The sequence below is a fragment of the Halichoeres trimaculatus genome, unplaced genomic scaffold, assembly GCF_033239565.1.
Source record: "Halichoeres trimaculatus isolate MK-OKI-2021-1 unplaced genomic scaffold, fHalTri1.1 fHalTri1_scaffold_7, whole genome shotgun sequence".
NCBI classification, from domain to species: domain Eukaryota; kingdom Metazoa; phylum Chordata; class Actinopteri; order Labriformes; family Labridae; genus Halichoeres; species Halichoeres trimaculatus.
The window spans coordinates 15,902,795-15,972,670 of record NW_027437185.1 but is presented as its reverse complement, the minus strand read 5'-3'; the positions used below and the strand labels follow the sequence as shown (position 1 = coordinate 15,972,670).

Sequence of the window (69,876 nt, the reverse complement as noted above, 5' to 3'; positions counted from 1 at the left end):
CTTGGTACCTGAAGTGTGAAAGGTTATAAAATAAATAGAGCTTTTTCTCAGAAGTTAGAGTTCTGAGGTTGAAAACCAGTGAGATAGATTTACCTGAGTATCAAGATGCATATTGCAACCAGTGTATAGGCGAATAGAGTTCCAATGGACATCATTTCAACCAAGGCCTCCAGGTCAAACAACACAGCCATGATCGCTGAAGAGGACAGAGAGGGAAATGTCTTCATGTCCATTAACCAATCAACATTAAAAACAGAAAATGCAGGTTATTTATCTACCTGCCACAACTCCTGATGAAACTGTGGCAATTGCAGGGCTGCCCTTGGAGGTGACTTTGGTCAGGGGTTTAAAAAGCAGGCCATCTCTTGCCATGGCAAACAGCACACGGGGCATCGGGAACATCGAGCCCAGAAGACTGAAAGAGCAAACACAAACAAGATTGGTCAAAGCAGTTCTGGAGAAAATACATGTTTTTACCTGAGAGAAGGATTATTATCATGGCTAATCTGAGAAAAACCATATTTTTGTGTTCTAATATCTTATCTTAATTTTTTCAAACAGCAACCAAAACCATTTCTTACACCAGGCTTTAAACAGGTATATTACATGCCAACAAAATGTCAATCTTAACATTGTTTTGTTTTCCTTGGCTCCTGGGGTCAGTCTCAAGTGGACACTTGAAGAGCTGAAGTTTTTGCACTTCCACATTGGCCTGTTTTTTTCAGCTCATGAAGTTGCCACTTGACTAACACGTAGCTAAAACTGAATGCTAACACCATGCTAATTGCTCAGAAAGATTAGCTCAACAGGATTTAGACTGCTGTGATAATGTTTACTTTAACTATGTAGTTTAACGTTTGCAAGTCACAACCAGGAAAGTAAACAAAGGCTGGTGTAGCTGTCAAATGTTTATGGTAGTTCTTGTAATAAAGAAAAGTGTTTGATGACTGAAATTTTGACCTTTTGGAGTTATTTGTCAGCACTTATAGACACATTTCAGTCTGATTCACAAATTTCAAACTCGTGATGGTTGTTCCATACCTGGTGGTTAAAGCACACAGTGATCCCACAGCCACAACGTATCTGGCAGGACCCCAGCCGACGTAATCGAAGGCAACAGGCAGGGGGCTTTTTTCATCAAGCAAGTAATAAGGCATCATCAGCGTGAGACCAGCAGACACCGCAAAGTAAGCCAGGAAACAGATGAGTAGAGAGACCACGATGCCAATGGGAATAGACTTCTGAGGATTCTTCACCTCCTCACCTGTGTAAAGTAAAAAGATAAAGAAATACTGCTGTTAAGCTCCTTTATTTATTTAATTTTATTTATCTATGCATTTTAGAAAACTTGCACTGATTTCCCCATAAAAAACATCAGTAAGATGAATAAATAATCATAGACTATGCCTCATCTAGTCCTTTACCAGTGTTTTATTTGAACATGTTCAAGGAAGAGGCACTCAAAAGCCACTTAGCCATAAAGTAATTGGTCACTCCTCATCATGTTTCATGTTTTGTGACATATGTATTTCAGTGAGTATTTATTCGATGTTTGGTCTTGCCCATCTCCAGCTGCAAACAAATTCCCCTGTGGGGACAATAAAGCTACTTTTGACCCTTGACCTTTCATTTTCAAGGGGAGGCACCCATTCATACACTTGATCATCCAGCTTTATCTCTTTGCGTAGTGTGTTCAATATTAAGAATATACCCTCTCCTCAGCCTGTATGTTGACGTTTGGATGTATCAGGACATTTCTGGGCGGAAAATGAGCATGGTTACATCAGATAGTCACAGAATGCCCAGTGCGCAAGTGACTTTGCATGTTGATTAGCAAGTGGAAGAAGCTATTCCGAGCGACTATGATAGTGGACTGTAGCAAAAACACTCAAGTGGAACGAAACACCAAACAGATAAAACTTTTTACTTAACAAGAGTGAAGCTTGGCTTGACTTTCACTCGCTTTCTAGCACTTGGGTAACAGCACAGGATGAAGAGCGACACAAGCTGGCTTTCTACTGAGCAGGTATTTGTCAATTAACACAGTTATTAGCTTGTGCTAACATGCCAAGTCAGTTGCACAGCTCTTGAGTCTCTCATGTTGAAACACAATGCTACAGGTGGTTGCTTGGCTAGTGAATATGTTCAAGTAGTCATGGTCAGAGGCAGTGGGTGTGTGCTGCTGCTGGCACTGCGCCAAAGAGGAGGAGCCCAGTTTGAATTTGTGTTTACTAACAAGTAACAAAAATTTCTGCAGACCCTACCTTTAGTACTTTAAATATAGTGTTTCTTCTCTAAATTAAAACTTCTGAAGTCATTTTTCTGATGAGTTTTTCACCGGCAACCTTGTGACTGAAATAAACAATCTTTTTTGTGAAAAGGAAAATATATTATTCTTGTACCTAGGGCTGTCAGAATTAAAGTGGTGATCACAATAAAGATCCCACATTAAAACTTTCAGTTTTCCCAGTAATCATATGCTACTTTTTGCCATTTGGCAAACTGAACTAGAAAGAATTTATCTCTTGGCAGTCTTAATTGCATTCATTGTGACCAAGTTCACATACCTAAAATCTTTTGCTAAAAACTGTTAAGTTTGGTAATGTTTATGTATATTTTATCTCACAGTGAGCATTAAATGTAACACTGGTTTATGCAGGATCATTAACACACAATAGTCTGGTTCTAACAACATTTCAAAGGAGTCCTCTGACCTGTTGTAGCGATGCAGTCAAATCCAACAAAGGCATAGAAACATGTTGCAGCCCCAGCCAATGTGCCATTGAACCCAAAAGGAAAAAATCCACCATCACCATAAACACTGGTCACATTGACAGTGGAAGTCAAGTTACTGTAGAGGGGGGAGAGCAGAACTTTTTTACATTAAAGCATCACTTTGTGAACATATTCTGCTTGTATTTAATCTCCTGCTCATTGGGTCATTCTGCTTTTTGTCATTACTTGAGTTCTGCAGTGGCATTGATCAGCTCCTCCTGAGTGATCTGCCAGTTGCCAATGTCACCCATGACGAACCCAGAGATGGTCACAAATAACAGCACCAAGATGTTGATTGCTGTAAAGATCTTGTTGATCATAGTTGACTCCTCCACTCCAAAAGCCAGAATACCTTCACAGAAACAGTGTAAATGTTACACGTTTTTGTATGCATTTCTGTCAACACCATAAAAACACTTGTTTTGTAGTTTTACCTGACAATAGTAGGATCAGAAAAGCTGCAAAGAAGTCTGGGTAAGGTGCCAAGCCGGGGAGGTCCATGGCTACATTTTCAGCAAAAAATTTGGACATGACACCCCCAATGAGATCATCAAAAGTGCCACTCCAAGCAATTGCAACGCTAGATGTCCCTGAGGAGATAATCAGAGATAGATGCAACAACCTTATCACCCTTAGTCACCACTTAACAGCAGCCATAAACAGAAAATACAGGGGCATTACAATCTCTCCTGAGACTATCATACTTTATGATGCTGACAGTTTTAATCTCAACCCTGGTTTATGGAATTTTATGGGCTTTTAACCAAGAAAAAAAGAAAAAAGTAAGAATTTAACAAAGAATTAAGAGAAAAAAAACCTCCAAGCTCAATATTTCACTGTTAAACGAGTCATCAAGGAGCTTCCTCTGAAGCAGCTAAAGGTCACTAAAGACCCACGTAGATGGTTGATCATTTATGGGTTTTATTGTTTTGAGAAAAACATGTTACATAAGAGGAAAGCACAGTGAAAGTAAAGTACTGTACTTTTTTGGCCCACAAGAGCGAATTTCATTCATTTTCCTAATCAATGAAATCAATGAGCCTATTTTTTTTTTTTTTTTAAATAGTGTCTATCTCACTTACCAATAATGTAGGAGAGCAGCAGATTCCAGCCGGTGATGAAAGCCAGCAGCTCTCCAACAGTCACATAGCTGTACAGGTAAGCTGAGCCTGTTTTAGGAACCCTGGCCCCAAACTCTGCATAGCATAACCCGGCAAATATGGACGCCAAAGCAGCTATGAAGAATGAAATCATGATGCTGGGTCCAGCCGTGTCTCTAGCCACCTCTCCAGACAGGACATAAACGCCGGCCCCCAGGGTGCTCCCCACACCGAGGGCCACCAGGTCCAGAGTGGTCAGGCATCGGTTGAAAGTGGACTGCTCCCCCTCAGGCTCCAAGGGCTTCCTCCGAGAAATGCTCACCAGAAGGAATTTTGCCAAACCCATGCTGCTGGAGAGATTATGAACAAAGGAACAGGTGGGAGTCCAGGTTGATGTTAAGAAGGAGTGAGGGGTGAGGAGAGCAGAGGAGGGGAGGGGGAAGAGAGGGCGGGACCATGAACCTGTCAGTGAATAATTGTCAGATCAGCTTCAGCAGAATATTTCCTCATCCAAGAACAATGAATAGATAACTGTTCAGTGAAACAGTGCCCCGATAATGACAGAGGTAAGTAGTTTTTTGTTTGTATTTTTTAGAAATTTGCCCATTAAGCCAACAGATTACCAAAAGACTTGGACAAACTTAGCTATTAAAAGTTAAAAAGTCTTCAGTATAACTCAAATTAGTTAAAAGATAAGATCAGGCTAAAATCACTCACCTTTGCAGTGTGGTTTCCTCTCTCACAGGTGTACTGAGGAGAGATAAATAAGACCAGTCATTGGCTTACATCAGATTAATCTTTTACGCACGCGCTTTTTTATCATCCACCTGATATGAGAGTGCTGAAGTCGAAAGTTTCCATTGCCACCCACAGCACAAAAACAACCATCATTCTGCACTTTACTCCACCTCCAGTGACACACACACCCCCCACCCACCACAACCACTTCCTTAATCATGTCTGATGAGTGCACAAGGTTATGTCATTTTTTGTCGCTATGGAAGTATAACAATAAGTATATATAAATAGATTTTTATCTGTTTTAATAAAGTGTTTTCTTTTGTTATCAGAGCAGTTTTCTTACCTTATCAGACCAGCATCGTGTCAGATAATCCCTTGTTACTGACTCGTTCAGGGCTGTTTGATCAGGCAGTACTGAAATAAAAGCTGATAAAAGTTCAAATTAAAGGTTTGATTGAAGAGTCCGAGCATTTTGAAAGGATATTTAAAGCAGCAAAAGTTTGGAAAGGATGTTATTTATAAAGAAATGATTTATTCACAACCTAAGATCTCAGTATCCTACATGTCATTACATCATTAAAAAAAATGACAACAGAACACAGAATTTGACACACATGACTTTCCTTTGGTGAAATTTTATACACAAAACATGTGAATATGACTTAAGGTGCCTTATCCATGTAGTGTAAGAAAGGGTACCACCAGGGATTTTGGACCCTATAACAAAAAACATTTTACTGGACTCCTAAAAGCTGACACCTCACTCTGATCACTGGGTCAAGCACTAAAAAACATCCTGTATAAATCATTTTTCTTGTCTCTGAAGGTCATATTTGCTTTTGTATTTTATGTGGAAGCATCAACCTTACTTTCAGTTTGTTAAATAACTTGCAAACGTGAAAAATGAAGAATTATTACATTATAGGAACTTTGAAACCTTGAGTTCCTTAAAGTTCAAAAACTTTGACTTCATTTCCACCGTCTGACATTGGAAACAGGTTTGTTATAAAAGTTAGCAGAGTAGTTGAGTTTTAGAGATTGCCTCCAAACTATAATGTGATATCTCATGGGGTTTCAAGTTTTTCTTTAAAATCAGCGCGTTACTTCATGGCTGCAGCTAGAGGTATTTTCATGCTCCCATGCTTGAATCTGTCCTTCCTACCTGGCGGTGTGGGCCTACAGGAGCTGTGGCTCTGTGAGTTAATGAAACACAAGCGAACAAAGAAGCCTTCATGGCTCCTGAATGTGGCAGGCTGCAGACCTCACTCTTTTTAAGGAGTAGATTTCTCATTCACATTTTCAATCAGCGGATTTCAGTGCTCTTAATCCCTCCTGGCATGTACAGCAGCAGGTAGCAGCAGGCAGGAGGCGAGTATGGTCGCTCAGAGTACCTTTGACCAAACTTGAAGCTCAATCTCTCTATCTTTAGATGAAACTGATTAAGATAGTGTTTACAGTGCTAAAATGGGATTATAGCTACCTAAACAACAGCTACTGCAAACACGTTCCATGATCAGTAGTTTGTCTGGTTAAGAGCGAGACTCATGATCACGTCCAGATGTTATTTGTAGCTTTTTGCTGTGTATTTCAACCCACTTTACAGATGCAGTGTTGTCTGGCAGTAACATACAGATGTCTGTAAAAGTAAATGTCAATAATTTACACAAGACACAATGGTCCTTTTTTAGTAGATCCCCAATTTTCTTTACCTTGCCTTCAGTCCCTCGAGGAGTGACAGGTGTCAGTGGGCAGAAAACAACAGGATGATGCAAAAATATCCGCGCTGTTGACTCTGATGAAGGAAACATGACTTGTGCTGTGATATATACAAGCCTGGCCTGTGTGACCCTCCCACTCATTGGAATTACTCACAAAGTAGCCTTTCTCACTCCACACCAGTTTGGATCATAATGTGCTCATTATTGTAACGAAGGCAAAGGGTGAGAACCGAGAGCTGCAAATCCCATTCAGAATGTCAAAAATGCTTTTGTGCCTGCTTAAGTTTGTTGTGTTGTTTTCACAATTTTCATTCCATAATTTAGATTCGTGAAATTGTAAAATGGATTTTGAGGAATGTTGCCTAGTTTTGGGGCTTGAACTGATCTGGTTAAAAGCCAAGGAAACTCAAGTTTAAAATGAGTCATAAATACACAAAGTTTCCAAAATCTTTGCGGTGGTAAAAATAAATCTTACAGGTTATGATAAAAGAGTATATAATGAAATAGGAAAAATAACAACATTGGGAATTAATGAATGTTAATAAAAAATTTGATTCAAACATGAATCATAAAGTCAAGAGATATTCCAGTCAACACACTAAGTCTGATGTTACTGAGTTCATAGGAGCAGGTCAAGTCCTTGTGATCAGTTTGCAATACACTCTGCAAACAGAAGGGGGCAGTATACAGCATTTAGGTCGCTTTCTGCTCCATCTCTGTTCACCTTATATGGCCCCTCTAAGGAGCAAAACTTTATCAAGCAAAGATGTAAAAAATAAGAGAGAAAAGTCGAACGACCTTTTTCTATTGATAGTGTTTGTAACTTGTGCTCTCAAGGGGCTGATCTTAATGGGTCTATGGTTAAACTGGAATCCTGCTACCTCAGGGGAACACCAACCCAAATTCACAACTGAAGCCAAAGACACCATAGTCAGTTTCATTCAGAAAGTGAGTCATAACTTTGCTATGTTTGGCTGCTCACTGCCTGTAAACTCTCAGCTCTCCTATCATCTCTACCCCCCTGAAATATATTTGATAGTATCACAGCAGTAACACAAAAGTCTCTGCAAAGACATCATTAAAATTAAACTATGTGGGAGGTAATGTCGTAGTTTCACATGAAACAAGTTTGTATCGATGTTGTTGGCTCTACTATCTAGAGTTTATGGGAAGGTATGAGCTCTTGTTTTAGCCTTTGAATCAAATTCTTCTCTTTGTAGTCCACAATGCTGATATGACCCCCCCCTCCCCTGAACTATGTTGCTTTCTCTTTCCCCTCTCCCCCTCTTACTGGAAGAGACGTTTGACAGGACAGAAATAGAGCAGCACATCAGTGTCAGCACCCCCCTCTACAGACCACATGAAAGTTTCTGAAAATTCCGACAAACTCGACCCTCTAAGTTATGTTAGCTGGTTTCTTACAAACTTCAAAAATCAATCAATAAAAGCGTCATATAGATATCTCATTCTGAGTACCGACAGGTTTAGTCCAGGACTTCTTGTTCCCTGCTCGCGTGCTTTACTGTAAGACATTGCTCCGCTATATTCAGGGTCTCCCCACACACGCGCTTGTGGAGAAGTTGGGCGCGAGAGCACCGCAGTCATTGCGTCACAGAGGACACGTAACGGGACGGCCTGAGTCTGACCGGAGAAGACACGCAGACCGGCACACGGAGCGAGTGAGAGGGGAAAGTGAAGCGGAGACAGCGGGACCGGACCATCTTGAAGGAACACGGCAGACTGCCTGCAGAGAGGAGGTAAACCGTCATCTTTCATTTGGAGACGAGAAGTTTGATGATGCGTCATCAATAAATGAGCCGGTGAACTGCATCGGTGAGCTGCACAGTCCTGGAAAACAGTTGTTATTGAGTCATATAGATTAGAAACTGTGTAGTCTGCAGTTTATCAGTCTTTGTCTGCTCAAGAACAAAGAGTAAAGTTAATCCAATGATGGATATATATAAAACCCTAAGAGTTAAGACGGTGTGGTGGGGTACAGAGAAGGGTGTGGCTCAGTAAACTGTTCTCAGAGGCCTGGTCCCCCTACACCAGACCTTGATTCTGACATTAAGTTAAACTGTGCAGGCTATTTTGGGAGAGCTCTACTCCTGTCTTAAACAAACAGTACAGCTTGTGAAAACCTGGCTGTTTTTTTTTTTTTTTTTTTTTTTTTTTTTTTAAACTTCTTTGGATGAGCTGAGCTAATAAAAGTCAACATTTACTTTCAGTTTTATTTTATATGCAGAAAAATGTGTTGCATTGCCCTGCAACTATAAATAAAGGCAGTCAGGTGAGGTTAAATGCAGTTTTAACTTGGCCTCTGTGTGTTTTACTTCATGGCTGCAGTACAACTCAGTGAATGGAAAATGTGATGTAGTAATTTTCCTGCAAATTGGGTTAATGCTTAATCCACTCAGCTGCATGACATTAAGGTGAAAGTAAGTCCAAAAGAAAGGTGTCTGTGTTCTTCTTCCTGTGCTGTTTACAGTGTCCCTGCGGGTGATGAGCTGTCAGACTGTAAGCTGAACAGCCTGTCTGATTGGATTTACTCAGGAAAATCAGAGATCATCATTTTCAGTCTCTCTGTAACACAAGGACAGACTGTGCTGTTCTCCATCCCTTCATCAGCATTTTTATCTCTTTTCCCTTCAGCCCTGAAACTATTGATTTCTGCAGTGTTGACACAGAAGACCAAATATAGAAATGGTAAGTGCACACTTTTCATCTTGCATTATGTAAGTGCGGTGAGTTGTGGATTGTATCATACCGCTGGGTGTCTTTGTAACATGGAGGGTTTTGTCTGCCACTGAATGAGGTGTGGACACGGTAAGGTCATTTTTCTGCCACCTGCCGTCATGCGAGTATCCCACATCATAAAGGCACAAGTGTAGGGTGTCATTGCTACCTGTGGTGCCTTCACATCTGAGAGACACACTCAACAGCATTTGTCCAAAACAAAGGCTTTGTAAGGCTTGTGGCAGACGTCCAACGTTAATGTCCTGTTTGCTCGTCAGTGCCTGCTTCTCTTACCTGAGATGAGACACAAACTTGAACAGATGAATCATGTACCGCGTCATAAGGAAGAAATATCACTTATACCAGTAAATAGATATTAAAACTTCCATGCAAACATTAGAAATGTGAATTACTTCAGCTGTAGGCCTGTTGCTAGAGGCCTGTATTTGTGGCCTTGTTGCTATGTGTGTGAAGCTCTCCAGCTGTCGTGAAGAGAGATGTGTCTCTGTGAGGAGAGGACGATCTGAGCATGTGCAGTGGCCCCTCTGCAGGGTGGAGAAAGCATTTGGCTGACTGTCTCAATGCAGCAGCTGCACTTTGAGCTTCAGTATGAAAGCATTGTTGCTTGTTTTACTTAATGTCGAAGCTCGTGCCTTGAAACTTTGTTCTGTGCCAAGTCGAGTGAGTTGGTATTCTCTGTGGTATGACAGACCCCTGTAAAGGGTGCTACTTTGTGTGCAACCTGACCCCCTGCTGCTCATACAAACCCACAGTCCCACCAAATGCTGATCACACAGGAACACACACACAGGAACACACACACAGCAGGATTTTGTCTGCTCTGCTGGGCGGTGAGACAGGTGCAGGCAGTCAGCTGCTGTAATCGCAGACTTGCTTCTCCTTCTCTCCCTGTGTTCCCGTCACCGCCACTTTTACACAGTCTGCTGCCCACACGCTGAAAAGGACTGCAGGTCAAGCCAGTCCACTGTTAGAAAGACCAGAGTGTCATGTGAGTCCAGGCCTCGGGACTCCTTGTTGGAAAGGTTTACATTAAATCTCCTTATCAACTTACAAGCTGATTCTTTTGAGGGATGTTGAAGCTTTGTTCTGATTTTGAAGGAGAAAACATTAGATACAGTCAGTCTGTCAGGGTGACAGCAGCACTGTGCCATTGTTTAGCAGAAATAACTCATTATCACCAGTCTGTTAGCTCTGTATCTACAAAGTCAACGAAGATGCGCTAAATTTTGGAAGACAGTCAGTCAAACAGGTTTGGAAATGCTGCTATCTAAGAGCAAAAAGCAAGAAGGAAAGAGCTGTGTTGTGCCAGAAATTGCCATATTTTTCTTTACATTGTGTGTTATTGATTCCCCTGGCTGTGAAGGCAATTTTTTGGGTATTTTGTGTCTTTGTTTTATTATTGTTGCAAGTTTCATTCCTCCTTAAGTTGTAGCTGTCTGCATCCAGCTGTCCAACATGAAAAACGCTGACAGAGGGACACATTTCCCCCTAAAATCTCAAATGTTATTAGTTATCATATTTTAAATACACCTGATTCTTGATAACTCAACATCCTAGCTGTACTTTTATTCAGTACCTTTAGTGAAGTTTTTCACAATATTTGTTTCTTCAGGTGTTTAGAGGCACAATAACAGATGCTCCGGACTTTGATCCTGCAGCTGACGCTGAGACCCTTTACAATGCTATGAAAGGCATTGGTAAGTGCTTCACTGACTGAACCTGTTGACACAACAATCACAGTTAAACACATCAGCTTGGACATCAAAGCAGTCTGAGATCAGTTTCTGTAACTCAGATAAAGGTGGTTGAAAATGTTTTCTGTTTCTCAGGCAGTGACAAAGAAGCCATTTTGGATCTGGTCACCTCAAGAAGTAATGCACAAAGACAGGAAGTCATTTCTGCATACAAGTGCAGCTTTGGAAAGGTACATCTTTGATTTTTGTTTGCTGAAATCTGTGAAACAGTTGCTTTAACATCATCATTTTTGTTAATTCACCAGGACCTGATTGAGGATCTAAAGTACGAGCTGACAGGCAAGTTTGAGCGTCTCATTGTCAGTCTGATGAGGACACCAGCCTACCATGATGCCAAAGAAATCCACGATGCAGTCAAAGTAAGCCATTAACCCTCAAAGTATGAGTCTTTACATATCTCTGACCACACTTAGTGAAGAAGCTGTTTGACACTTACTGTAATGCTCTGTTTTAAGGGAGTTGGAACTAATGAAAGGTGCCTTATTGAAGTCATGGCATCCAGAAACAACAAACAGATTCATGACCTGGTTGCAGCTTACAAGGATGGTAAGACTTATTAAAAAGATCACATTTCATTTATTATTCTGACCTCTCTCAACGTCTACTCTTCTGTTTCCTCAGCTTATGGTAGCGACATTGAAGAAGATGTGATTGCCGACACTTCAGGTCACTTTAAGAAGATGTTAATTGTTTTACTTCAGGTAATTTCCATGAGGAACGGAAAATACTGACAATAATGAAATAGTGAACCACACAGTGCCTGGTTAGTCAACCACTCTTTGACCCACTGACTGAGATTGTGCTATTTGATTTTGATGGTTTCAGGGGACCAGAGATGAGTCGGGGGTCGTGGATGCAGACCTGGTGGAGCAGGATGCACAAGTGAGAAATTAAATATTTTATCTCCAGTGAAAAAGTGCTGCATGACAGTGGGCTCATTTACCTTTTATGGTGTTGACTGGAGTTGTCTCTGCTTTGTTTGTGCAGTTAAACTATTTAAGTTATATTAGGGTGACACTGGAATGGCTTTATTTCTGTACGGTGCTGTAATTATCATGACATTCTCCATAAAATATCTGAAACTATCATCTATCAATAAGACTGTCTCTGCCCGTGCTAACAGCTCTAGAGCTGTACTCTCATCAGGTATGGTGGTGCTACAAGCTCGATGTAGGACAACGTGTTCACAGTCTCTATTTCTGAGTCGTTACCTCTTGTTTTCCTAACTCTGTGTAGGACCTCTTTGCAGCAGGAGAAGAGCAGTGGGGGACGGATGAGGCCAAATTCATCATGATCCTGGGAAACCGCAGTGTGACCCACCTTCGCATGGGTGAGAACAGCTCTCAGGGAAATTAACACAGTAGAGAGGCATCCACACATCCCTCATGTGACAGCGAGTCTCACAGGAGCTCATCAAACATTAAAGATGGAGCAAGAGTTCAACTGAGAGGCAATGAGCTGTTACTAGATTGTATACACAAACTAGGGATAGATTGATTATCGGCCCAGCCGATTATCGGGGCCGATATTTGGCATTTTGAGGCATATCGGCATCTGCCTTTTTTTTAATCCGACGGTTGATAAGAAACAAATTTTAAACTGCATTATTGCAGCTCTGATGCAGCCGCTCCGCTTTCTGCAGTCACTAATCAGTCCCCAGTACTGTCCCACTCACAGTATCATCTGATTGGTTACAAGCAGAGCCATGGGTTGGGAAACAGCCAATCAGCAGTGCAGTTACTACAGTTATTGCAGTTACATTGAAACTTTGGAAAACTTTATTTACTGTAGAAAACTTAAGCTATTTATTTTTCTAAGTTTTCATTTAACTTCATAAAACATGCTGCTAAGCCTGGAAGCTGTTTAATAAACTCATGCTTACAGGTATTTGAATGCAGTTAAGTGTTGGAGTTTGTATTGTTCAAAATTTTGACACCAATATTTTCACTTTGACTGCAAATTAATATCAACTTCAAATATCAGTTATCGGACTCCTTTACTACAAATAATCGGTATCGGCCTGGAAAAATCCATATCGCTCTATCTCTAACACAAACACTTTCTTATAACCTGTTAAACACAGTCAGAGACATGCAGACCTGCAATAGAGATGATGTCATTATGGAAAGACATGAATATTATGTAAGATTATCTTTTTATGCTTTGTCTGAGGTGAGATCTGCCTCAGATCAAAATACAGCCCAGTGCAAATTTATATAACAAAATAAAGCTGGCAACCAATTTTTTTTTTATCATTGTAGCACCCCAGTTAAGGTTTTCATGCTTGGGCACACTGGTGCTTTGAGCAAACATAGGCATGCTAACATGCTTCCAACAGTAATACTTAAGAGCATTAGTATTGCAGGTGATATTTAGGTAGTTTTCAGTCTTAGTTCAGTTTGGTTCAAGGCCAGTATTTTATTTGCATTTAAGCTCTTATCAGAAAGCAGAGTTCAGCTTTTTGGGAGTTTTAACATGTGCATTTGTGTGTGTTTGAGTCTTACCCTAAGTGAACTCATAGCCAAAGCTGTCAGAATTAATAATCCTCTTGGGATTATCTGTTTCTGTTACAGCTTTTACAGAGTGAGTATCTCACTACAAAGACATCATTGATTTAATGTTTTTGTCTTTTAATGTTTTAATGTTTTTGTCTTTTTGTGTAGTTTTCGATGCCTACGAGAAGATCGCAGAGTGCTCCATTGAAGACAGCATAAAGAGCGAGCTGTCTGGAGACTTTGAGAGGCTCATGCTGGCTGTTGGTAAGAAACACACTAACACAGAGTTTATTTATGACACATAATCACAGTGTGAATAATAACACACGGCTTTCTTCTGGGTTTTTCTCAAAGTCCAGTGCATTAGGAGTGTTCCCATGTTCTTCGCCAAACGCCTTTACAAGTCAATGAAGGTAAACACACTCTGAGTCAGACTTTGTAACTTATACACATGTTGCAGTGTAACTTTTGATACGATGCTTGAATTGATTAACATTGACTAACCTTCATGCTTGTCCCCTCTGTCACTTCAGGGTCTGGGTACAGCTGACAACACTCTGATCAGGATCATGATTTCTCGCTCTGAAATAGACATGTTGGACATTCGAGAGTGCTTCCGTTTAGCATATGAAAAGTCACTGTACAATATGATTAAGGTTGGTAAAACTCCAGTAATAATAACATATTCCCTGGAAATCATTTAAGCTGGATTAATTCTGTTTGTATTCAAACATTTCAGGATGACACATCAGGAGATTACAAGAGGACTCTGCTGAGTCTGTGTGGAGGAGATGATGAGTAAGTTACAGTATGGCTGCAATCAACATCAACAACCAGAAGAGGGCAGTAAAGCCTAGAGTTACTGTTTTCTGAAAGCCGTTTTGTGTGAGGCCTATCATGAGAAATTGATGCAGCAGAGAGAAAACATATAATATCCTGACACAATCTAGAGATTATCTGATGGTAAAAAGCTGCTTCTACTTAATTATAGATCTATAATCCTGGAAATGTTCTGTTTCATGCTTTTGGCTTTGCTGAGTGTGCTGTCTTCTGTCAAACTGATCATTACAGCTTAGCTGGCGAGTTCTTTCCTGAAGCTGCTCAGATAGCCTACAAGATGTGGGAATTAAGTGCCATGACCAAAGTCCAGGTTTGGGTCCCATCTGCTCCTGTGTTAGATGTGTCATTGCATGTTAGGCCTAGCAGTGGCATGCATCCTCAATACCTGCTGACCCTGCAATGACCAGCTTCTTGCAGTAACTAGAAAAAGTGATTACAGGGCTGCTTTGTCTGCACAGGAAAGGCTTTGTGTTACTGTGGATAGGATCAGAATGCTATTCATAAAAAAAAACAAATCGTTTTCTGTTGAAGTTTGCTCCACAAACTTCTGTTTGCCTCACTTTGTCTCAGGAGTGAATGTCAGAAATATCTCAGCATTTTGGACAACAAAAGCTTTTTTCACTAACACTCTCTAAAGCCGAATTGTTTTCAGCCTACGCACCTTTTCATTGTTAGTGATGTCCTGACCTTTAACCTTGAAAGGCCACTCTCCCCCTCATATGTCATAAGATGAATATCAAATATCTCAGTTTGATAGAGTTTTGACATTCGCTGCACAATCCAGAGTGAACTCTTTTCGCATATTTTACAGACCCCTGCATGTTCAGTGTTTAATGATGTTTACGCCTGTATTTAATTTTAACACGGGTCAAATGGAGCAGAAATGTCTTTGCTGTATGTTTTTAATATTATGTCTCACATTTATAATTGTGTCTTCCCACCTATGTAGCTAAGACCAACAGTCCGTCCTGCCTCCAACTTCGATGCTGCTGCTGATGCACAGGCCCTGAGGAAAGCCATGAAGGGATTCGGTATGTGACCCTTAAAAGCATGCAATCTTTTGCCTCAATAAAGACTGAAAAATAAAAGTGTTATCATCTTTTACTGCCTACAGGAACAGATGAAGATGCGATCATTGACATTGTTGCGCAGAGAAGCAATGCTCAGAGGCAAGAGATCAGACAGGCCTTTAAATCTCTCCTGGGAAGGGTGAGAGAAATTGATTACTAACACAAACAATCACAGTATCACCCTGGATTTTTTTAAACATCTCATTTGCTATTTACCTTTTTGAGCTCATGATTTTGTGGTTTTAAATGTGTCCCCAGGATCTGATGAAAGACCTCAAGTCTGAACTGTCCAAGAACTTGGAGAGGCTGATCATTGGGCTCATGTTGAGCCCCGCAGAATTTGATGCCAAAATGATGAGGAAGGCAATGGAGGTACAAAACTTAACCATATAATCCCTTCTCTAATCCTGCCACATTTAGTGTGAACAGATACATTTACTGTACATGTGTGGGGAAGCCCATAGATCAAATGTACTTTGTTCAGTCCATTTCTTTACCTTCTTTTTCTTCCTACCTCTTTTTCTCTACCTGGGAAAATGTGGTTTATACAATTCAACAAGATTCAAAACAGTTATAAAATGTTTTTGTGTAATGTATAGTACATTATAAGACACAATACAACATACTACAGTATTGTACGACATAACATCATGTGATATGATGCAGTGTATTCTGTACAAAGTGCTATGATTTTATCCCAAACAGTGCAAATTTGAAACCCTTTCCTGTCTGTTATGGTCAATACTGTTGTAGTTTGGACGTTTAAAACGCTTCAGATCCTGTTTGAACTTCCTTGTTTAGAAACCAGACTCGTGCTTTTCATACCTTAAATGGACAAGACCACTGAGTGGCATCAAAATGTCAGGATATCTTGTATTTAACCGTCAGGCATCCCTTTTTGGTGAGGCCTTATGTGATTAGTAAAATATAAGCAATGCATTAATGAAAAGACAAAAAGGTGTCTGAAAATTAAAAAGAAAAAATCAACAAAAAACAAAAAACAAACAAACACAAAAATATGTGCTTTAAACCCTCCCTTTCCTCAGGGTGCTGGGACAGATGAACATGCCCTGATTGAGATCCTTGTCACCAGGAGCAATGAGGAAATACAAGCCATGAACGCTGCTTATCAGGATGGTGAGTTGATACAAAAAAAGCCCCTAACATCTCTTTCCCTTGCTCTGAAAAGTTTCAACATAAACTGTGTTTTACCCACACTTCACAGCCTACAAGAAGTCTCTGGAGGAAGCCATTCAGTCAGACACATCGGGCCACTTCTGTCGCATTCTTGTTTCTCTGGTGCAGGTAGAGTTCATCTCCATGAGAACTTGGTCTGTGTTTAATTTACACGCCCACTCACTGCAGTCTGTCTGCTGACTGTATTGGAGATTATAAAAACATCCACGCTGTCACATAGTTTCTAGTCTCACACAACTTATTAAAGAAACAAACACTTTTCTGATTTTTCAAAGTTTATGTTAATGTAAGGCTTTGCTGACTCTGTGCAGGGTGCAAGAGAAGAGGGCCCTGCTGACATGGAGAGAGCCTCGACAGATGCTCAGGTGATTTAACCTGTGAAATTCACAGTTAATTTTTCTTACTGTGTTAAAATGAAAGAGTGAGGTCAAATTATTGTTTTTTTCCAATGTTTACCATGATCAGGAACTTGCTGATGCATGCAATGCAGAGTCTGATGACATGGAAATGAAGTTCATGAGTATTTTGTGCGTCAGAAGTTTCCCCCATCTTAGGAAAGGTAAACCTCAACTCAGCAAGACCAAACTGATCATCTAGTTTTTAAATACTTATGTGTATATGTGTGTGTGACTCTAAAAAAGATATGTCTCCAGGTGTTAAATAATGTATTTACTGTTCATTCAACAGTTTTTCAGGAGTTTGTCAAATGCTCCAACAAAGACATTGAACAGATAATCAAAAAGGAGATGTCAGGAGACGTCAAGAATGCCTTTTATGCAATAGGTAATACGTATTGACAGTGAATCTTTAATAATCTATTTTTAGTGTCTTTGTGATGTTAACAGGATGTCTACGACCCAACCTAAGCTCTTTCTTTTCCTCTTTTTAATTTTCAGTTCGTAGTGTGAAGAACCAGCCCTCCTACTTTGCAGACCGTTTGTACAAAGCCATGAAGGTTAGTGCACTGAGGATGGCAGAGCATCACAAAGGCCTTTCGATGCCACATGAAGCAAATGATAGGGTTGCTTTTTTTTTGGTGCATGTGGTATCAAAGTATCTGTTGATCTCCTGTGTAGGGTCTTGGCACAGACGACAGAGCCCTGATCCGCATCATGGTGTCCCGTAGTGAGATTGACCTTTTCAACATTCGCAAAGAGTTCAAGGAAACACACGATGCCTCTCTCCATGAATTCATCCAGGTAGAAACTATGCTCGTAAGTCGCAGTCTTCGTCCACTAACACTCCTGTTTGGTTTGCCGTGTCCTTGTCTGATCAGTGTGTCTGTGTGGAGCTTTTTCTCTCATGCTCTTAATCTGTTGAGCACATCCTTTTTTCTGCTGCTGCACAGGGGTGGGGAGGGGAGGGGGGGGGGGGGGGGGGGGTAATCTATAGCTCTCTGCGGTGAACTTTGGGTTTGTGGCTTTAACACAGCTGTTTAGGAATTTCCCTCGTATGCTTAGCTTCCTCTGTATCTTCTGCGTGATTGGCTAACAGCCGCAGAGACAGGAAGCACCAAAGAGCAATTCTATAATAACTCACAGATGAAATCACCATGACACCAATACAAATAAGATAATAAGGTCACCTGGATTGGCTCTGCAAACACTATTGTCAGATTATGCAACACTAAGGATTTCCATTTATTGTTTCTTTCAGAAGTGGTCAAAACTTAGAACTGCGTATATTATTCATTTCTAAGGTTGTGTTGTTCTGACCAGCAAGGAAACACTTTGAATCCTGTATAAATAAGGTACATTAAACATATTCTGGAGAAAGCATAGTTGTGTTTAAATTTTTTTAAAGTAAATGTTTGATTTTTTTTTTACAAACAAGGTCGTTCATTTTTTGCCGAGGCATAGATGAGACAGTTTTCTTGTGCAGAAAACCAACCAGCAACACTGGCTCCAGAGATGCTACTAGTTTGAAACTGTTGACACTAAACAAACCTGCACCTTTTTCACTTTGTTCACATTAAACTAAACCAATCCAAGGTGTTTTTTTTTTTTTTTTTTTGCTTAAATTTATTAAAACCGACCAGAAAATGAGCCTTCTTATTTAACACTCACCAGGGACTAAAAAAAACAAGCCAGCGTAGATCTCAAATTGAGGAAGTGATCCTTCAAAAGATATTGTCACAGAGCATTGTGCTGCTGATTATACAGATGAAAATCTTTATGTAGAAGCGTCAACTGATTGAGTTACACAGAAGGGTAATTCCACTTTTTGTTCACTTGTTGATTTTTGTTGATTTTGTGACATTTTTAGGGTCCCAAAGACCCACATCCTCTCAGAAAAGGGACAGACTATTTTTTATTTGTTGATTGTGCTAAAAGAGGGAGAAATAAGCCCTGCTGCCTTGGCTTGCCTTGGTGATGAGCAGCTTTCAGCACAGGATAAAAACAGAATTTCCCACTAATTTCTTCTTCTTCTTCTTCTTCTTCTGTGTTTTCCATCATCCACCAGGGTGACACCTCAGGAGACTACCGCAAGACTCTGCTCATACTCTGTGGAGGGGAGGACTAGACTTTTTCACATCTGCAGCTGTTTGCTGACTTCAGCTCACAAAAAAACAAACCTGAGACTAGTCCAATCCCAGAGTGAAACTGTGGTGGTTAATGTCAGTAGCTAACATCAGTGTCCTTAAACTGCTGCCACTCCTAAGCCAAACCCTCTGACCTTTGACCTCCCAAGGTCACACAGCTACATTTCTGATTTATGTCCGATAGTCCTGCATGTCAGGATGGTGTTTTCTTTTTTTTTTTTACAGAGTAAAATATGTAAGAAGCATTGTTCACATTTACGTGGAATGGTGTTCCACATGTGCTGCATATTGTAAAATTAGCAAGTCAGCTAGTGCCTTCAGACCTTCAGGCTGTCCATGGATGACTGTGATTTCAGGGTGTCATATACAGTATACCTGAATAAAACTATGAAAAACACACACTGCTTTTCCTCTTGATTCTGGAGTCGTCAAACATTTCAAAACATGGTGACATTTGATTTCAATTCATGTAGAGGAATTAACCTGGTGAGCAATTTTTTTTTTTACAGTATGAAGACTGGGTGGTGCGCTGGAGTGTATGTGGCAGCTCAGTTCACAGTTCAGTGATTTACAGTGTTGATACTGACAATAGCGGAATGGGAACTAGAACATATAACATCAGGAAATTCCCTCTGCTATTCAGTACCTCTCGTTTTCAACAAACTTTGAAAATGCCGTAAGTTATTGTCAGTAATAGCAACCACAAATTTGAATAAAGACAGGTATTGGTGTGATGGTAATTGTGATATAATGGGTTAAAATGAAACGAAGTTAGAATTTGAATAATAGACAGTCACAAGATACTGCTAGTGTAAGCCTGCAGGCTTTTTTTTCCCTTCCAAATGGTTTAAAAACAACTTTTTTTGTTTGCACCCAACTGTTTTGACCCTTTTTACCCCATGCCTTTTGTCTCACTCAGACCTGTTGGTGCAGAAAAGAAAATACAAGACAGCTGCCTCTGCTCTTGTCAGAGTCTCGGTCCATTTCGTATGTGTGAGCGCAGCTGTTGTCAGGCCATCTTTGAGTTAAAAGAGGAAAGACAAAAAAAAAAAAGAAAAGATGTATGTGGCGAGGAAATCCCCTGCAGTATGCCAAAATCCAAGGCAACAAATAGAGGCTGCAGCAGCAGCAGCAGTCAGCCTGTCAGTCACACTCGTGGCACACCCAACATGAAATCATTTTATTTTATGATAATAACCAGAGATTAAGAGATGATTTGTTATCATGCAGCTGATATGAAAGCACACACTGTTCTTGAATTTCCCTTTGTGAGAACAGGGGGAAGTTTTCACTGTGGTGTTTTGACCGGGACATCTTGTACAGAATAAATTAAACAGATGTTAACTTTACTTCAGATATTAAACAGCTGTGACCTCTTTGGATGGAGTTATGGGTGTTGGTCCAGTTTTTGACTTGTTTTTAAACTACAGTCTTGATGATATTATTGCCGTCAACATGCAGTTCTGTACTACATGCTACTTTTCTGCTTGGTTTTGTAAGTTAGTTTGTATTTTTGGTCAGCTGCACTCATGACTTTAAGGCTGCACTGATGGTGCAGTACAGTTTTTTCAGGCCTCCTCTCTTTTATCACTCTTCCTAGTTATAATAATAGGTGCAGCGTAGCAAGGGCACTGCCATCAAATGTGCAAATAAATGAATTTACTATTATTATGATTATTGATTTATTATTGTTTTCACATGTTGGATTCCTCAGTGAAAAGCAGGCCACACAGTTGGACACACACTGAGTTCTGTTAGGGCAGAGCGTGTACAGTATCAGACCAGGCCTTTTTGCTAGGTTGTGGGAATTTCCCCAAGTCTCAGTGAAATTGCTTCCCCCCCGTTCACTCGTTTCCTTAAAAAGTGCTCCTCCGACAAGCAGAAATGAGTGGGTGAGTCGCTGTTTATGTGTTTTAATGTTTTAAGGTGTAGAAACAGATGTTTATGATTTCTAATGATATTCATTTCACATTTTGAATAATTTCTCTGTTTTCACTGGAGTGATTTTCCCAATCTGTTTGGTGCGTAACATGGCAGGTAAAGAGACTGGTTGTCTGAGTAACTGTGGGACAATTTCTGTAGTTTTTACTTTTTGATTTAAAAGATTTTTCCAAAGTAAATAGTGATTTGTTGTTGTTTTTGTTGTTGTTTTTGGGTCAAGCATGATTGACTTCACTAATGCTTTTTTTTCATTATGTGCCAAATGATCATTGGATCAGTGGACTTATTGCTAAAAATAAGTCCATAAATCAATTAGATGAAAAAAACCCCACAACACTTGAAAGAATGACTTTTTCAGTTCATCATGCTGGTTATTTTGAATGTAGACAAAGCTTTAAGGTTTTTAAGTTAGATAAACCATGACGACTATCTTTTTACATTTTAACACTGAATCTTATGTTTACAGCACAACTCTTCTCTAAAATATAAATATAGAGACCTTGCTGGGATGTTTACCCTGGTTTAAGGCCTTGGGAGAGTAGTCAGAGCCATGAGTTGGCTGAAAAAAGGATGTTTTGTATCAAGCGGCACAGATTTAATGACTATCAGCTGCTGATTCTGCTGTGACATGGGATTAGGTCTGGACTTTCCTAATGCCACAACAGGCTAGATACTTGTATGTGTTTGTCTGATGATTATTACCCTTCCCCACATGTCAGCTGCTAATTGCTTTTTTTCTTTTTCTTTTTCCTTTTTTGGTGTAAAGAGAAAAATTGTTTAGATATTTTGAAAGACTAGCTGTGGGAGGAAGAAACAAAGCATTCAATTTGGTACCAGGAGGACTGAATGATGGGGACATTGTCTATATCCTCAGGCTTTTGTTTTCATGCTGTCGGCTCAGAGTCACCAGCCTGTTTCTTATTTCCGCACATCACAGCAGCCTGAGATGGAAACATTGTGCACCTCTAACCAAGGACAAGGTGTTTGGTGGTAGGACTGAGGAAAAACAGCTTCTCTGTGTGAACTATATTTACTTTTTCCTGTAGCCAGCTTATAACTCTCTAAGGAAAGCACTTACACATTTTAACCAGGGTTTCCAGGCAATGATGCATGACTGGTCCCTATGAGGTCAAAAGTGAGGATTACTGTAAGTTTTTATGTGGCTTTAAGTGAAGCCACATTAGAAGACTTTTTAATGAACTCTGAAGTGGTTAATGTTCTATTTTTTGTTACATTTTGAGCATTTGCAAATTTATTAGATATGATAAATGAATGAAGACAAAAAATGGGGGAAGTGGACAAAGGAGGAAGACATGGTCAATGCAGGTAGTTGAACTAGAGACGGGTGCGCCGAGGACTATAAGGCCGCGTGCCCTTTTTGAAATAGCTCTTTGTTACCAAAGTACACACACTGACAGTTTCTGAGGACACTCATCATTTATGTCCATCCCTTGTGTACATGTTTTCACATGGTATCAATTAATCTCATAAAAGTCCAAATCCAATTAGTCCATCATAGAGTAAATCAAAGAGATAACTGTTTGTTTAATGATCAAATTCTTATTTTAACCGACTCTTTTATGTCTTTACACTGCTGCCTCTGTTAGAGCATTTGTGTTACACCACATGATAATGAATGTTATAAGAAAAGCAACATTAATGTGTGATTCTTATTAGTTAAGATTCATTATAAATCACATCATCGAATGAAATAATGTGTGAAAGGGGTGTTTCCTGTTGAAACAAAAAATGGAACATTCTGATAAGGGCTCTGAGGCAACTGCTCTGAAATCCAAGGTCGGAAAAAACACTTAAAAGATACCTGTTTGTCATGTCCCACAAGATGTCACTATTGCTCTTCATTACCCTATCAATGGACCTGCTGTTAAGTTTTAACATGTACAATTTACCATATACTTTACTAACTGTGGAAAAGAAATACTCATTGGGTCATAAACTATGACTAACATTACACTCTGTTGTTTGGTTACATTACCAACCTCAGATTTACATTTAAAAAATGTAAAAAAAAATAACAAAAAAGTAGGCCTATTTAGTTATTCTACGTGTCAATTTTTTTTTTGTCTGAGCAGATATTACAAGTATTACTGGCTCAAGCTCCTTGACAAATATTAAGTGTATTGCAATGTGTGTATGGTGCCACTGGAAGATGTAAATTTGAAGTAAAGAAATTCTTTTGGGGTTTTATCCACTTAAAAAATGTAAAAAAAAACAAAAACAAAAAAAAAACAAAACATTTTTTTAAATCAATATTTGATATATTTAGCTGTATCAAACACAGACAGGATGAATATACATATACCTTAGCTTAACATTGCTTTAAAATATACTTACTGACATCCAGTCATGTCAAGATTAAAATAACACTTGGCGTAACTTGAACTCAGCCCTACAGAGGAAATATGTGATGCAATGACAGAAACCCCCCAGCAGCTCCCGTCTAAAGTCATGAATGAAGGAAAATGTCATTCAGATTTTTTTGGGGGGGGATTGTTCCTGGTCTGCGGGTGTGCGTTTTGAGAGAAAAATTAATATAGGTGCCATAATGAAGCCATGTACAGAAAAAAAACAGGCTGGTTTTTTGATAATCATTTCATTTTCCTTATGCCAATGTGTGTCGGAGGCTGGTTTTGATTCTATGTTGTTATTAAAATTTAAAATTCCGTCACGTGACCAGGCTTGAGACTTTCAGTAATGTTTCTACCATAAAATAGAAATATTCAAAGCATTTTGCTCCAGTGTTTACATTACGGGCACTGACTCCTGTTGGTGCCCCGCTGACAGAGAGCTGCGCGCTGATTGGTCCGCTCAGCCGTCAATCAGCGCTGTTTACATCAAACGTTGTGAGCTGGAATTTCCCAGGTTACAGCACAGAGCAGCAGACCACTTCCGCAATAGTGTCTGGGCAGAGAGACGAGAGGCCACTGCGAGCTGAAAGGTATCCAGACAAAAGACACCTCTTTGTTCTTTGGTTTGTCGTTGAACTCCGTTTTCCGACGGACTTGCTGCATCGGTTAGAGTATGTGTAGTGGCTGAAAAAGGGGAGCTAGCGGCTTGCTATCCCGCACTGTCACCCAGTGTTAGCTCGCCGAGTGCTAACGAGGATGTTGCTAGCAATTTGCATGACAACAGCGAAAACTAATATTAGCCTTCTTCAGCCAATCAAGGTAGATATCATTAGCTAGATTGTGTTGTATTTGATTCTCGTCTGTCGAGGGGATGTCTGTTAGCAAGGGTCGCGCTAAGTGTCTCTTATTCCTCTCTGCTTTGTCTTCTTTTCTTCGGATGTGGACGTTGTAGTTGTCTTATCTAGCCATGACAAATGTTAGCACATTTCTGCCATATGTTTCCCGAAGGCTGGTTGCCAAATGTTGTCGTCTTGTCTTGTTAGAACTGTAAGTGTATCTTATAATTTTGAAAACAGTTAAACGCTGATGTGAATTATAAGCTCAGAGAAAGCTCCGAGGGTTCTTCTTGTTCTGGTAACTCTGTTCAGACAGCAGCGTGTGTGAGTGGGTGTTCAACATTTCATTTTAAAGAAAGAAGTCATAGAAACACCATTTGATTTACTTTTTAGTGGTAGTAATATTGTTCCAGAAGAAGTGGTTTGAGGGGATTTCTGGGTTATGCTTCGGTTATTTTCTGTCCTCTTGTTCAGTCAATGATGCTGTTCAACTTTTCACTTCCTCTGTGTCAACAACTAGATGTTTCCATTGGACATTAACGCTTATTCTCCGCCTTATACTCTCAATTATCCTCAGTGATTTATTTCCCACATTTGACTTTATAAAGCTTTAAAGAGTTTTCTCTTGTTGCCCCCCTTAGTAACATGCTCGAAGCCACAGTGCCTTTTCTTTTTGTTTACAGCCTTGTCATAGACACTTTTTGTTTTCTATAAAGGTCAGCTACACTGTTGATTTGTGTCTGGTACTTTTCTATTGTGTAGAAGAATAACAGGTTTTGTTTTGTCTCCAAAGTTTAGAGGACCATGTCTAGGAAGTGAACCACGGCGATGGAAGGGAAAGGCCCGTACCGCATCTATGATCCAGGTGGGGGAGAAGTCAAGGCAAGAGAGGAGGCTGGAGGGGGCAGCAGCTACCGACAGCTCCTGGAGGAGAACAGTATACTGAGGGAGCGGATGAAGGGACTTAAGAGCTTAGGTAGGTTCCTAAAGTCAGCACGGCTACCTCATGCTGTGTATGGAAGGTTAATGCCAGCTTCTCTTTCGCATTTCACATCTGTTGTGTGTCACCCGTGGATTGTGTTTGACATATGAAGTGTCCAGATTCCTTGAATACACACAAGGATGTTTACTTGAATGTAAAATACAGTTGAAAACTCTTTAGTTTTCATTTTGTAGCAGTGATAAACGCACTTCTAATGATGCCATGTGATACTTCACTGAATTTAAAGTGAAAATAAACTTTGGGTGAGCTGTTGTACAACAGTGCATGTGTAATGCAGAAAAACCTGTCGATCTTCATTAGTCATCTGTTGAATAGCATGCACGCTAGAGATTTTTGCTTGCTTTTAGCAACCAGAGATATTTTTAAACTGCCAATCAAGTTAAGTGTCGCTGAGTGTTGACAGGACTTCTTTAACTTGCAGGCGATTTGCTGGAAGAGTCTCAGTCTGAGGCGTCAAGGCTTCGGCAGCGAGTGGAGGAACTCGTAAGAGACAACGAGGCCCTCAAGTCCTCCAGCTTTGCTGCCAGCCTATGTACAGGAGGGCACATTCAGTCTGAGACACAAAGTAGGGCTTGCAAACTTGATGGTTGTCATGAATTTACCTCTGAGGTCATATCCATAGATAATGCTGGAAGTTGTTGAAACCACTGATATTGACCTTCTTGTCTTGTTGATGTATTTCAGGTAAACCTTGTTTACACCCCACTTTAGAGCAGAAGGAGGAGCAATCTAGCTGCATGGGGAAGACCCTTCAGCCTGAGAAGCCCAATGTAAGTAAATTTTGTTGCGCAAAAGCTTTTGGTACCAGCAGTAACAACTTTAAATTGATTGTAAAGTTGAAGCAGATAAATGTGAACATGATGCTGGGATAGAATACAACATGCAGCTTCATAAAGAGGAAGATATGCTGTAATGTGACTTAATTTCTGTCTTTTCAGGACGCCTTAACAGAATTTGAGGTTGTAAATATGGAGGGGAAGACTTCAGAGGCCTTGATCGTATGTACCAAACTGTTTCTGATACAGTTTATAACAAGTTGTTTTCCAGGAACTGGCACTTTTGCATGTTCAAGTGATTATTTTGAGCAGTTTTTTAAGGTCAATTTAAGCTTTCCTCTTTACAGCTCTGACCTCAATATTAGGAACATGTCCTTGACATGGTGACTCACCAACAAACATAATTCTGGTAGCTTCAGGCTGAGTCAGCCAGGGGAAAGTCCAGGATTATTACTGACTAGAATTACACAGCTGATTCACTCAATCACTACATCCTAGAGGATGTGATGATAGGACACAATTCCAAAATAGTTTAAGCACAAATGTTTAAACCCAACTTGTTGAAAAGCCTCTCAGGTCTTAAATGCCTGTTTTGGCTTTTTTTTTTATCCCTTTGAAGAACTTTTTGGGTCCAGGCTTGATGTGTTGGAGTCAGCCGGGACCTTTTTTAAATTAAAACAGGAAAAACAGGTTTGACTCCAGAGATAAATCAGCTGATGCTTTTCATAGAAAGTCGCACAATGACTCTTAGGTATGAAGATGTTCAGTCTCGTGCTTGTTGAAATACATAAGCAATCGCTCACTCACTCACTGAGTCATCTTGAGAGGAAGCACTGACTGACGGTTCACCTGTGTGGGTTTCTTCAGGCCGGGTCAGTGGCAGGAGTAATCCCCCTCCTGCCTCAGGAGAACAACGAGCTGGCGAGCCAGCTGAAGAGACTGGAGAGCTCCTTCAGCATATTTGCGGAGGAGTCCAACCCCAACCAGCTCCTGGCTCACCTCGGTCGCATGGCTGTGGAGTTTCACCATCTCTCCTCTAAAGTCCAAAAGAATGAACAGAGGACCTCACTGCTTCAGGTACGTGACATGTCCACATGTTTAAATAAAATAACTACAAGATGACTTCATGATCGTACAGATTTACTTTGACTGTTGTCACTAAAAATAATAGTCACAGGCCGTTTGACATCAAATGCAGAGTGGCTTCATGACCTGCCAAATCTTTATAGTTCATTGTATTATATTGATATCTGTTTGAAAAAAAATAATTGGCTTGTGAAAGACATGAGCTGTCAGGTTGTTTTGACCATCACAATGACAGGGTGAAATTAATGATGTTTATTTATTTAATTGAAATCATAATTATTTGCCCTGAGTCTTAGAAAGTTGCTACATCATTGTCACCATTGTCATTGGTCTCATAAGCATGGGGCTGATGACATGAATTGCTCTTACTGTTATTAATAGCTGTACTGCATGATTAATTACCCTAAAAATGACTGTGGACACACAAACAATGATGTGTCAGCACACTTCACACAGAAAAAAAGCAGTCGTCTCTGAAAAGATAAGGATTGTAATGTGAAATTGAATATCAGGTGACTTAAGGTGTATTTTTGAGCCACAATATCCCATCAAAGTTTTCACTCAGTATCTTACACACTGTACAGCTGTCTTGAAGAGGCTTGATTTCAAAAGGAAGTTTCAGTATAAGTGGACAAACACATGTTTTTATCATAATGTTGATCGTGTAACGTCCAGAATGATTCACAGCATCGTGATACGTGTGTTTTTTGTGCTTTAAAGACTCTGTGCGAGCAGCTCAGACAGGAGAACAATGAGCTTCGAAAGAAAATGGAAGAGGATCATGATATCAGGAATCGAGACTTGGAGCAGCTGAGGTAATGTTTTCCTTCTCTTTTAGTTGACTTGGCTTTGTGTTACTTCTGCTGGAGGAGAAACGTAACGGTTAGTGTATTAAAAAAAAACAGATCTGTTGTAAAATTCCCTCCAGGCATCCAAACATTATAGACTCTCACATCTTATCCCTCTGATTCTTTTTTAAAAACAAAAAAAATCTTGTTCATTGAGGGGGTTGAATATAGTGCTTGTCAACCTCTGATCAAAGTTCAAACCTTTGAGATGAGATATTCTTATCTGGAATGTTGACAGTTCACCATGCTTTCACTTTTGGTTGGGGATTATTCCACCACTTTCTGTTGGCGTCACTGCTCTCAGTGGGTTTTGTAGGTTCTTCCCAAAGGACATCCTGAAGCTTCAACAAACCCTGGAAAGAGACCTCGCTGACCAACACTCAAACTTTCATTTCTCACTGATTCAGACAGGAGAATCAGAAACTCAAGGAGCTTGTCACAGGAGGAGCAGCGGCAGCGCCATCAGCTGCAGCGCCATCTGATACTGAAGCTCCAGAGGCCAAAGAGGAGCCTGTGAAGGAGGAATCAGCCGCCGTGAGACCGAAGATGGAGGCCAGCACGCCACAGAAGGTAGTTAAACTGAAATACAGAGTGGATAGATGTAAAGATCTATACACACGGTACAACTTTGCTTGGTTTGAATGAATCTGCCCCAAATATGTACGAAGTAAAAATGTACATTTTTATTACAGTGTTATCAGAAAAGTTTCACATAAATTCTGTGATGTGGTGAAAGAACTACAGAAAAAATGTGTGGATTTGGGAATATTTTTGTGCCTTGCAGAGTGGAAAATCTTCGGAGAAAACCCCAACCAAACCTTGTGATGTTGAGGTGTATGAAAAGAAGATCAAGCTTTTGGAGAAGCAGAGAAAGGATGTGAGTCTTTTTCTGCTCTTACTGCTCATCCTCTTTTTTTAACAAGGGAAAGTCTCTGTGTATTTTGTTTCCTATACATTTGATGTCATTTGTTTCACTTTCGGGCACTGCTTACAGGTCCTGGAGGTGAACAAGCAGTGGGACATTCAGTGGAACTCCATGAAGTCACAGTTCGAACAGAAGGTACAGTAATGACTTGACAGCTGTGATGATGGGTGTGGGAAGACGTCGCCCTCTACCGATGTTGGGCGTTTGAATGAGAACAACAACTTAAATTCTTTCCATTTCTTATGAAAAGTTTTGAACTTTTCTAATTGCAAAGATCACTTTAAAGTGTTTAGCATGTCTTTTTTCGCTACCTTGGTCAAACAAAATACATAAAATAGACAGGGATGCAATAACAGAAGGGAATTTTTGTTCTTTATAACCTCTAAAGAAACATTTAGTTTTTTTTACACTATTGATTCTCTTAATCTGTTGTCAAAAGTTTTGAATTTATTCTTTTTCCTTTTCCTTTTCATTTCTTCTTCTTTATTCCAAATCGCACAATCCTTTCCTTAGTCTCTGATTGTGCTTTAAGCTCACTTTTTTAACCACACAGAAGATACTCAACCTTTTGAGCTCCACACAGAGAACACATGCCCTCCTCATATTGGCTGTACTGAGAAATTAGACTTGAGCTTCAAATGTTACTTTGGCCTTGCTTTAAGTTTGTAGTAAGCAATGTTTATCATCAATGAAATATGAAATGTAACACAAAATATAGGAGACATAAAAATGTGTTAAATCATTTTGGTCATTTTTTTATCTCAACCCAGGCAGTTGAGTTAAAAAAGAAACATTAGGAAGAAACATGATAACCGTCTGGGTAAAACTTTAACAACAGAAACTACTTCTGAACACTGTCCTATTAAAATATGCATGAATTCAGATTTAGTGCTTTGTAGCTTTGTTTCCTTTACAATTCAGTCATGCCTATGAACTTACCTCAACGGTGTTGTTTTTATTTAACTTTTGTTATAATACAGATCTTTTTATGCAGATATTCTATTCAAATTGATTCCCTTAGACAACACTAATAACCAAACCTATACAGAAAAAAAATGAAATTTAGCAGTTCTGTCAATGAAAGAACAGATATTTAAAGGTGATGAAATTCAAAAGCTAAAGAAAAAAAAGATACAAAAACACTCTTAATTCAACTTGTCAATAAGGTCATTAACACAAAAGATGACGTGTTTTCATAGAAGTGACATGACAGATGGCAAGTATTGTGTAATCTGGAAATATTTTTGAGGAACACAGAACTCTTGATGGTTGTGAGCAACTGTGTGTGGTGCAGCAGCTGTATGTGTATGAAAAGTGTTTATGTATAGAATTTATTATATGCATATATGTGTATGTATGTGTGTGCATGTATAAACACATATATGTATATACTTGTCCAGTGGAAAAGGTGCAATCTTGCAGTAGCTCGCTATCTAAATGCATACTCACCACAAGGCCTGTCACACCTCACTGAGAATTCCCCTTCACCTCTCTGGTACCCGCTGACTTCCTGCTGTGGTGCAGTCAGAGGGCAGCAGAGACACACAAATGTGCACACTCTCACAATCATACTCACACACCTACGTGTGCGCACACCCACAATCGCAAACAAACCTACATTCACACTTCGTAGAAACAAAACACCATGCAACTTTAGGTTAAGACCACACAACCCTAGATGGATCCATTTGCGTCACTCGTTTTTTTTTTCGTATTTTATATAAAAACAAATCTACGTGTGTTTGCAAATGTGTCCGTGTTGCCGTGGCTTAGTTTGTACATTTGATAACAGGCTTTTCAACACCTTCAAAACTGTGCTCTACCACATGCAACGACTAGTCTTTTTCTGCATCAGTGATATCCCAACTGGATCAGGGTTTTTGTTTTGTGTTTAAGATTCGAGTTTCATTTTGAAGCTTTGATTTTAAAGATTAATGTGTTCCTTTCAGATCACAGACCTCAGACAAAGGCTGGCTGAGTCCCAGAAAACTGTGTTGGAGCTGGAGGCAGAGCGGGAACAGAGGCAGCGTGACTATGACAAGAAGCTGCTGCTAGCTAAGTCCAAAATTGAAAATGTACAGGTGAGGAGGAGACAAACTCAGGTGAAACAGCCATTAGTAATCTAGATAAGGATCTAGCAACAGAAACATATCTCAGAGTTTAACTGAGTCCCAGTGCCTTCATTGTTTGGGGTCTGTTGTTTCAGGGTGAGAAGGAGTGTCTGAACTCTGAGACCACAGAGCTGAAGCAGAAGATTCGCTACCTGCAGGACCAGCTGCTGCCTCTGAGCAAACAGAGGGAGTACCAGGAGAAGGAGATCCAACGCCTCAACAGGGTGAGTGTGGGAACGCAACAGGAGGGAGGTAGACGGACAGCAAACACTTCTATCAGTGAGATAACCGTTTGCTTTTATTTCAGGCTTTAGAGGACGCCTTAAACCTGCACACCCCGTCAACCTCCCAGCAACCACCTGGCCAGGCTAACTTTGCTGATGCAGCCAATAACCTGAAGAAACAGGAGCTGCTCACTCAAATCGCTGTACTAAAGGAACAGGTGGGAAACCAAGCAGATTATCCCACAGACAAATATTCAGTTACATCTACAATCCTTCAACTCGTCACTTTTCTTTTCCATGGGTGTAGGTGAAGATCTTTGAAGAAGACTTCAGAAAAGAGAGGAGTGACAGGGAGCGAATGAATGAGGAAAAAGAAGACCTGAGGCGGCAAGTTGAGCGACTTCAGGGTCAGATTACCAATTTGACAAATCAGGTAAGCTGTACATTAACAGTATGCTCTCCTGTGTATGGCATGACCAGGAACAGCAAAGAGTTCATCTCGTATGTCTCAATATTATTGTTTTAATTCCAGTTTTGTGTTTGTGTTTCAGCTTCATCAGGCACAGAACGAGTGTCAGAGAGAACGGACAGAGAGGTGTAAGCTGGAGAGACTGCAGATGCAGCATCACAAACAGGTACTGGCCACAGCTCGAGCCTGAGCTCCCAAGTGTTGTACACAATTTGAAATTTAAGTGTAATGTTGCCGTCAGCCTGGACAGGTTAAATAATGAGAACAAGAACAAGGCCTTCAGTGAAAGTTGCTCCTCTAGCCCTTAGAAATGTCTGTAGGAGAACAGGAGGACTAAATGCAGAATAGCACCCCCTTGTGACGTAACAGTCACTTAGATGTTTGCTGTTAAAAGTTCACACTGGACAAATCAATACTCCTGGACAAGAGCCTCACTCCAGATAGCTTGTTTGTCAGTGCAGTTGGGATCAACAGGTGGAACGTTGACTCTCATCAGTGGGAGGCAGCTGCAGTGTGCAGGGTTGAAGGTCAGCAGTGGCCCATGCCATGACAGGGCCACTGCGCCCGCTGAGAGTAGCAGCCGTGCACTGATTGGGGATCACGTGTGTACTTGTGATCCCTCGTAGGGGCAGCAGCAGGAAAGACGTACCTCAGACCCCACGTCAGGCTCAGTGAACGGCCCGCTGAGCCCTCCCTACTGTGGTCCCTTTGTGCAGGTGGGACCGCAGGGCCTTGAAGGCTGGCCCATACACTTCCCTCCCCGGATGCCCAATGCAGCAGGCGCCACAGCCGCAGCCGCCGCAGCACCACCCCCTGTACGAGACTTCCAGCCTGTTACCCCGGTAAGGGTCCTTTAAGGTCCCTCTGTCTCTGTCTCTGGAGTGACTCTGCTTCACTGAGGAAACAAGGCTCTTTTCTCTTTCCTCTCCTCCCCTCTTCTTCTGGGAGGAACAAGCAGATGTAATTAGGTCTGACTGAAGCTTAGCCTCGCCATTCAGCTGTCTGCAGTGTGGTTTCAGCAAAGGCTTTAGGGCTGATGGTTATAAAAACTTTGTGTAGGAAGTAACTTGATCTAAGACGATGCTTGTCTTTGGTCAGGGTTTCCCTTGGCAGTCATCATTCCCACAGCCCAGAGGGGCCAGAGCAGTAGGAGAGAGTTCAAGACCACCACCAGAGAATGCAGGTATGTTACCACCACCCAGAAAAGGCCTCAGTCCTGGAGCGCATGAACGCATTTTCTACACTAGGGAGACACGATCATCAATTACTCTGCATTTTAATGAACTGATCAATCAGCAAAGAACAAAATCAACAATGTGTTTACAATAAAAGCTTTTAATTCAACCGATTTTGGCTACAGAGAGCATCATTGTAGGATTAAACCTTTTTTTTTGTCTTTTTCTGATACTCTCCATGAAAGCCACATTTTTCTTTAGTTGTGTCATTAGGTAGCCCAACATGTTCAGTATTTATTTTGATATAAACATGGCACAGCTTACTTCATGTGTGTGAAAATAACTGTTCTATTGTGCTGTGTCTGTAGATCAGTCAGCGGCGGCGGCAGCAGCTGCAGCCGCAGCAGCGGCCGGGTTTGGAAAAAGGGAGCGACAGAACATTGATCCTGGAAAGCACTAAAGCATCACTGTACCCACCTTAAGGAGTCTGGGTAGTAGCATGAAAATCAGTTTTTTGAGTTGACAAGGTGTGATTTGATCTATAATTTTCCTACTGAACTGTAGATATCCTATTGTAATGTTGTTTATACTTGCGTTTTATAAGGCTATTTGTGAAACACTTCGCTATTCTAATTATATATATACATGTCATTATTTTGTTTTTTTGATTTTTTTTTTTCTATCAGGAACTGAAGTCATTTAGTTAATAGGTTGGAAAAATTTACATTGTTTTTTTTCAGAAAAATAAACCTTTGTGATTGTCTCTCTGCAAACATGTAACAACTTGACACTTAGTTTGTTACTTGTAGAGTTACAGGAAGCCATTCCCCAATACGACAAAGAAAACATATACTCATTCCAACAAAGGATGATTATATTGGTACATCGAACCATAGGACTTACAATGTGAATGTTAATTGATTTATGAAGATTTCTGCAGTACCATCGATGTTATAGGACTGTCCCATTGCGTGTAACTGTTCAAAGTGGTTGTTGAAATACAAAAATTTTGGGAAATGAATTTTGATGGTATCATACCAAAAACATGATTGTGATTATTGATAATTTATTTATAACTATTGACTACGTGTAAATCATTGTCTTTAGTAATGCTGTTCTTTCTATGTTGTTAGTGTAATCCCAATATATTGTAGCTATTGACATTGTATGTTTGTATCAGACACAATACACAATGCACACAACATATACACACCTTTTTTTCTCCATGATGATGGACCTAATCTCATTAAACACAACACTTCTTCTTGACCACAATTGATTTGATGATTTGACCACTCATTCTGATATTCATACTCATTTTACTGCATCCTGTACGGTCGCTCACAGTTCAGCCCCGACATTCACCATCAGAATTGACAGCTGCGATGAAGGTCTCCCTCCTCATCCTTTAATTTTGAGTTGTAATCAGAGCAACTATTACACCTTGTGCTGCTAAAGCAACAGAAAGAGGAAGACTTTCATTGGAGTGTGAAGGCCCTGGAGTCAGTGTTACAGCAGTACAGCCGCTCCTCAGAGGAAAACTCTGCCAGGATGTCTGGCTTTGCTCTCTGTCCACTTCAACAACCAGCAATCCATGCCTTGCCGACTGACCTGTGACCTGCTGTATCACTGAGTCAAGAGTCCTGAATGCAGTCACAGGATTCACACCTCTAATAATGTGTTACCATTTTTAAAAAAAGGCAGATCCAATCTCAAACCCAGCTGCTGTTTCAAGTAAATACCCAATAATGTATTTATCAGGAAGTCAGATGAAGGGCTCCAAATGTGAAAAGGCTCCATTTATCAAATAACTTATTAAGTTACAGGGAACAAAATCCTGATGGGTGAAAGCTGAAATGAGAAATTAGCCGAATTGCACTTTGAAAGGTACGCTGTAATTACTGGCAGTTGTATTTTCTTGGTTTCTGGCCCTTTCTCTTTTTTTGCTGTAGGCAAAAGCACATGTGAGACTTTTTGTATTTGACTGGCTTAATAAATCTATTCTAAATGTCTGCAAGTATCTTACCCTGCTTATTTTTACTTACGCTCATTTTTCCCTCTTCATTGCAGGACAGAAAACTTAGTTCATCACATTCTCATTTTGATTGAATGACATCCATGGTGTACGTAATGTGTTTCTGGCCAACAAACTCGTCAACACATCAGTGTGTTCTCAATGATTTATTTGCAAGTATCTCACATTTAGGCTGTAACAGTTAACAGGTCCTGGAGTGGGAAGGTGACGTGCTGCTGTGAGATGCAGGGCGGCTTGAATGCACTGAAAAGCCGGCCTGTAGCACACGATCCAAAGAGGCTCCGCAGAGTTCCTGCTTTCAAGCCTCCTCTTCATTTAACACGCCACCTTCATGAACCAGAAACTGTTAACTTTACTTTTAGCTCACATGTTTACACTCTACCTTTACACTAATGTCTAAGCAGAATTAACACAATGTGACTTCAGTATAATGAATCAGAGCTCTAATTAAAAACACTCTGAGTGTAAAGTTCAAGCAGGTATTTGTGGATATCAGCACGGATCTGGGAAGTGCTGATACTTGGGTGCCACCTCATCACCGGCTTCCCGTTTGGTCCCACCAAGAACTTTTCAAAGTTCCACTTGATGTCGCTGACTTTTATAGGATCCCACATCAGTCTATTTTTTGGGGCAAAGGCGTTTCCAACAGGAGGGCAGGAGCTCTGCGTGACAGGAAGCACAGGATTATAATGAGACAGCAGCAAAGTTTGTGCACTGTTGACTGAAAGAAGTATGTGCACAGGAACTTTGTTAGGCTACTTTGTTAGGTAAACTAATAATTTGCATTGCAGTAAATCATCTTCTTATTCTTAAAACATTACAGCAAAATACATAGATACATAAATACATAAATCCAAACAGCTAATAAAGGCTTCATACCTACAGTAACACCTCATCCAGTTTGACATCAGATCATAGCCACAACTTGTCTAACAAGTTCCAGTAGAATGGATTAAGTTAAATACTTAGTGACTAAAGCAACAGGTCACCTCTATTCAAGCTATATAAACAGAAGTTCAAACATAGTCCAGGTTAGCTACATCATGACGCACCTTGAGGAAAGTGAAAACCTCTTGCTCGTCTTTTCCATTCACGTCACCTTTCTCAAACAGCAGGAAGTTGGGAACAAATCCACCGCCTGGTCTCACATATCTGAAATCCAGAGAGAGGGCAGCTTATCAGTAGATGTTCCTCTGAGCACTGAGTCTCCTGGCAGCTGCCCTACATTCAATACGAGCTGAGTAAAACCACACAGTGCGACAACCTCACTATGGATCTGAGGGCCTGACATGGAACTGGATACATTAAATCTATAGGAGTTAGAGAGGCCCCTAGCTGAAAACTGATCGTACAGCCAAAGGATGTTTCTCCTGTTTAAATTAAGCTTCACTGATTGACAAGAGGACTTACCTTTATTGCAAATTCCTCTCTATATCCTCCTTATACGATTCTTATGTTACACAATGCATGTAGTGTGTGTCAGGAATATGTGTTTTTCACTCAACGATCTCATGTTCCAACATTTTTTCAGACTGAAAAAATAAAATAAAATTCCAAATTCCTGTCCTGTTTTCGCAAGGCACCTTCCAAGGCTGTTTTTAACAAATAATACACTTCTCTTTCCTGACTGTTTAGATATTGTGACTGGAGTAGTTGTGATATTGTTGTACTTAAAAAAATGAACATCACTCACTTTAAACCTGGCAGGATTTCATGCTTTTGCCCTGGTTCTTGTCCCCCAAACTGGTTGCAGGGAAAACCAAGAATTGTGAATCCGTGAGGTTTCATTTCTTCATGTAGTGCATTCAGTTCTATAAAGACAAAGACGTATGAAAAATGTTTTTTTATACACAGCATCACAAAGTATTATACTGCTACCTGTGGTGCTGCTTCTTACCCAAATACTGGAATGTGTATCCTCAGTATGTGGCCACATTGACAAAGAGGACAGTCTTGCCTCTGTAGTCTCTGAAGTCCACAGTGTGGCTGCCATTTAGAGTCTTGGCCTGGTATTCATAGATGGTGCCATCAGTGGATGAGTCACACTGCAGGGAGTACGGACACAGGCCAGGACAGGTTATATTTGTTTTAAATGGTCAACAACCAGCAGTGGAATATTTGTGTAGTAGTTTTCTTCACAACACACACAAGTATGCTTAACAACAAAGGCCTTCAGTAGGAACTTATCCTGTGGGATATGATACTGTTGACTTGTGGATTTGCATGATACAACCCTAATTTACCAGCCTATAAAAAGTCCTCATTTTGAGTCCACCTCGAAAACTTCCACCAAGTATTTGATGAAAAATAGTCAAGGGAATAGTTTTGAGAAATAATCACATTTTGATGACATATTACTTGATTAGTTAAGAAACAATCTAGGTTTCTTAGATTATACAGAGATTTCTTCCATGCTGCCCTACGTGACTCTCACGTGTTGTGAATGTGGAAACATGGAAATTTAACAAAAGCTGCTGACTTGTTGAGTGAAATGTTTCCTGAAAAACAAATATTTTAAATGCTCTGAGAAAAAAGGTTTGAACCAAACAGTCCCTGTGTCTTTGAAATTTGTCACATTTGCAAAGCAAATATCAGGTGATTGTTTAACATAAAGAAACTGGTGTTTTGAGAAGGATCAAGGTCAACTAATACTTTGATCTGTCTTCATACCTGATATGACATGGGAAAGACCTCTGGTATCTGCCTGACTATAACTCAAGTCCAGTGTCAACAAAAAAAGTAAATATTTCTCCCACAGAGCTGGAGGTGCTTAGATTGTGACTAAAATGTGCAAGCATATGATCCACTGAGCTTTAGAGGCCATCTTTTTACACTTTTCAAATATTTTTAAATTTAAAATAAAAGGATTTGAATATTACATATGGTGAAAAAAAATCAACAGGTGTCAAATCTTAAACCAAGCCTACACTAAGGCTACCGTGAGGTGTATCAAGAAACAACAGGTGTTAACAGGCAGCAGTGGGATTATTGTTTACCACGTATCATCTGAATTGAACATTTGAGTCATCAATGACAACAAGAAACCCTAAAACATGCATGTATATATGTTACAACCAGGCTACTAACTCTGGTTCACCATACAAACCAAAACCAGATTTCGTCCTGGCACAGCTTCATTCAGACTGACACTGCGCGTGCAATTAATGATGCACCTTAAAATCAACGACGTCATCCAGTAGCCCACAGAAACAGGCTGTCACGTGCTGTCTTGTCTATCTACCTGTGTTGTAACGGTTAAGGAGTTTTGAATATCAGCAGCTGGCCTCACCTGTGTTGACTGGATGTCTGCGGTGGAGGGTCTGAGCAGACCCAGCAGCAGCAGCGGTACGCACTGCCACATCCTCCCGTCTGTCTGCTCACTGTTCCCCGTTCCCTCTGGATGGACTTCAGTCCTCTGTTAGGGGCGGGAGGGGCTCACAGCTGGCTGAGGTGACGTTCTCTGGTGACGTGTACTGGGCCAATGAATAGATGAATGAATGAGTGAATGAATGAATGCAAGGGGCCTATAAAAGAGTACTAGTAGCTGTTATTAACAGTCTGTAGAATTTATGTAAGGACAAACCTCTGTTTGTTATTTCATTGTTAGGGCCCTTTATGGAATAATGTATCTTTAAAAAAAAAAAATTAGATTTCATTATTTTGATTTAAATTCATAACAAACATTCATTTACCAACAAAGATTATCCGCCAAAAATAAGGGAAATGTCATTTGACAAGGCCCGCGTGTGTGTGTGTGTGTGTGTGTGTGTGTGTGTGTGTGTGTGTGTGTGTGTGTGTGTGTGTGTGTGTGTGTGTGTGTGTGTGTGTGTGAAACATCATTTCTATCACTGAAGGAAAAAAAAAGTTTTAGAAGTATTTTAGTAATAATAATAAATAGTAATAATTGTAATTATTAATTTAGTAATAATAAAATGAGGCTTAAACAGTCTATTAGAGTGAAAAGTTGGCCTCAGTCAAATCCTGATAAATACAGGATGATATGCTCTACGATCCCTGCAAACAGGACAACCCATGTTGGTTTTATTTTTATTCATGGATCATTTCTCTCCTCCTCGATGAGCTGTTGCCATGGTGAGCTGGTACTTGGCCATGTGCCCCGTGGGTGGCTGACAGGCCTCTTTCCTTAGTAGAGCACTTCATTGACTGTTTGTAACACAGTGTTCACTTCAGATCTTCAGTGACATTTGGTTGAATGAACTTTTTTAAAGATTAAAGAGACATGGAAAAAAAAACTTGTAATGAATGTTTTGATCTTGCTGTTCCTTTACTTCAGGCTTTGAAAATTTGTAGAATATGACATCTCTTGGTAAAAGGCATTGTCTGATAAAAACTGATGTAAGGCTAAGGGTACATGTCTAGATAATGGTGTTATTTTTAGTGGTTTAAGGACAGGAAGTTAAACTTTAACCAGATATCTGAACTTTTACCACAGAAGACATGGCACAGTTTTTAACAGTTATTAAATATCTGGTATGAACACTAATATTGCACCAGACACTTAAATAAATAAATAAATAAATAAATAAATAAATAAATAAATAAATAAATAAATAAAAAAAAATTAATATCTTTATCAGGGGAAAAAATCCAAACATAATGAAAGTGCACCCTAACTTTAGCAACCTCTGTCAGCATTTGGCCTCCAGCTCATGATCATACAGTCTGGTTAGCCAGCCTTCCCTTAAAACGTATTTGTTTATCATAGGTAATTCCTTAGCAGATACACACCCTCACAGTTTTCTTAAGATTTGATCTCCCTTGTCATCTTGGGCCATCAACGTTTTTCCCCCTGAAAACAAGATCATGTGCTGAAGATCTAGAAAAAAGGCCAAGCCAGACCTCAGCATGCCAAGTTGTCAATGCCAATGAGGACAGTTAAGCCCATGGATGAATAACCTGCTTATAAGCAGGTTATCTATCCATGGGCGTTGGGCTGCAGTTTTACTGTGTACCACACGAGGGCGACACACGTTGGGGGTCTACAGAGGCTCGACGACGAGCTGTAGCATCACAACCAGCACTGAGCGTCTAGACTCGGAGGTTAGAGATGGCGTCCCTTCTGCAGCCGGATAGAGTCGTCTATCTGGTTCGGGGAGAGAAACGGATCAGAGCCCCTTTATCTCAACTCTATTTCTGTCGATACTGTAGTGAGCTCCGATCTCTGGAATGTGTGTCTCACGAGGTTAGTTGATGTTTTAACGCTCTGTTTTCACATGCTAGCTGTTAGCTTCATTTAGTCAGCAGCTACTTTGTTGTTAGCCGGGTTGCTAGCGACTTTGACAGGTAGGTGGGATCAGTCCTCTCATTTCGCCCTGTGTATGGTCAGACTGCCTGTCAATCAGACTTATTTCCCACAGCCTCCTTATTTGATTGGCTGAAAGCGAGTTTACTTCCGCTGTAGTTAAGCGCTATGGTTAGCCCAGCATTAATAGGCCAACTGATGGAGTTAGCGTCGTATTTTTTTATTTTCCTTTAAAGGAGTCCATGAACTTAAAACAGAAGAGCATAGGAGCTTTACCCCACATGAAAAAAACATATACCTCTACATAGCTACACCCTTGTTAACGTGCACGTTGTAAAAACCGTGATTGTTAACGTGGCTCACAGTAGTGGACACCACACCCTTCATGACTTCGATATTTCATACATCGCTCTTTCATGTTTGCTCCATTTATTATTCACACAGTGTCTTTAAAAACGAAAAACACCTCTGGTAGTTCATTTAATAAATGACATATTTACCCCTTATTAGAAAGAAATCAATGCCAGTCTTCGTCGTGGAATTGCATTTTCCGAATGAAAGCTAACCATGAGATTCTTCATTAGAGGTTTTCAAACTTAGATGAATTATGAACAAGTAAGTTAAAGTTAGAATAAGGTATAACCTCAACAGAGGATACACAGTCTTGACTTTTGTACCTCTGTCTCTGGTCATCAGGTGGATTCACATTACTGCCCCAGCTGTCTGGAGAACATGCCCTCTGCAGAGGCTAAGCTTAAAAAGAACAGGTGAGATTCATTGCAAGAAAACATCATGTTGGGCAGGCTTGCAACAGTCTGGGCATGTTATTCCAATCATAATTATCAGTAAAATATTTCATTGCATTATTTTTTTTTTCTCTTCTTCAGATGTGCAAATTGTTTCGATTGTCCGTGTTGTATGCACACTCTGTCTACTCGTGCCACCAACATCCCAGCTCCTTTGCCTGATGATCCGACCAAGACGGCCATGAAGAAGGCCTATTATTTGGCCTGTGGTTTTTGTCGCTGGACTTCCAGAGATGTAGGAATGGCTGACAAATCAGTTGGTGGGTGATGACAAAACAAGGACACATACTTTTGGTTAATGCATCTACAAAATTCAAATCTATTACAGATCATCTAAAAAAGGAAGAGAATACACCAGCTGCACTGAATTGGGTTATTCCAGCTAAAGCCTCATGCATGAACAGTAATGTGGATAATTTGAATGAATGATCATGTTAGTTAAGGGGGCTTTATCCATTAACACTGTGGCTGTGTAAGTCTCATGTTTTGGTGTTTTTTCCCCCCCTGCAGCAAGCGGTGGATGGCAGGAGCCAGAGAATCCTCATACTCAGCGGGTAAGTTTTCCCCTGTGGCCAGTGACTCTCTCAAGAGTTGCTCACATGTTTCTTGATCACACATGACTTGGTTTTTGAAAAACCGTGTCTTTGAATAAAGGACACTAACAAATAGCCAGTCAGAGGCAAAAGCACACAGAGAGGATGCTTCCATGTCTGATGACATGAAGGTCGATTAAAATCGTTAACAACCTATGATAATTTTCATTGAGTTGGCAAACGTTCAAGTGATGCTTCATTTGTTTGCTTTTTTTAATGCAGTTTGCACTTTTGAACCTTGAGCTGCCATAACTCTTTATTGTACTTGATCCAACTCGCATTACATGCCTGAAAAAGACTGTTCTGAAGAAAAGATAACACATTTTTTAGCATGTGATACCCTTATGTGGGGTATTATGCTTCTTCAGATAAAAATCACTGTGTAGTGTGTATTATTTCACAGTCATTGAATCAAAACATTGATAAACCATCTCTGAATGACATTTTTGCTCTCCACAGATCAACAAGCTGATCGAGTATTACCAGCAGCTAGCTCACAGGGAGAAGCAGGAGAGGGACAGGAAGAAGTTGGCAAGAAGAAGACAGTGCATGCCTCTGGCTTTCTCGGTACTCTACTCTCTCTGGGCTTGGTTAAGCCTCTGCAGTGGATTCTGATCTTTTTCTTTAACCTTTTGAAATGTTTAGAGATGCTCTCTGAATTTCAATACTGTTACCAACAGTACACTCGTATACTGTGCCACAGAGAGTAGTATTTGATAAGTTGATCTTTAACCGAACCAGGAGGGGGACGATTTGCTGTAACTGTTTGGTTGGAGTGCAGAAGTGACACCATGTCTCATACTCAAGTTGAATTAATTTTATATTCTGCAGATTTAGAATCGTGTTCAGTATCGACATGGTCTTACTGCTTTTCAAGCTTTTTGGCACACTGCTTTTACATCCTGCTTTCTGTTTTACAATAATGAAAACTCTCTCTCCTAATGAGCATTGAAATCAACTGAAAAACTGGTGCTGCTGCGATGTTCTGCAGTTGTTTTCCATCACTGATGCATTTCTGTTGCTGTTGCATGTCACCAGATGCCACTAATGTTTGCTAAATCACCCCTGTTTCACCTGGTTCTTTGTTCTCTCTTTTTCTTTGCTTATGCACTCTGACATTTTGGTTTTTACCCCCCAGCAACACACTATTCATGTGGTGGTGAGTTGTACTTTTCACAACTTGGGTAGTTTCGTCTTTACAGTAGCACTGTCCTCGCGCCGTCTCTGTTTCTGTCTTATCTGCTACTGAGCAACCTCACAGATCACATGAATGTCTCCTTGGGTTAAAGAGACTGGATTCATATAACAGGAGCCTTTTTGTTGGTTAGAGGGAGAAGGAGCATAAAAGACTATTGAAATCTGTGTCACCAGTTTAAAATATGACTTCGACTGATTTAGAATTGAACCTTAAGCCTGATTGAAAGGATCGTCTCACACTATCCTGCAGGAAGGCCCCTGTTTGAGTCTCTTACCACAAGACACATGAAATTGTTTTTGGCTTGTTTATCTTTTTTGTAAAAGTTAGAGACCATTTTGTGCCTTTCATAGATCCCCTTTTTGGGTTTTGTTTTAAAGTAGTCGTGTGGGAAAATGGTTGTCAATTAGGTCATTAATATTTTTTTTTGAGTCATTTTGAATTTTCAATAAGAAGAACGCCTGATTTTATCTTTCACTCTCAAATTAATTCAGGAGAAATATGGCCTTGGAACCAGACTGCAGAGGCAGAGATCTGGAGCTCCCATATCGAGTCTAGCAGGCCTCTCGTAAGTGATCTTTTGGCATTCATCAGGAAATATTGATTGTTTTGACTCAATGCTTTTGGTTGATGCATCTTTCTTACATTTAAGTATTTGCTTCATACATTTAAGTGTGCAACAAAAAAAACAGTTTTTAGAGCCTCAAAACTTTGATGAAAATTACAAAATTAATCAGTCACTTAAAGCACTTATGTCTGTATATGATGAGCGAAAACAGCGTTTCGAATTTAAACATCACTGAAATTGACGGCCTAAAAAATGCTGTGTAATCTAGGAGTGATATCCCGTCTTCCAATGTTTGTGCTCTGAAGCAACATCTAGAATTCTTCTTTTGCAGGGTCTGGAAACAATAGCAACTAAATCGGTACAGAGTAACTGTAAAATCTGACTTTAAGTCAGTTGAAACATTTCTTAGCAGTGTGAGATTACTTAAAATTAATGAAACAAAGCTCTCCAAATTCATCTTACCTGTTGAGTATTTGTTTTGGGCTGTGTCAGTGGTGAAAGAACAACTTTTTGAGTATGCATTGTTGTCACTCTAAGTTCATATTATATGCCATCATGGTAACTAAATAACAGATTGTTGATAGCAGTGTGTGTCTGACTGCTTTAGCCTCAAGGAGGGTGAGGACCAGAAGGAGATCAGCATCGAGCCGGCCCTGGCTCTTGATGAAGTAGAACCATTGCCTGAGGATTGTTACACCAGACCCATCAGTTTACCTGAGGGTAAGAGTTTCCTTTGATTTTCTCAGCTGTGTTTATCATTTTTGTTCCTCTAATTTTGTTTGAGTTTGTTGTTGACATTCTTGTGTCTTCTTAGTGACCACGCTGCGCCAGCGGCTGCTACAGCCTGACTTCCAGCCTGCGGGGGCGTCTCAGCTCCACCCCAGACACAAACACCTCCTGATGAAGCGCTCGCTGCGCTGCAGGGTGGGTACCGCGTCAGAGCCTCACTGTCCTCACATCAAAGGTGGTTATTTTTGTGTGAACCACATTAAGATAATATTTCATCTTCCTTTCCTCCCACAGAAATGTGAGCACAATTTGAGCAAGCCAGAGTTTAATCCCACCTCAATCAAGTTCAAAATCCAGCTGGTGGCTGTGTGAGTATTTGTCATCAGATTGTGTCCTCCGCATGTGTTTACAGAATGATGCTGATGATTTCATTTGATTAATGAAAAATAGAAAGCAGCCTGAAGCCTGGTTTAGTTTAATGAGATTAAGATCCCAAAGTTTAATTTTAGCAAAGTGCAATCATAAGCACATGTTCAGGAAATTATTCATGCTGAAGTAGCTTAATCATAAAAGACTGGGTTATTTTTAAAGTAATGTTATGGAAAATAAGTGCATTGGCCTCTTTTTGGTGTATTTTTTTAACCACACTGTATGTAATACTGTCAGGAGTTGATGGTTTGTGAATGTAAGTATAATACCGTGCTGTTCATATTACACCATGTGGAATACTCTCCATGTGTTGGAGTGGTCCTTTAAATTCTGCCTGTTTGCTCTGCAGGAGCTACATCCCTGAAGTGAGAATTATGTCCATTCCAAACCTCCGCTTCATGAAGGTCAGTGTCAGTACAAAGAACTATTCATAGTGGTTATATAAACTTAAACTGAATAACATTTGTCTGTAATGGACTGTTATAACAAAGTGACAAAGACCAGAGCTGCTCTGTATTTATTCAAAGGTTGTCTGTGTTTTTTGCTGTTCAGGAGAGCCAGGTGCTGCTGACCCTGACTAACCCTGTGGAGAACATCACCCACGTCACACTGTGTGCTTGTGAGGAGGAAGATCCTGATGACATCAACAGCACTGCTAAGGTACAGTGTCATAACACATAACCACACTCTCTTTACCTGGTGGATTAACAGCTGACATGAATAATATCAAACAGTTTCAAGATCAAGATGTTGGGAAAGAAAGTGAAAAAAAAAAGCGTATAATTCAATCGTTCGACGTATTAGCCCCATTTGAAATACAACTTTATGCTACTGTTATGATTCAAAAGACACAAAATGCTGGTGTGTGTTAGCTTTAAGTGGACTAAATGATAAATAAATAATAATATTATAATACAATAAAACACATTCTTCTGTATGATATAATATAATATAATTATTTTTACATTTCACTCTGCACTTCAGCAGCTAGGAAACAATATTTCAGTTATTTGTACTAAAGATTTGGACCAGGCTGAAAGCTTTCAAACACCGGATACAAAATTGTCACGAGACAACATTTCTTCTTCTCTCATGAATTCACTGTTGTTTTTTCAAACCCCTTTAAAATGCAGCCATTTGTCAGAGCTATGTGTGCTTTGGACTTCCTCCGTCCTCAGTGAATGAAGCTTTGGCTGCCGTAAGGTGCACCGTGGCATCAGCACAGAATGTAGCTTTGGGTACAGACACAGATTGTTTGCGATTGTTTACCACCTGCCTGCTCCTGAGTGCTGCATATTTTATCACACAGTACTCCTGCACTCTTGCCAGCCCGCTCGAGACGGCGCAGGGTTGCGAGGCTCCTTTATAAAGCCCATTCCTCATGGAATATGTAGCCTTGTCATCATCCCATATATGCAGCCGTTGTGTCTCCTTTTTACCACCATCTGTCAGCTGTCACACGCACAGCTAAAAGTGTTCCTGCGGTAAAAGGTCTGCTGAGCTGCCTGTTGCCAGCAACCGCTGCGGGGCTCTTGGGAACTGCAGGCTGTTTGTGTTGGCCTCTTTAGTGATGAAGTCATGGGCCAGACTGGGTAAGGAAGAGCTCCTGGCCAGAACAGAGCATCTTCATGACATTTTCAGTTCACGTTGAGGCCAAATTGAGTGTGTGGTCCCGTCATTCTGCTTGATCTGATATTCAAACACCTAGAGGGCAGTGTGGACCACATAGAGACATGCTTGGTTGACTTTATCAACTGGCTTTTCCTGGGACGGCTTAGTTCAGCTCCTACACGTGTCACATTTTCCCTCTGAAAATTATGTCAACTTTCTGACGTATTCAGGAGTATTTATTTGTGTCTTACTCTAAACTTACCTATGGTATTTGTACTGTTAAAAAGATGAAAGAAGAGATTTTATCATACACATGACTTTTGCATGTACAGGACAAGATTTTTTCATAAGATAAGAGGTGCATCTTACCCTCAGCACATACCAAAAGTTCCTCACTGCAGATTCACACACGGTACAAATATGGCTGACTTGTCTCCCAAGCAGTGCAAATATGAATTTAAAGTAGAATATCTTACCGTGTTTGGCTTCCTAAACAAGTTGTGTTGCCTCAAAATGATGCCCTCTCCTAAGTGCCTGAGGCTGTGGTTTAAAATAGGAGCAGAAAAAGTTTCTTCTTCCAGCAAATAGATATGAAAACAGCCTTACAGAGAAGTATTCTGCACGGTGAAGGTCAAACATCCAAGAGAGCTGTCAGTAAGCAAAACATTTTAAACTTTTCTGTCTTTAAGTCTTTCACAAACACATAAATTGATATAAACAAAAGATGAGTGATTCATAAAATCAAGGTTGACTTCCCAAATAGTCTGAATGTCACTGAAAGCTAGAACTGTTTTCTTTAGGTTATGGTACCTGGCAAGGAGCTGGTACTGGCAGGAAAAGATGCTGCTGCTGAGTATGATGAACTGGCTGAACCCCAAGACTTCCAGGATGACCCAGAGTGAGCTAATGCCCACACACACACACACACACTCACACACACACACACACTCACACTCACACACACACTCCCTCAGAGAAGTAATACTGTGATCTGACTCCACCTGACCCCTCCTGTCGTTTCCACAGTGTTGTTGCATTCAGGAAATCCAACAAGATCGGTTTCTTCATCAAAGTGATCCCGCAGAAAGAGGAGGACGCCGATGTCACTGTCTCATTCAAGATACGACACGACTTCCGCAACCTCGCAGCTCCCATCAGGCCGAGCGAGGAGGGAGGCGACACTCCTGCTGAGGCCATCTGGCTCACACACCATGTAGAGCTGAGGCTGGGACCACTGGCTCCCTGAACACAAACACTCTGTTTACCATCAAACAGTCCCAGACTGGGATTCTCTGAGCTAATTTCTAAAGAACGTGTGATTCGTTTGGTTGAGAGAGACCTCTGATTCTGCTTATTGTTAATGCAAGGAGGAAACACATCTGAACACTTGTGTGTCAGTTTTTTTTGTTTTTGTGAAGAAGTTTAAGTTTACTCATCAGAGTTATTGCAAATTGTTCATTAATTGTAAAATGATTGAGTTTGTAAAACAAAGATAAAATGATGTTGGATGAGTTTTTCCTCAAATTTGCTCGATTATTATTTTTTAATTTAATGTTGATTGCAATATCCAGGCAGACTCACTGTATTCAGATCTCATATAGCTTTGACACTGTCTGAAAAAGAAGCACTATAACATATACAAAGCATAAACTTCACACACATATATTTACTTATTGAAGGTTTTAGCAAGTAAGAACTTTGAATATCTGCACAAACAGTATTTATTTTAAAAGTTAAACACCCATCTCCCACTCTTTTTCTTGACACTTCAGAGTACCTCTTTTTTCTTTAATGGATTGGTGTTGGTTTATTTTATGGGAAATGATTGTTTTGAGTGTTCTCAATGAGCAGAATCAGAAAACCTTACAGAGAACAATCAAACTGCTCCAGACTGCAGCACACACCTGCGCTTTAGCTTAACTCTCCTTGTGAACATCCCTTCCTGCAGACAGTATCTTATTAACTCGCATGCTTCAGCTGTAGTACATATTGCACACATGAGATGGTGTCACCACATTTACTGATTCTGTACTGTTTTCATATCAGAAAGGTAATTTTATCATCGTCTCAGATCACATGGTTACCTTTACCGGCACTGGGAGAGGATGACTGAGAAGCTCTGTATAAAAAAACAGGAAGTGTTCATCATTTAAACGTACTGAGACACTATCATTATTTTCTGATCAAAAATGTATCTTTTTGTGTCTGTAGAGTTCGCTGACCTCTCCGTCAGCGCGTATCTAAGCTGCTGTCCTGTTTGGTCTCACATGTTGTAGTAAGACAGAGCCTTAAAACACAACAACAGTTAATCCTCTGTGCTCAATAAAATGACGTGATACTCTAACAAACCTGCTCACAGTTTTTTTTTTTTTTCTGTTTCAAGCCTGAAGGGATTTTAGGACAGTTTGGGGCTTTTCAAACTTGTCCTTCCCTGCTTCCACTCTGCTACAGAGGGAAATTCATGGAGGTCACACCCACTGCTGAATGGAGCATATTTTACCACAGCGGAGGGCTGCTGAAGATGCAGCTGTAAGCTTTAAAACACACCCTCAGTCCCACAAAACCAGTATCTCAGTACAACCTCGTATTCAAGCTACACAACTGATAATGTGTGAATATAACTTTGAGCAGACTCACAAAAACACCACATTATGAAAACACTAATCCTTGGCCTTTAATTCACTGTAGACAAATTATTTTCAATCTGGAATATTTAAATAAAGTAAACATCCATCTTTGAAAAGGTTAGTTATAACCAAGGTTATAATAGTTTTGGATTTGTCATTATAGTTTAGTTTTAGTTAGTTTTGACATTTTATTTTCCATTACAGTTTAGTTTTAATAAGTTTAAGAGCGGGCATTCTAGTTTTTATTTAGTTTTGATTTTTGCAACAAGGCTTAGTTTTAGTTTAGTTTTAGTTTTTCATACCTTATTAACCAGGTGCAGGATTCAAAAAGGTCAGAGTAAATATTTTGTATACACATGTTTATTTTCCAGTCCAACATAGTGCTCACTGCTCAGTCAATGCTGATACTGAACTGTTGGCTGCTGCCTTAAACACGTGAAGATAATATAAACTTAGTATAAAAAATATAAGCATCAATTATATAAAATAATGTTGACATAAATAACATAAAAATAACATTAACATAAATTATAAAAAAACAATATAATATGAGCTTCAATAAACAAAAACTTGGACTCTGTAACAATTAAACTATTACAGATGCTCTGATTCATTGCTCCACTACATTTTGTCGCAGCACAGCGCACAGCCAGTCAGTGCAGTAAACAAGCTCGTCCCAGTACATAGCTATGATGGTGCTGTGCGGCACTGACAACTTCCGAAAACTGTCTAAAATTGGTTGGGAAAATGTGTCGGATTAATTTAAATCCTAAAGGCTATTAATATCGTCAAAAACTATAACTAAGGGAATTTTGTCTTTAATTTTAGTTAGTTTCAGTTAGTTTTGTGAACACAAGATACAGTTTTAGTTTACTTATCGTTTGTTTTTTTTTTCTAGTTTTTATTAGTTTGAGTTAACTGCAATGTATTTTAAATTTTAGTTTTCATTTTTAGTTTCGTTTTAGTTAACTATTACAACCTTGGTTATAACTTACAGATGCTGAAAACTTTTAGATTGTAACAGCAGGATGATTGAATTATTTCCTCTTGTTGAACAAAGTTTATTCCAGGGGGTTACGAGGCAAAGCAAGTTTATTTTGGAGCAAAATTTGTACACAAGTCAATTCAAAGTGCTCAACAGCTACACAAGATCACAAGAAGGCAACATAAAATCATTCAATTAAATCATTAATTAAAAGTGAGGAGTGCAGATGAATTAATTTCAGTTGTCATATGTAAACTTAAATATTACTGTTTTTCAGATTTGAGGAGCATAATGTCTCTAACATGTCAGAGAAGTCTACTGGCGCTAAACCATGAAAAGACTTTTACGCAAGTTTCTGTTTTAAAGTCTGTTCTCTGAGAGTAAGGAAGCCAGAGATCAGACCAACATGAATCATCTCCCTCGAAAAACAAATACAGCGTCACATCTGGTCAATAAACCAGCAACTCACTGTCGAAGGATCCAAAAACCCACTTCCACTTTACAAACAGAGGATTTGGACAATGTGGCCACACAAACAGTAGAAGTATGAGACTGTTTCAACACAGGACTTTGTGATGTTTGTTGTCTCACCACAGGATGGCGCTACAAGCAAATGATTCTTGGAGAGCTGGAGGGGAGAAAGATCAGAGGAGACATACTGGAGCACACAGGGACATGCATCCTTAAGTGTGATCTTGAATTACACCACAAGCTGCAACAGAACATCTGATTATAAATATGTTTAACAGAGAAGGTACATGACACCCTGATCCTGACAGGAACACTCGTCCAAGACGGCTGGATGTTTTTCAACACATGAGTCATGGCGATAAAATGTCTACCTGAAAAGATTAGAGAAAGCAGAGCTACACAGGTAGTTTTGAATTTTACCCATGTGAGTGATGTTCAGGGTTTTTTTTTTCACACATGGCAGAGTTTACTGCCTCTGAAAAATGCACATCAGGTATGTGAGAGATCAGGCCGGCTGCAGCTGTCCAGTGAGGCCAACACTGCTGTGTAAACAGAACCACTCTTCCTGAGCAATAAAGCCATGATTTTCTTTTATCTTCTGCAGATATAAACAGCTCAGAAGAGTGGCCTGTGGGAGGGCTATAAATCACCCCTGAAGATGAGGTAATAAAGCACACATGGAGCAGGTCGGCACCACTGAAACAGCACAGACACCCACTCAAACTACAGCTGATGAGAGCAGTAGCTCATAGCAATAATGGACTGTACCTGTACCTCCTTGGATGGGTTGTCATGTTACATAGGTTACTTTGTAAAAATGTGCTTAATTCACTACAAAAACAGTCATGGAGAGAGGAAGAATCACACATGGCTGCAGGTTTCTGATGCAGGAATCTTATAACAGCGTTATAAACAGACCTTGGATGATCCTCAAATCCTTGTCCAAATGAGAAATCCTGAATTCCTATGGTCAGGAAAATATTTTCCTAGATCAGGACTTGGATTATTTTACACTCAGCACCAACAAGTTCTTATTTTCAGAACCTCATACTGCAAACAGGACAAAAATTTGACCCGGGAACGTTTTATGGGGGCTTAGAAATTAATATCAGGGTGTTGCAGCAGTGTTGAGTAACTAAAGGAGGGTTAGGAACTGACTGTGGAGTCTCTACTTTCCTCTTTCTCTGTTTTCCTCCTTTGAAGACTCACATCTTTATTTATAAAGACAGGCCCGGCCAGCCTTGACCAGATGAGACATTCCTCACTGAATTACAAGTTTGACTGCACTCAGGATCTTTCCACAATTACGTCATGGCTCAAACCACCAGTAAGTCACCCACAGAGGAAGCATGACACAAGTGGGCAAAAGAGGAGAGGAGTTACACCTCGACAGAAGCAGTAAATTCCCTCAGTTTAATAAAAAGATGGCAGCTAGGAGCCTGCACAACCATCATTTCTCCCTGTATTACCCCTCACTGTGTATGCATGAGGACGAGCTGTGCTTTTTTTTATTAGATCATTTAGGAGGATAGATAAAGTGGATATAATCCTCAGATGAGACTCTACTTTTTCCTGCTACTGGACCAGAATACTTTCTGGGCAAGAGACGACGAAGAATGAAAAACCAAAAAGCTCTTTTTGGTCACATTGCCTTGTTTTAGGGAGCTGTAGGCCTGAGGCGCTGTGAGTGATTAATCGCTTCCTTCATTTTCTGCTCACCAGACCATCATCTGGTTAATTAGAGGTAATTGATGATGTCTACACACATGAATCACTGTAGGCAGAAACTTTAGCTTTACAGGAGGGAGAAAACCCTCTTTCTTTCCACTGTACTCTTTTTTTTTTTGTCATCTTCCCTCCATTTCCCCTTGCTTTCACTCTCCGTCTGCACTCTGACGGCTGTAGGTTGGCTGGAATGTTGACTTTGGATGGCGGGCTGAAAAAGATCGCTCTGAGAAAGCAGCTGACCCCCGACACCCCCTCTGAGCAGCAGCAAGATTTGCAGACTGCGGCCCTCTGCTCTGTGTTTTCATTTATTATTTGCTCAATTGCTCACGGGTGCATTATGTGTGTAAGGGCACAAGTGTGTCAGCAACCAGAGCTAAGGCCGGCACAAAAGATTGGGGTCTTCAGGGGAGCCAAATACAATCTGCTGTGAGCACAAGATCGAGATCTCCTCTTTTAATGGAAAGAACAGAGGAGACGTGAAATCAGACAATCCAGATAAGTCTAAGTAAAGGAAATAACACCTTTAAAGGGAACATTCAACATTTTTACCATATGTTACTCTGCACATATTTGTGGGATTTAAAAGCAGTCTCCTGATTCTTTCTTTGTGATCCTGACCTGTCCTAAAGATGAAATATTCATTTAAAGCCAAGCTTCAGTCCACTCCAACACCCTTACTTCAGACTTTCTTCCTCCCTCGTAAAAAATTGTTGGATTCAAACACTGGTTTATGCTCTACAAACATTTTTTGACAAGAGTGTATTTACTCGTGAGATCAAAGAAGCGCTTGGAAATGTCTAATCTGCTGCTGAATGCTGGGAATTAATCCCAGGTGTACCGCTTTAAGATTTCTTTAAAGAGAGTGTGCAGAGGTCACAGCCAGGGCATGTTTTAGGGAAAATGCAACACTGAATAACTAACTGTTAATGTAAAGAAATGTTGGAGTAAAACAGTTCACTGATGGGTTCAACACACAACGCATATCAGCTCAACCTGTGAGATGCAGACAAACTGTTGTTTAGCCTTCTCTCCCTGATTCCTGTTTTTGAAGATTGTGAAATAAAGTGATTGTTAGCTTTCATGTCAAGCAAAGGCTGAGATGGAAACATTGTACTTCTATTTGTCACTGCAGTTCAACTAGGTATTTGTTTTCTGACAACTTTTTAAAGTTTAACACACCTGTGTACTTTCTGCTCCTTCCAGGTTCCAAACAGACACTTTACTACATCTTCAATGCATCTGAGAAGAAACCTCAATTTTTTCTCAGATGCATTAAGAGTCAAGTCAACTTTGTTTATGGAGCACAGACAAGAAATAAGAAAAACTATATTCTAAACATTGGGAAAATAAAGTTAAACCTAAAGGGATAAAATGAGTACAATAACATCCATGGGGTGTGTTAAAGTGTCTACTGGATATAATGCCAGTGATCCACAAAGAAAATTTGTTGAAGACATTCCCCATCCGACCAGTTTAAACATCAGAGTAAAGTTCATCTATATCGTTTGCTTTTAATCTTTGCCTTTATTTGAAAGGGAAGGAAATAACAGAATAACAACCTCTGGTGGTGAATATTAAAACCAATATGGAAATGCAAAGTTCCCTAATTGTCCACATGAAGCTGACCCCGAAGATAAAGAAGACCCAGTTATCATTTATTATAATGCCCACTTACACAACAAATTATTTCCTTACTTTAGTCACATTTAATTGAATACTTCAGTGTTTTGTGTTTACTTTTTTAATCTGGTCAAATAGCTTGCTTCATGTCAAATACTGTGTATGACAGTCTTGGACAAATAACTTTAAAAGAGCAATTAATTATACTTACTTGATACATAACTTCTTTATAAATGTGATTAGTTACCAGCAAAGGTAATTATTGCATTATATTTTGAAAAACCTTCAAATATGCAAAAGAATTCAGCTTTTCAAGCAGGTTTTGCTCTGGGACATGATGTACACTTCATGCATGTGTTCTGGCTTTTAAAATCAATAACCCTGAAGCAGTGGCTGTACTTCTATCCTGAAAACACCAGTTTTAACTCAGACCACTCCAGACTCCACGCCATTATTGCATCCGGTTCTCTTGAGTGGCTGTTTGTGGCGCTAACTGGCTTACCATAAATTTATACTCCACCATTAACCAATCATCATTACTTTCTTACTTAATTACTTTATAACTTAATGCTGTTAACTCTGGTTATTAGCCTGTGATGCTAGGCTATTCATGCAAACTGGCACAGTTCTACTTGCTTTAAGGAACAGCTGGAATCAAGAGGGGTAAAAAGGTTTTGACATCTAACCAAATGTTTGTCCACCTTAGTTACTTTCAACTGAACTTCTTTTTATTCCATTTTGGATAAAACTTAACTCCAACTTTTAACTCCAATGAACACATGAATGAGGCCTGTGGCAAGCATCAATTCACTCACAAGAAGAATTTTACTTGCATCTGGATTAGTATGACCGAGGGCACTGTGTCTTTGTCTGTTCCCACACTCACCAAAAGTAAGGATGAGTCAGTGTTTCTGATAGGGGTGAGAGAAAAAATCATGATATAATATATCAGGATATTTTGTTTGACAGTATCAAAACCGGGATTCTTTGTCCATTTTTAAAATTTTAATTCAAATTCTTTATTTCAGTCTTTGTTTATAAACTGGATCCGAAAAAGTTACCACTTTTCTCCAGTAGAGGGTTAAATGTTTCTCTCTAACTCACATGATGTGCATTTTATGGGAAAATATGGCTCCTGATATGGTTTGCTGAAATTATCATCATCAATTAACTTTTTCACATGGTCAGGTGTTAAAAAATGAAAATAAAAATTGCGAAAAATCATAAATATTGAAGAATCGCAATCTAAATTGAATCAGCACCCCAAAAACCTGACCCAAAAATTGACCTCGAAATTCATTTTCAGAGACAAAATAGGACAAAACAAAGACTTGTTTGTGTTTTAAGTGGTATATGAGGATGACATGTGGCAAATAGCTGAGGCCAGGAGTCACCTGGACAGACAATGTAGCTTCTCCAAATGGGACATAAGCTGCTGTCACTGGTGCAATGCTAGCCTCAGAGAGCGCCAGTGAATGTTTTTCTTACAATATTAATTTGAAAATTAAAATGAAATTCATTCAGCTTCGCTAAGAGCCAGCTGACCTTCAGAGGGCAATCGCTTCGTGGACATTTCAGGACCTTTACTTTTTCCACCATGTCACTTTATGAGTGAAGAATGAGTGCGCTTTTACCACCTGTGATGGTGACAGATTTAATCAAGCTTCTTGTGTAACACCCTGGCAGAGAGCGAGTAAGTGTGGTCCTCATTTAAAATTCCACTAGCACGCACAACCGTGTGTGCTGAGCTGTTTTGACACCTCTAAGGTCAACTTGAGCTTGAGCGTGTCACCACAGTCACACATAGGCCTGAACTTTCCAAAGACTCTGGTGTCCTTGACAGAAGAAAACTCCTGTATGAGGACTTTCACATTGGCACACAGATAAAACCTTCTTTTCTCTTTTGTTTTTGCTTTGATCTGCAAACAGCTCCATGCTGGAGCTTGAGCTTTCATTAAGTGAGACGCATCTATTCATTTACAACTCTGAGATCTTAATTTAATGGCGCCTGGCACAAGGGAACCCTCTGTGGTCCTAATATGTTCCTCTAAACAAGGTTCATTAATTGCCAAAATGAATTACATGCCCCACAGAAGTTTAGCCACACGCCAGCAATAATGCAAGTTCAATAAATAAAGGATTTCAATTAGTGCAACACTTGTGTTATAAGCACTATTGTTGTCAGCTACAGTATAGCCAGAGGCATCCTGAGCAGCTAAGCCCCATTAGGTCTGGCTGATAATGTGCTGGCAGCAGAGAATGTGCGGGTAGACGTTGAAGACAGAGGCGGTTGGTTTCCGCTGTACAGCCGTCACAGGGCGTGCAGCCAAAGCCACAGAAGCCCAGCCCAACATGACCCACCACCACAGCACAAATACAGCATATCCACACAGAGTATACGTACACACACACAAACACACACCAGCACAGCAGCTCCCATCACTGAGCCGTGCCGTATTTCACCCAGGAGGGTCTAAGTTAAATCAATGTCGGGAATCAATGAGGGCTTCATTGGATTTACAGGGCAAGAATATGAAATGTCAAACTGTAGATGTGGATTTGTTGGAGACTCTATCAGGGGCACATTTCACAGACGGAGGACAAAACAAATCCTCTGCAGAGGGAACTTTGAGTCCTGTGTAGCAGCAGTAAACACAGAGCGATTTAAAAGAAAAGCACACACTGTTGATTTGTTACACTTGTGCTCTTTCTCTTACTTCTGTCTGCGTCCTCTGAGGAAACAGAATCAACTCTGATGTACAATTCTGGCCTTAAACACATTTTTCTCCTCACTCTACCAACAATTCTGGTCCCTAATATCCCTGTAAGACCTGATACTAAAATGTGAGATACACACAGACTCCTTGCTATGATAAAATATGATCAGATTAAGGTTTTACACAAAACCAGCATTTTTAATGTGTTCAGATGGTCCCTAGTGACAGCTGATATAGATCCTGTAGAAAAAAAATCTGGGGTCAGAGGTCAGAGCAGTATTCCTAACAGGGCCAAAAGGCCAGGATGTTGTGTAGATGGTGCCTTCATCGGATCACAAAGAAAACAAATTTCTAGTCTTCAGGTTTTTTTTTTAGCAAGTCTGGATGCAGTTACCGCGAACATAAACTTTTAAACATATTTTTTATTGTTTATTTATTTTATCCCCCCGCCCCCTTTATTGGTGAACTTTATATATCTTTCCTCTTTCTTCTTGGTTGGGCAAGAGGCTGTTCTGAAGTTTTAACTTAACCTTTTATTTATTTATTTATTTATTTATTTATTTATTTATTTATTTATTTATATTAATATATTTATTTATTTTTATTTATTAATACAGTTATTTTTATTTATTAATACATTTATTTTCATTTATTAACATATTTATTTATCTATTTATTTTTATTTATTTATTTATTTATTTATTCATTGTACATATAAGAAATGAAACACAAAATGTACCATACATAATTATTTAGTAAAAGAACAAAACAAAATTGAACAAAGCAACAAACTTACATCAGGAAATGTGCAGGACAACCTCTACAATAAGCTTGACAGGAGGACTGAGTCTACAATCACCAGTGTTTAAAATTTGCAAACATTTTTTATCTCCATGAGGAAGTCTGCTGTCTGAGCGCTCTGTGTGCTGTTTACTTCAGACCATGAGGAGTGTTTCACTGTTGTAACATCCTAAAGCGTTGCCAGCTCTCCTCGCTGGCTCAGTTTGCTGCTGGGAGGATCTGAGCTGACTGGGGTTAGCTGGCTTTTGTTTAAACCATGTTGTCCTCTTTAATTTCCTGTTGATGGGGCTCACAGATCTGATTTCCTGCCTATGCGGGAAAGATAATCTTGCTGCCAATCTGATGTTTTTAGTCTAAGAATCTCACTGCTGTAAAATGACTTCAGCCAGGGACCTCCCCAGACACACACAGACACACACAGACACACACAGACACACACAGACACATAGCTCCTTCACTGTTTTAAGACAGGTCTCACTTTTTTCTGATTACATCCTCCAAGTACTTTTAAAAGCAACCATTCTGCTCAGCTGTCATATCCAGCGGGGCTGACATTTCATTGTGTTGCGTAGTGATATCACAGTGCTGTAATGTGTCTCTGCTCAGCACCAGGATGGAAGAAGGTCAAAGGAATGGGGTGAGGAATAATAATGAGAGGAAGGGAGAGAGGAGTCCTGAGGGAAGAAAAGTATGTGTTTTAAGGAGGAGAATATTTGGGTCTGAGACATATCCAAAGAATCTTTCACTTGTTTCCTCTAAAACATCCTGAGATAATGGTCAATATTTAGCAGTCCCATCTTATCACATGCTGGAATTCATGTGTATCTTTGTTGTAAGAGTGTCTGCTGCTGTAAACTATCATTTAAAAAAAATGTGTGGTGTCAACAGAGGGGCAGTAGCAGGGAATCAAAAATGAAACTGAAGCTAAGTGAATCAAGAGGATGTTTGTCCCAAACAACAACAAAAAAATAGGAAATACATAATGGTGAGAAGCAAAGAGAGCAACAAGCAGCCTGTTGTAACACAGCCATTACTCAACTTTAACAAAGTCCCACCCCTAAAAAGGTCAAAAGCCAGTTGTAGTTAATGATTTCGGGGTGACACCCTCTGTATCCGTCCCAAGCTGAAGCTCGCCCACAGCCACAGATATATGGATCTGCTCTGCAGGATGTGCAGTAGTAATACTTCCCTGACATCTTTCCATTTGCAGAGGATGGATGAGCTTGACCTCTGAGTACTTGACCTGTTCACCCTGAAGCAAGAGCAGCATATTCCTCCTGCATCAACATCACTGTTCAGTGTCAAAAAACTTTCCAAATGTTGAAAGAGGACCACCTTTGAGGTCTACTTTCACAGATTAGACTCACACGGGGAGTCTTTGTGTTGCTGTTCAGATATTCCTTAAAATCAAACGAGTCGAACATGTGGGTGTACGCCTGAGGGCTGCACTGACTTCATGTTACTGCTGTAGATTGCACAACATTGTGAAAAAGAAACTTATGCCAGCAAACCTCTGACATGATTTGTTATTAAAGGATATTTTCTTTCAATTCTCTGAGTTCTTACATATTTTCATGCTGAGGGTTATCAAAACATGACCTCAAGAAGAGCTAGATAAATAATCTAAGTATTCAAAACAAAAATAATCCATCCCTCTCAGTTTGTCTCATGTTTTTTCATCTTCTCCATCTCATCTAACGCTTTTCTCCTTTTCCGACTCCTGCAACCATCTTTCTGCTTGTCTGTCCCTTTTTCTCCTTTTCCCTCCGCTCCATCAGACCTCTAATTAAGGGGGAGTAAAAATAAGAGTGCTGTTTTAAGCCAGCAAGTCAAGCACACCAAGTTTGTTGCCAGAGGAGAGACCTTGCGGGTACGTTTGCCAGCACAATGCACAAAAGTGGGTCATGAAACTCAAACCATGGCAGGCCTTTTTAGCGCTTTAAACGGCCCTCTGGAGACACAGAGCTGCAACCAGGAGGTCAAATATTCCCTCAATCAGTACCCCAAATCCCAGACACCTCAGGGACTGAAGTGCTGAATTTATTAGCAAGCTTTTACTCCGGCTTCATCACCTGTGGGCTGGAACAGGAGAGGCTGGTTTTCTCGAGTCAGCCTGAGCAGGAGCTTGGTACTGCTAGCTGTTTATTTTCTTGTTTTCTTATTCAGCACTGAAACCCAATAGGTGCAGATGGCTGCTGCAGGCTTGACTGGCAGGCGTGTATTTCAGGCTGTTTATATCTGGGTGTGTCTCCAGAGATAAACGGATGCAACATCAATACTCAATGAGTTTTCAGTGACAATGCATACTGATGATGACACTATGAGTCTTGTTTTATACACTTGGTTGTGAATGTTTATTTTCTCTGGATACTTTTAGTTTTGGCTGAGTAACCTGAGCTGAACCCATTCCTCAACCTCTGCAACCTGTGGGCTCTGCAAAAAGAGCCATTTGTCACATTTTTCTCCACTTGTTTTAACGGGCTGTGTGGTGTTGCCTAGTGTGACTTAAGGTTTATGAGGGGAAATACGGTAAAAACCCAAACTGTCAGTTAACCGTAGCTGCAGTCAGTAATTAGACACCATCGGAAAGCACACAGGATGGTTACTGAGTCAGATTTAGGAAGCAGAAGGCTGGGTTGGACTTCATCCCAGAAGAAATGGTCCTGTCCCTTCTTTGATTCTCCAGACAATAATAACATTGTTGTGTCGCTCTGGCTTTTTAGGCTTGTAGTAACTAGATTGCTCACATAGACTCTCTTTGTTGTGGTTTCTTTTTGTAAAGCTAAGCTGTCACGCTTCCTGTGAAAAAGGAATACAGAGAAATCTCTCAAAGGAATCATTTGAGATTTTAACAGTCTCACTGCTCTCTTCAAATGAGTGGAAATGGAAAGAGAGATTGTGATACCAATCTTGACTTTTAATCTAAACTCAGAGCTAAAGCCAGAAGCAAGCCAAGCACAGTATAATACAAAGCTGTGGCTAGTAGCATGTTGGGTAAGTTCAGCTTTAACGCTGGGATCAGGGAAGGCAGTGAGCTGGACTCTGTTTAAAAGCTTGAGGCCAAACAACAGGAACATGCATCCAACTGAACAAAAAGAAACTAAGTATCAAACACTGGTCTACAAACATGAAGCCCACGTGGAAGTGCTAAAAACTGCAATTCTTCCAGAGTCCACTTGAGGCTGGCTGCAGAAACACCAGAAACCACATACACACCAAGTCAAAACAGAAACTTTTTAAAAAAATTTGAATTATTATTTATCGTTTTATTTTATTTATTTATTTTTTATTTTTTCAAATCTCAAAGCTAGTAAGGGCATGGCTGCCTTGACTGTCAGGAACCCTGTAGCTGTCTGCAAAGAGGCTGGAGGCCCACCTCTTTGCCTCACCCTGTCCAAAATAAGGCTTGGTTGAGTTCAGCATTTGAACATTGTCAACTTCTTAAAATAAATTTTGTTGTTGTTTATGTTTTTTCCTTAAATCAACTCCTCTGGTGCTGCCCCACCTCTGGTGAAATTGCCTGCAGCCACAGTTTGACAGATCATGTGATTCTACACCTTTAGTATCATGGACTATGTCAAGAGCATGGCTTATGCCATGTCTGTGAATAGCATGATGCTACTTTGTCTTCTGGTATTCCCTCTGTTGTTGGGTTAGCACAGCTAGCTCGTCCATCTTATTGGGGATAGATCTTAGGTTCCCAATAACGATGGATGGAAGGACAGGTCCATGAGAACACCTGAGAACCAGCACATCATCGTTCCCATGTGGGAAGACATCAGGCCTAACACCAGTTAGCATTGACATGCTACAGGCTGCTAACAGCTGACTTCACATGTAAACAATGCAGCTATGGTTACATGTAGGATCTTCTGACAAACACAGGAGAAAAAGTAGTAAAAATATCACTGAAGCTACAAAAAGTTTGGTGTCCATGACCAACAAATGAGCCATACAAAGTAATGATCCACTCCAAATACAAAGATTACAAAAATGAGACAAAAAAAATACAAGAAACGGACAAAGAAGAGAGAGCTGCGGCAAAAGGCAGCCATAGCCAACAGGGCGGCGCCTTGCTACCAACCCATGGCTCAGTTTTTGAGTTTTGAAGCTTCGGAGCTGAGCTTCAAAACTCTTTATCATAAACAAATGTATGACTTCACAGAGGCTTCATCCATATATTATACAGTTTATGGTTTTATCCCTCTTTAAACAGGATAGCAGCATCAGCCAGGCTTTAATTTGAAAGTGTGTTAACTTTAAACTGCAGCTCCCCCACAGTTTTCAATATGACATCTTGTTAAATGCAAATTTTATGTTTGCACTTCAAGTTTACTCTTTAACAGAGAGACAGTATGACTCGTGTTACTGTGAAAGCCAGACTAGATATTTTCTAGTCTGCGTGCTAGCCAGGCTAACTGGCATCCACTCACTTCTACCAAAAGAAAACTTTGAGAGTGGTGTAAACTATTCATTTTCTCCAATAGTCTGACTTGTGAAGGCTATGAGCCCTGAGAGATCAAGAGATTTTCTTTCCTTTGGCTCCTGAACTTCTGATAAAACTCAGCTCCTCCTTTAATAACCTCCTCAGCTTTCGCTGCCTGACTATTTATGGTCTGCAAGAAGTCTTGGCCTCAGCCAGAGGTCTGAAAATACAGCCCACACATTATTCAGACCTTTCTCCGTTTCTCAGGAAATGTTTGGCGAAATGACTAGTGGGTTACTGTTTTCCCAAAAATGGAGCCTGACCCAGTCTGAGCTGGACTGAAAGAAGGAAGAGGAGGAGAAGATGGAGGAGGAGGAGGAGGCTAATGTGGAGAAGCACAGTTCGCTATTCATATTCTCTGGCAAACAGGTGGCCAGGAAGTGACACATGGGAAAGTGCTGCTATCACACCTAACACATACCTATTTTATTGCAGCCAAAAACCACATCCTCATGTACACCATTACTCGCCACACCCACAGTCTGTCATCACGGTCAGCCCACACACCCACAGTTTATCCTGTCTATGTCGAATCAGTGTGTCATACGTTAAATCATCACCTTAACTCACCCCCGCACTGTGTCACATAATAATAACACAGCATTGTAGTAGGTGTGTATCCAGGCTCATGGATGCCGCTTTAATGAAAATGATTATTTTCTGCCTTGAAACTTTGAACATTATTATACACGAGGAAATGGAAATGTGCTTTTTCGCTCCTTTACCTTGGATTATATTCTCAATCCGCCTATCTTTCTAACGAAGGGTACAGACTACAAAGTTATGGAGACATCCTGGTCTGGGTCTGTCCCTCTGACAGGGGAACAATGTGGCTGCTCTGGTTTTACTTGTAAATAACAAACATGTTGAGAGGGGGAAACCCTGAGGACAGCTGAGCAGGCACTTTGTAGGCTGTTGCTATTTCATCTTTCCCTGTTGTCCGCCACTTTTGTTTACTCAAGTCTCATCCAACAGAAAGGGATTGTGTGTGACTCCCAGCTTTATGAGCCAGGACTCTGGTTTTTGTCATGAATGGACTCTGCTAGTGAGCTGTTTTAGTTCCACTCTATAAGAGCAAAACTAATAGTATTTGTCATTGTGTGTGAAGTTTGTCATTTTCCAACATGTGTTGAAGTTTAAAATAATCTTCCAAATCTTCGTTTTCTGTTTGACTGTGATCAGAGGTAAATGCTTTTCTTTACCTTGCATTTTGCCATTAGGGCCCAGTTTTTGATTTTTGGATATTCACCTGGCAGCACTCACCCCTGACATCTGTTTCAGCATCATGTTGAGTGAGTCTTTTTATATTCAGCTGCCATGGCATAATCTAGATCAACAAAGCAAACCTTACCCGTCAGCCTTGATGTTGTCCGTATCACTTTTGGCGTCATACCTCTTTGACTTTTCAGACTCCAGAGATGTTACATTTTCAAGATTACCTCTTTTTATTTTGCTTGATGGAAACAGAGTCTTAGGGGAAAGTGAAGTCAAAAGAAATTAAAGTCCTTGCTGGTCCTCTCCTTCCGGAAACCAAAAAACGACAACATCGGGGCTGATAAGACGCCTGGCTGCCTGCCCTGCACACAACAAAGAAACATGTGGCTCAGATATCCAAACTCCCAAAATCTGCCTCTTCATTTTGGAAATACCCACAGGGCTCAGTCTGTTTGAGTCTGCTCTCTTGAGGGAACGGAAGCAGACGTAAAGGATTCATCAAACTGCCGTTGAAAGGAAGATTTAGCACCCTGCACCCAGCCAGTCTGACAACCCGGCCCAGGCCTGCTCCATGCCCACTCCCTGCACATACATCTGTAAAAGCTTAAAACTCACTGGGCTGTATCACAGGGACAGAGCTGGGCTTTGTCAGGCAGCAGATACTCTGACAGGACTCGACCTAAATGGATTGGAGACTGCCAGAGTGGACTGAGTTCACTGCCTCCAACCTGCAGCCTGAGTCTATTTAGTTAGTGCGTCGATCTGCACAGAACAGGCAACCAGGGACTGCTCTCCATTCTGCTGAAGGGTTTTCTTTGAGAGCACTGGAGAGGAGAGGCAATGCAGTCAGCAGAGACGTGTGTGTAAGAACACAACAAAAGACTAAACAAAAGAGAAGAGGGTGGTAGAAAACAGACTACACAAATGCCTCTTTAAATTTGATGACTTTCCAAGCAGCTTACCCTCTGCTCCTCTCTTTCTCCTTGTTTCTCCAGGCCCTTCACCCTGCTGGAGTATAACGGCACATGTTTTCATTGGTGCAGTTCGGGGAAGTCGGGCATTGTCTGAACAGGATCTAGGCTGAGATCAGCAGATAGTTCGGGTGGTGGTTCAGGGCAGAACTCAAGCTACCAGCGTCATCTTTGTTTGAGTTGGACCTCGCAAACATTTAGCTAATCCTAGAAAAGAGCCAGACATGCAGGAAACAGGGACTTATGAAAACAAGCAGCTAGTCTGCGTTATTATTATGTCAAAATAATTCATTATTAGAAATATGTAGCTATTGATCATGTATCCAGATGTTATCAGACAGCTGTTTTCATTTTGAGCACACTGAAATGAAATGTAATCAACAAAAATCATTAATAACTCCCTTTTATGTTTTCCCTTGTCCTCCAAACTAACTCCATCATTACTGCTCTGGTTCACATTGTCCGAGCATCCTGAATGGCTGATGTCATGGTTGGTTGTTGCCCACCTCAACGTTGTAATTGTGATGAAGGCTGCACTTTGCAAAATGGGGACTGACACTGGAAGCATGCAGACTGTTGATTTATGTTTTCTGGTGAAAAAGCAGACAATTAGAGTCTGGCAACGGGCTCAAATTACAATGTGCATGGGTTGTTGTGGCAAGGGTGCGTGACCCTGAAATAACTGGCCTGTCAGTGCCATGAATCTGCTATGATATAGACCGGTTGGTAGGCAGTATGAAACAGGGTATGGATGGTAATGTATTCCATATGGTGCTCAACGCTTTGAAGAGTCCACAGAGAAAGCAGGATGTTTAAAGATTGCTCTTCAGATGAATTATATGAATTGTAATTTTCAAAAACAAAGAGCCAGTTTTGTATGATTTATACTTTACTCTATTTATATCTGACTTACAGTACATCATGTGTGTCCACTCATTCAATCCAATCCAATCCACTTCATTTATATAACACATTTTAAAAAACATTTAAGTTTACCAAAGTGCTGCTCAGTTAAAAGAACATATAACATCAATAAAAGAATTAAAATCAATTAAAATAACACAGAAACAAATAAGAGTCATAAAAAAACAAAAGGGTAAAGACCATAAAAGACATAAAAGGACACGCAACTCTCATGCTGAATTCAAAGCCAAAGAATAATAATGAGTTTTAAGACGCAATTTAAAAGTCGTTAGGGTGGGGGATATTTTTATTTTGAGTGGCAGATTATTCCACAATTTGGGAGCCACCACTGAAAAGGCTCGATCACCTTTAAACAGGTTTTGGGGACCACAGAGTGAAAGTGATCAGCAGACTTCTGAAACGGCGAGGTGGTGTAAATATTTAAAGGGTCAGAGATGTACTGAAGTGCTGATCCTTGAAATGATTTGAAAACAAATAATAAAATTTCAAAATGAATCCTAAAATGAACAGGAAGCTAAAGGAGGGACTCCAGGATCAGGGTGATGTGTTCATGCTTTCGTGCTCCTGTTAAAAGATGAGCAGCTGCATTTTGGACTAACTGTAAGCCTGATTTACACCAATGTAGGGAGCATTACAGTAGTCTGGTCGTGTAGAAATAAAAGCATGAATTACCCGCTCAAAGTCGCTAAAAGATAAAACCGATTTAATTTTGGATAAAAGCCTGAGGTGATAAAATCTGGATTTAACAACTGGATTTATTTGTTGATCCAATTTAAAATCACTTTCAACCTTTACACCAAGATTTAAAACTGTGGGTTTAAAATAAGGTAAAAGAGGGTCCAGGACCCTGAAAGGTGCCTCCTGGGATCCACAAGGGCCAAAAATGATCAGTTCTGTTTTATTTTGATTGAAATTTAAAAAGCTTAGGGCCATCCAGTCTTAAATGTCTTTCAGACAGTCCAGCAGACGTTTAAGAGTGCTGCCATTGCTTTTCTTTAATGGCAGGTAAATCTGAGTGTTGTCTGTGTACAGATGTAGGATATGCCATGCTTTGTAAAAATCAGGCCAAGTGGAAGGAGGTAGAGGGAGAAGAGGATGAGGCCAAGAAAAGAACCTTGAGGAACTCCACAGGTTAGGGAGGCACAAGAAGAGAAGCAATCACCAACTTTTGCTCTAAAACACCTCTCAGACAAGTCGGACCAGGTGGAGCTTTAAAACTAAGACAGTGTTCAAGGCGAGGAGAAAAAGAATAGGTTACGAGTCCTTGTTGCCTTTATATATCCCTGCCAAACATTTCATTTTGGATTACCTAGTCACCTGTTGAACAACAAAAACACATTTTTTTCATCAAATCAATTTGTACATGAACTCACTTTTTGGTTGTGATAAAAAATGAGAAAGGTCCTGCATTACACTTAGTAGCCACCAGGGGGCAACTGATTGAACAGACTGCAAAAAGCAGTCCAATAAAATGAAACTAGAAGCTGAAAATGACCCTAGTCCTCAATTAATTTATTATCAAAGTAATTTTTTAATGGCCTTTATCACCACCAGGCCACGTTTGTCCAAATCTGACCACCACTGGATGACATCCACACCAACTTTCCAGAAACGCTTTGTGCTTGAGTCTTTCATCTTCCTCAGCTTGCTTTTATTTTTCAATACATCACGATGATTGTATGCATTGAAGCTTTGGCTCTGGTGCTCTGATCAAAACACCCAGATCAGCATACTACCACGCTTACATGAAGTGATATAATTATTTTTAGCTGGTGTAACATTGTCCATGCTTGCTACTGTTGAAAGTGTGATTTAATAGTAAGGTCACAGAAAACAACAAATCCCAGAAGTTGTTAGAGAGCATATTTCTATTTTACAAGTTTCATTTACTATTCAATGTTAGTTGAAGAATTTTGAGCTGTACACCTCAGAGTGAAGCAAGAGGGCAAGTTGTGGTACTAATAGAGACTGTAGAGTGAGTTCTCTAGGAGTCATGAACGTCTGTGCAGCATTTTTGACACCCCATTTGTTTCCCCTGTTGAAATATTTTGCTCAGATATCAAAGCTCTGAGCAGACACACAGACAGATAGACAGACAGACAGCTTGATACTGCATCTCTTGCAGCCCAGGAGGCAGTCACACGGCATTGGTTCACAGTAAACACGGAGAGCATGAAGGTGCAGACTGCTGTCAGCCCAGCTGACGTGATGTGTCGTCTTCGTGTCTTTCACTCTGTCACAACTCGTCTCTTGTTTTACAAACTGTACAACTGTCAGGGCAAGGAGCTGGCCGGAGGGACACTTTGACAGGAATCCGAATTTGTGCCCAGTTTGTGAAATAACTTCCTTTTCTTTAGGGGTGGACCCACATTGCCTGATGCTGTGTGAGATTCAAGGCCTCCGCGGCTTTCCACACTGTGTCATTTCCTCTCTGGAATTCGTGGATTAGTCATATCACTTCCTATTGTCCTCGCCAGGCAGCGGTCCACTTGGCTGCAGCTCTTCTTTGTCCATGGATACTTTATAGTCCCTTCGTTGTGCCATAGTCAGCGTGTCCAGTGCTGTCAAAAACATTATTTCTTTCCTTTTTCTTTTTCCTCTGCCATTTAACTGTTGGAAAATTTCAATGTGAAATTTGAGTGTGAGGGAACTGTCAGCCATTTCAGCATATTTCCCAGGCTCTGAATGGCATCTGGCGGTGGACTTTATGGTGTGGCCAAAAGGCGGACTGCACTTATCCAACAATCTTACAAAACCATGCCCGTATATGGCGTTGGTTTAATCATAAAAGAAACATTTAGCTGCTAATTAGATTTTAAGTTCAACTTTGAGTGATAAAGCCTGAAGAAAGGCTTCACAGTTGCTTTGTGTTAATGAGAAAACAGTTTCTTCGTTTGCACATACTGCTCTTTTTTCCCGAGGGCTTGAGTTAGCTTCTAGAAAAAAAAGGAAAGAGGAGAAAGGGGAAGAAAAAAAACTTTTTCCACCCAGCTCCAGAGCAGCCCCTGGCTCTGTATGTGGAAGTTTTAATGGGAGTCAGATGTGCTCCTAATCAAAGGAATATGGCGGGAAATGTTCTTGAGCCAGTGCAAGAAGAAATGGGACTACAGGAAAAGTGATAAGACTCAAATGACAGAAACAAATTACGCTTCTTAACTTGAGAGCCAAATAAACTTTTCAGTCCAGGCCAAGAGTTGATTTTACCTCTGCAGTGAACAAAGTCACAAGATGGTGTTAAATGCAATTTATGAGGTGCCTTACATCACAGAGGGAAAGACAAAATAGCTTTTAAAGCTGTAAAAGCTGCAGATCTTTACTCTTTAGTGTGGCTTTTAAAGAGTCTAAGCTGATATTTTTATAATAACAGAGTATCCACAGCAGGAATCATGCTGTGTGGGAAGCTGTGCAGTCTTCAGAGTATTTTAGGAGCTTTCTGATCATTTTATTTACAGGTTTCATAATCTGAAGGATACAGTTGCCAGTAGGTGTCGGCCAATTTGCAAAAACCACAACACAACGTAAGTGCAGCCACAACAGAAGTTAACAGGACAGTTATCGCAATGGACACAAAAAAGTTGTAAAAGTAAATAAAAGTTGTTTTTCTTTTACCTTCATCTATGATAAATATAGCTTTAATGCTAACGTTATGACATGACTGATTTATAAAGATAATACAAGATGACACATTACCAGTAAATGAAGAAATATAAGTACTATGAAGGATATCACAAAGCTTCTTTTATCATAGCTGAAGTTAAAAAAGAAAATCATTTTCTTACTTTCACAACTTATCTGTGTCCGTTGAGGTTGTGGCATTTAAATTAGTGTTGTTGCTTTTGTGAATTGTCTGACACCTACTGGCCACCGTAGAAGAAGGGGTCCAGAAACATAAAGACCATAAGTTGGCTTCAAGAGCTGGTGGAGACCAAAAACAGAGTTACAACAGCTAATATTTCATGAACCCAAATGCTGCACAACAATGCTACGAATTTAAAATAGATTATAAAAAGTTAGCTGTACCATGTTTAAAGGTGCTGGAAATTTTGTCTGTTTGTATGATGTTTTTGCTGCCCCCAAGGGACCAAAAGTAATTGTTGCAGGACAAGGTTGCAAAGCAGATCCTCCCGCTTGTTGCTATACTGTAAGATAAATAAATTAATTAAAAAAAAATTAACAACCAGAATTTTATTTTTCTAATTTTGTCATATTCTACTCCAACCTACTAAAAAAAAAAAAAAACTTTGGTTCATCTTACCTATTTTATGCTGAGGGTGCAATTGTTGTGATCACAAATTCAGTCTCTATCCTGTCACAATAGCATACCTCATGTCTAATCACCCACTGCACTCAACCCTGCTCCCTTTTTCCAAAATCCTCTATTTTCCAGGGATACGTATCATATATTTCGGTGTCTGATTGTGGACACAGTACTTTACCTCCTGTCTGAAAAATGGAGGTAATGATGTCATGTCCTGATACGCGCTCACAGGAAAAAAAAAGACCAAACTAGGCAATTCATCTTTGTCAAACCACAAGCTCCTTTCCTCCGCCTGTAGACTAAACACCCTCGCACACAGACAGGCACACATTGTTTGCATGCACGCTCGTGAGCACACACAATCAAATGCCACCACATCTTCAGACATAAAAAGCACATGGCAAACAGACACACAGACGTGCACCAACTGTGCAGAATGCCAAACATCCACTTGAAGTGTTTTAGATCTAATTTGTCGCACATCTGCAGGTCCATGGGGTCCCTCTTTGCTGTGGTGACTTTAACTGTTTCTGAAGCTTTGTTTGCATCAATCTGACGCTCACAGACAGACAAACCGCAGAGCTGTGACGGCTGTGACTTTAACTCGCATTAAATAATCCTAGCTCATGCATACAGCGCTCATGGGAAAGCAGCTCTGAATCTTTAGCTCCTTCTGCTCCTCGGGCCTTGGCTTGATTATAAAAGGACGTTTCATTGCAGGCCATTTTCTGAACCAAACTGGCGTCGTTCACAGAGAATATCTGTGGTTGTAAGAGCACTAATAAAGTGGGTGGAGCTGGAAAAAACAAGACAGAGGCTGGGATTGCGAGAGAAGTAAAAGAAAGAAACTGTCTCAAAATAGCTGACCATGTAGGAGGCCTGTTGAGGCATGTTTTGTCTATTTACAACACGGTCACTGCTGCTGTCTGGAATGCCTGCATTTAACTGGAAGAGCAATAATCAAGAGAGCTGCAGGCCATAGCTTCCAAAAAGAGAGGTGATGGTTACCCAGCAGTTTGCATGAACTTTATTTCTCCCTCGGTTGTGCCAGTCGGGTAAAAGCTTTAACTCAGACTTGTGTGGGATGCCTGA

The 69,876-nt window shown here is 40.2% G+C and overlaps 5 protein-coding genes across 9 annotated transcripts in view; 3 read left to right on the top strand and 2 right to left on the bottom strand.

Moving 5' to 3' along the window:
• The window catches only part of LOC141793439 (cationic amino acid transporter 2), an 8,450-nt gene extending 2,048 nt beyond the window's left edge, over positions 1-6,402 (bottom strand). The window contains exons 1-11 of the mRNA XM_074674152.1: positions 6,326-6,402; positions 4,960-5,042; positions 4,593-4,625; positions 3,858-4,222; positions 3,210-3,365; positions 2,962-3,127; positions 2,715-2,851; positions 1,042-1,264; positions 279-415; positions 94-196; positions 1-8 (exon numbers count right to left, since the gene is read on the bottom strand). The exon at positions 1-8 is cut by the window's left edge and continues 126 nt beyond it. Coding sequence (XP_074530253.1) covers positions 1-8; positions 94-196; positions 279-415; positions 1,042-1,264; positions 2,715-2,851; positions 2,962-3,127; positions 3,210-3,365; positions 3,858-4,221 — 1,294 coding nt within the window. The 5' untranslated portion in view covers position 4,222; positions 4,593-4,625; positions 4,960-5,042; positions 6,326-6,402. The remainder of the gene's footprint in view (positions 9-93; positions 197-278; positions 416-1,041; positions 1,265-2,714; positions 2,852-2,961; positions 3,128-3,209; positions 3,366-3,857; positions 4,223-4,592; positions 4,626-4,959; positions 5,043-6,325) is intronic.
• A 1,402-nt stretch (positions 6,403-7,804) lies between these two features.
• On the top strand, positions 7,805-19,386 carry anxa6 (annexin A6). 2 transcript variants are annotated; one of them, XM_074674147.1, is made up of 25 exons: positions 7,805-8,091; positions 8,987-9,040; positions 10,704-10,788; positions 10,921-11,015; positions 11,091-11,204; positions 11,301-11,391; positions 11,467-11,546; positions 11,671-11,727; positions 12,082-12,175; positions 13,509-13,604; positions 13,695-13,753; positions 13,874-13,996; positions 14,080-14,138; positions 14,412-14,490; positions 15,130-15,211; positions 15,295-15,389; positions 15,509-15,622; positions 16,297-16,387; positions 16,476-16,555; positions 16,759-16,812; positions 16,913-17,006; positions 17,135-17,230; positions 17,344-17,402; positions 17,524-17,661; positions 18,911-19,386. In XM_074674147.1, the coding sequence occupies exons 2-25, from the start codon at positions 9,038-9,040 to the stop codon at positions 18,968-18,970; spliced, it is 1,998 nt and encodes a 665-aa protein (XP_074530248.1). In that variant the 5' UTR covers positions 7,805-8,091; positions 8,987-9,037; the 3' UTR covers positions 18,971-19,386. The 2 variants fall into 2 exon arrangements, with proteins under 2 accessions (XP_074530248.1, XP_074530249.1); XM_074674148.1 differs by having other exon boundaries at positions 7,806-8,091; positions 17,524-17,646.
• A 4,364-nt stretch (positions 19,387-23,750) lies between these two features.
• Positions 23,751-34,764, top strand: tnip1 (TNFAIP3 interacting protein 1). Of its 3 annotated transcripts, none has more exons than XM_074673983.1 (18): positions 23,751-23,889; positions 24,929-25,111; positions 25,560-25,703; positions 25,823-25,908; positions 26,077-26,136; positions 26,782-26,991; positions 27,721-27,815; positions 28,256-28,418; positions 28,633-28,725; positions 28,843-28,908; positions 30,723-30,854; positions 30,980-31,108; positions 31,192-31,326; positions 31,416-31,541; positions 31,660-31,743; positions 32,294-32,419; positions 32,676-32,760; positions 33,121-34,764. In XM_074673983.1, exons 2-18 carry the CDS (start codon positions 24,964-24,966, stop codon positions 33,210-33,212), a joined length of 1,974 nt encoding a protein of 657 aa, XP_074530084.1. In that variant the 5' UTR covers positions 23,751-23,889; positions 24,929-24,963; the 3' UTR covers positions 33,213-34,764. The 3 variants fall into 3 exon arrangements, with proteins under 3 accessions (XP_074530084.1, XP_074530083.1, XP_074530085.1); XM_074673982.1 differs by having other exon boundaries at positions 32,204-32,419; XM_074673984.1 differs by lacking the exon at positions 32,294-32,419.
• A 154-nt stretch (positions 34,765-34,918) lies between these two features.
• Positions 34,919-38,228, bottom strand: gpx3 (glutathione peroxidase 3). Its single transcript, XM_074673985.1, has 5 exons — positions 38,077-38,228; positions 36,685-36,832; positions 36,481-36,598; positions 35,840-35,939; positions 34,919-35,449 (listed from the first exon to the last, which is right to left on the bottom strand). The coding sequence occupies exons 1-5, from the start codon at positions 38,146-38,148 to the stop codon at positions 35,231-35,233; spliced, it is 657 nt and encodes a 218-aa protein (XP_074530086.1). The 5' UTR covers positions 38,149-38,228; the 3' UTR covers positions 34,919-35,230.
• A 1,568-nt stretch (positions 38,229-39,796) lies between these two features.
• On the top strand, positions 39,797-48,320 carry dctn4 (dynactin 4). Of its 2 annotated transcripts, XM_074674576.1 has the most exons (14): positions 39,797-39,990; positions 40,747-40,817; positions 40,938-41,116; positions 41,367-41,410; positions 41,909-42,016; positions 42,588-42,608; positions 43,139-43,212; positions 43,820-43,932; positions 44,027-44,136; positions 44,236-44,309; positions 44,720-44,774; positions 44,923-45,030; positions 46,782-46,879; positions 47,008-48,320. In XM_074674576.1, the coding sequence occupies exons 1-14, from the start codon at positions 39,856-39,858 to the stop codon at positions 47,225-47,227; spliced, it is 1,410 nt and encodes a 469-aa protein (XP_074530677.1). In that variant the 5' UTR covers positions 39,797-39,855; the 3' UTR covers positions 47,228-48,320. The 2 variants fall into 2 exon arrangements, with proteins under 2 accessions (XP_074530677.1, XP_074530678.1); XM_074674577.1 differs by lacking the exon at positions 42,588-42,608.
• The last annotated feature ends 21,556 nt before the right edge of the window (positions 48,321-69,876 follow it).

Excerpts from the sequence above, each read along its gene's own strand:
- anxa6 (XM_074674147.1), top strand. Across the intron at positions 11,205-11,300 it reads AAATCCACGATGCAGTCAAA|GGAGTTGGAACTAATGAAAG; the intron begins GTAAGCCATTAA and ends CTCTGTTTTAAG. Across the intron at positions 11,728-12,081 it reads TGGTGGAGCAGGATGCACAA|GACCTCTTTGCAGCAGGAGA; the intron begins GTGAGAAATTAA and ends AACTCTGTGTAG.
- tnip1 (XM_074673982.1), top strand. The coding sequence starts at position 24,964 with ATGGAAGGGAAAGGCCCGTACCGCATCTATGATCCAGGTGGGGGAGAA. Across the intron at positions 31,109-31,191 it reads AGATCCAACGCCTCAACAGG|GCTTTAGAGGACGCCTTAAA; the intron begins GTGAGTGTGGGA and ends CTTTTATTTCAG. Across the intron at positions 31,542-31,659 it reads TTACCAATTTGACAAATCAG|CTTCATCAGGCACAGAACGA; the intron begins GTAAGCTGTACA and ends TTTGTGTTTCAG.
- dctn4 (XM_074674576.1), top strand. The coding sequence starts at position 39,856 with ATGGCGTCCCTTCTGCAGCCGGATAGAGTCGTCTATCTGGTTCGGGGA. Across the intron at positions 39,991-40,746 it reads TGGAATGTGTGTCTCACGAG|GTGGATTCACATTACTGCCC; the intron begins GTTAGTTGATGT and ends TCTGGTCATCAG. Across the intron at positions 43,213-43,819 it reads TCGAGTCTAGCAGGCCTCTC|CCTCAAGGAGGGTGAGGACC; the intron begins GTAAGTGATCTT and ends TGACTGCTTTAG.